Below are 71185 nucleotides of genomic sequence, written 5' to 3' on the forward strand. Positions count from 1 at the left end.
CTCTGACCACAGGATCCTTCTAAAGGCATGACCAGCCGACAGAAGTGGGCACAATTCCACCATGTAATTTTTGTCTGGAAAGTGAAATACCTCTGTCATTACATCATTTTCCTTAGCACAGCAATCCCTTGAGAGAATAAAGCCTAACTAAGATCCCTTTTCAAAGGCAACTATTGAAACGACCTTCTTTTAATATTCTCTCAAGTCGTCATGACCTTGTCCAGCTTTCATAGTTTCTGGTTTTATCCTCAAAATCATCCATCGAGGTGTGTATTATAATTCCCACTCCCTGGTCCAATCCAGAGTTGCTGCTTGCCCTTTCCCTCCTCCCAGTGAAAGATAACTTTGAGCAGCCTGGCCAAATCAGTCTGAGGGAATGGTCCCCTGTGACAACCCTTACCCCCCGCTCCTGACCCACAGGCCTGAACAAAGAAACTGCCGGAAACTCCTGACAGCTGCCAAGTGGGTAGCCACAGAGTCCTGGAGAGGAATTCTAAGCTCACAACAGAGCATTTCTCATCTAGTTTTTTATAGGATTGGGTTTGGGGAGGGGTTGGGGACCGGCCAAAGACGGGTGGCAGAATGATGAAATCATGCAAGCCCACGACTCTGATTCTATGGTGATGGGAATGGGGACAGGCTTTTGTGCCAACCAGAATGTGCCTGGTTACACACTCCAGTTAAAAATAGTAATGGCTTAGGAGAAGGCATGGTCGTCAAAAAGAAATTTTACTTTATCTCTAATATTCTAATTTTTTTTTAAAGAAAGTATATTTGTGCATTAGTTATAAAATCATAAGTTGTCTTTAAAATTCAGAAGAAAATGGCCATCACTGCTGCTTTGAGAGCCCTCGGGTTCTGGGGCGGGGAGGGGTCAGGGGAGATTTCTAACTTCTGCTCTAATTATCTCGGATGCACGTCCTTCACATCCATTCAGGTCAGCCAACATTTGATGATCCAGTACTGCAAAGCATGGAGTTTCACTGTCTGCTAGGTACAAAGCACGCAGGACTCTCTGGTAGAAGGTGACGAATCCCAAAGCAGCTACACCCGTGACTGGCTGGGGGCAAGCTGAGGCAACAGACGGACAAGCAACTAACTATAATCAGAGACAGAAGAGGTAGGTCCTGTATTAGTGATAATACCAGAGTGGGCCCTGAAGAACTGGTGGAGATTTGATATGTAAGGGAAGGGGTGGTGGAGGGGCAGAAAAGTCTGTAAAGAGGAAATATCTTGGAAGCAAATTAGGATGTATGAAAAACTCATGGTCGTTTCCATTTCCACCCCCATCACTGATTCCTGTCTTCTAGGATGTCTCGCTGTTGCACCCCACTTTACATCTCTACCACCCTCTTCATTCTGGGGGATCTCAGCAGGAGAAAACGTGTGCAAAAGCTCAGTTTTTTTTCACTAATGTTGATATTCACAAGACTACCAGAGGGAAACAGGAGTGGGAAGCAAAGGTCAGAGAGATTAAGGAATTTGCCTCCATGATGAGGAGGGGAATCAGGATGCTAACCCTGTCTCCCCCCACCACCAGCTGTCAAATAAGATGAATGGCGTCTTGCTTAGGTTTACAGACTCCTGACTCAGATCAACCTGGTTTTAGTCCCAGCTCTGACATCTGCTGTGTGACCTTGAATAAAGTATGTAACCTCTTATGTCTTCATGTCTATAAGTGTAAAATGGGATTAATAATTCTTACACCAGAGCTGTTAGGCAGATTAAAAAAAGATAATGCCTGTGAAATGCGTAGTATAATGTCTGGAACATAGGAAGTGTTTAAGCATTCATTTGTTATTACCTCCTATCATTTTCATCATTATTATTACCTCATACTGTCTTTCATTCAGTACTTGAATTTTTTCATTCAGTACTTGAATTTTTGAGTCTGACAGAAGGCTGGAGACCATGTCTGAGCCTCTTTCTTGATCTTGTTATCCTCCTCAGAAAAACCGCTCCACCCCATTTGCAGACTTCACAAGAATTCTCAGCCTGCTTGTACCACCGCTCGGTACATGGTTTGGAATCCGTCTGTTAGCACAGCTGTTTCTGGGGTCTGGGGAAATTCTGAGGACCCTAGAGGGAATACACACTAGAGTAGGTCCATTGAGCAGGCTGAGTTGGGGGGAGGGGTATGCAAGCAGCCTCCACATCCTGTTCCCATATCTCCACAGCACCCCATCCAGCGGGCTACCACCCCTTCTAAGATATGTGCTACCCTGGGCTGGCCCAGAAGAAGAGCTTGTCTGCACCTTGGCTTGGGTGGATTTTCTTTCAAGTTCACCCACAGGGGGATGTGAGAGCTGGGGCTCATCAAATCCTAGACTCTCCTAGCCTTGCTCCTGGAGCCAGATCCCCTCCAGCCTTAACTAGTTCATCTGGGGACAGGGCACTGACCAGGAAGAACCTCGGGGTCTCCTGGGACTTCCACCCACTGATCTCAGCCCTTTCTCTGCAGCAACCCAGCCCCAGGCTTTCTTCCATGAGCACGAAGTGTCTGTCCCCACGCTGCACATCTCCACTTCCAGAATTTTTGGTGAAATTCATCTGCCTCTGTCCTCTTATTCTTCAGACGGGAAAACCAAGGGCCATAGCTCAAGTCACAGTGCTGGCCCTGGAACTCAGAACCAGCCTTTTCCTTCTACACCAGTCGCTCTCAACTCCTCTGCACATTAGAATAGCCCAGGGCCTTTCAAAAACTCCAAAATCCCAGCCACGTGCCAGACCAGTGAAATCATACTCTCTGGAGCTGGGCAGGCATTTGTGGTTTTCTGTAAGTTCACTAAGCAATTCCAATGTGTGGATAAGTTTGGAAGCTACTGTCCTCCCACCAAGCACCAAGGACCGCAATAAATGGCCAGGCCCCAGGCTCAGTGCTTTGAGCAAATACCCATCTTGCCTCAGTGACCCCTATTTGATTTCTGACATTGTGAACATCAGGACAAACTTCTTAATGTATGAGTGAAAAGCTGCTATGTATTTGTCAGCTACTGTAAAGTTATGTACATGATGTGCTAACTAAAGCTGAAATAAATTAAAATGCTTAGACAGATGTTCAAAACTACAATCAAAATTCTCTAACTACATACTAATATCTTCACTGTGTTTATAAACAATAAAGGTGAATGTTGAAGCTAATTAAAGATGGGCTTGATTTTTTATGAATAAAGTTCTAGGAAAGAGAAATATGCATTAGATCTAAAATTTTTTAACATAAAGTATATGATATTCAAGTGTTTCTAATGGAGTTACAATTAATTGCAAATTTTTTAGTTCTCATCGAGCAATTAGATAACCTCTTTTACCATTTTTATTTATCTACTAGTTGCACCCTGCTTCTCCATGTGGGTAGAACTCAAGTAGACAAATAAATGTTCTATATTCACTCGATTCAATAATGTACGTATAATTTTGGACATGTGTTGCTTTTAACCGAACTTAATGTCTTTGACTCTCAGATTTTGGGTTAATGAGTCTAGCTGTTGAGAGCTGTCTGGGTCATGGACTCCCTTTGAGTGTCTGCTAAAAACATTGGCTCTTCCTTGGGAACAGGCACATACTCACATCAAAGCAATTTTGCACACAATTTCTGGGAGCACCTGGATACCTAAAGTCCCCTTGGCCCCTAGTCGAGTCCAAAAAAATGAGGAAACGGAAGCCCAAAAGGCTAAGGTGACTCAAGCTGCCACTTAATTATACTCTCAGGATTCGAATGAATTCCAGTCTACCAACCCTATGGCCATTCCAGGATAAACAATCCAAGGGCTGCTTTACCTGGTTCAAAGCCTAATTCTACTGCCTATTAGCTAAGCAATGTGCAAGCTACATCACCCTCTCTGTCCCTTGGTTTCTTTGTCTGGAGACGGGGATGATGAAAACAAAACCTTCCTCACTTGCCCGTCATCTTGTTAGTGTTATAGTGGCATTTGCTACAATTATTTACAAGTGAGGGAAAAAACACTGTGATGTGGCCCAAAGCCTGCAGTCCTGGGACACACCACTCTGCATCCCCAGTTCCTCCTGGGACATGGCAAACCACCTCTCTCAGGCAGAGGGAAGACCAGTGACAAGAGGAGAGGATGGAAGGGGGTAGAGAGATTCCGATGCTGTGAAGCCAGCCTGGGAGAGGGGTGGGGCTGCTGCATGGGGGAGGCCTGACCTAATTTAGGTCCCACCCTTGGGGTGGTAGAAACAGTTGGTCACTACAGTAAGGGTGACAGTACAGGCCAAGCGAGGAAGTGGGGGAAGGCTGGGCTGGCCACACTACAGAAGGGCTTTCTGGGAGTGTCCAGCCACAGGAACCTTCAAGCAGCCCTGGCAGAGAGTTCTGAAAAACTCCTCCTTCCTTGAAGCTGTGGGCTGGGCTGTGGGATCACTTTCAGTTTTGTTTCTGGAAGAAACGAAACTTGACAAGAAGACTCTGGAGACCAGAGCATGGAGGGAGCCTTCCAGGCGTGCAGGAACTGGTAAGGAGCTGCTTCTCTAGCGGTGACCTGAGGTTCCCTAGTGAGAGGAGCAGACAGAATGTGGCTGTTTCTGAAATGAGGAGAACAGGAGGGACAAGGCGGCTACTGTGGCTCCCGAGGCAGGAAAGGCCTAAACTCAGTAGATCTCTGAGATAATGGAATAAGAAGTGGTTGGCATTACCTAACACCATTGAAACTTGCTCCTTCCACCTGCCCTCCAAGATAGTCTAGATTTTCTTGGATAGTCCTGAAGCCAAAAAGCCAGGCTAATTGTACTTGCCCGGCTACTCGTACTTAATCAGATCTCGGGTCCTAATTCAGGGTTCTGATCATATGGCCTTCACACCAGTCCAAGACTATTCCCCACTCATCTTGAGAAGGAACTGTGGGGTGAGGTAAGAGGGACTTAGCAAGGGTCCAGGATCACACCTCTAACTCAGGGGAACCTGGCCATTGAAGGGCCTCGCTCTCAAAGCTCCCCACCTGTGGGAACCAGGAGACTTCCTGCCCAAAGATCTTTGCTCCATTCACACCCTTCTGGCTCTCAGGTATAGGAACCAGCTCAGGAGAAAGAGCTGAGGGGACAGGACAAAGCGAACTGGGAAAGCGAAGTGAAAGCGCCTCGTTTCACTTCGATCAGCTCTGCTGCAAGCAAGAGCTGAGCAAAGTGAAAGGAGGCATTTCTTGGTGGTAAGGAGTGTTAAGAAATACCCTGCCCAGGAGCTAGGAGACTCAGAAGCTTGTGTTCCTTGGGGTCTCCAAGAAAAGACCCAGGGCCTCTCTGTGGGATACACAGGTGAGCCTGGAGGCAGGGGATAGGTGGATGGCTTCTCACTCTGAAACACAGAGATTCTGAAAGTTGGCATTGCCTTTACAGGAAGCGTGGGTATGCCAGGGCTGGATTCCCAACCAGCTGTGGGCCAAGCAGAGGAACACTTGAAAACAAGAAAAAATGTTTGAAAGAATCTGATATTTGTAATTTCATCTTTTAAACAGCTCTGCTGAGGTATAATTCATATTAATTGCCTTTGTGGTACATTTTTAAAGAGTACCCTTTGACATATGTGTAAACCCATGAAACCATCACCACAATCAGGATAATGAACCTGTCTATCACACTAAAAAGTTTTCTAGTGCCCCTTTGTAATCTTTCCCTCTTGCTCCTTCTCTCCCACCTCCACTAGCTGGGGCAATATGAGAGTGTCATAGAGTATCCTTACACTTATTTTATGATTTCGCATTTCTGTTTGGGATCCACATGGGGAAGGAGGATAGGTGGCATCGTCATCACATTTTCAGTGCTTGAGGCCTCAAAAGGTCTTAGCCCAGCAACCCTGGATGTGAAATATGGCTCCACATTTTATACCATGCAATAAGCCTGTTTTTCTTCTCACTTGATCCTGCAGCAAAAGAAGTGTGGCCTCTGCCCACTTGGTTCTCCACGAGGCCTACTGCCAGCTGTTTCTGGTCCTCTGCCCGGAGTGCAAGGAACCCATCTTACAGGGGAAGATGGATGAGCACTGCAAGAATGGGCACAAGCAGGTGAGGCAGCCCAAGGAGGGACGGAAGTGGGAGCACTGGGATGCGAGGCAGAGTCCGGTCCTTGCTGAACCAACTGGCTTAGTTGCCATGGGAAAGTCATTTAGCCTGGGCCCCCCTCTGTCAAGTGGACATGATAATTCTCATACTAAACTGCCTTTCTCATGCCAAACTGAGTCTACTCCCAGTTTTCTCATTCCCCACTCTTTCCCTACAGGCTTAAGGGTTTGGCCAAGGCAAGGGGTTTGTTTCAGGAAAGGCTAAATGTTCTTTTGAGATTTGTGAAAAGGAGAAGCAGGAAAGAGACCCTCCAGAAGGCAGTCATGGTCAAGTTCAGTCTAAGGCTGACTTCTTTTTTCCTACTCTTTCATGTCAATCCCTTCTTGGGCCCCTCATTTATCTTTCTGGAGATCCTCAAGATCGGGCATCTGTTTCAACTCAATGGGTCTTTCAAATACTTCTTGAACACAAGGCTGATACCACAGGGTGACTGAGGTAACCATACCTGACCGCCACCTCTAGGAGCTCAGAGACCCAAACCTGCAACGTGCAAGCCAAGGCAGACATTGAGGAGGGCCGCAAGTGTTGGTTGGGACCCGAGTTTCTCTCTCTGTGTTTAGGTCGGGTGTGCGATGTGCCAGCAGAGCATGCAGAAGCACCTGCTGGAGTCTCATGAGGTGAGAGTCGAGTGTGATTCATCCTTTACAGCCAAGCAGCCAACCTGGGAAGAGAGGGAGGGGAAGGAGCGACCAATGATATATGTCCACCTGACCTCTCACCTCACCTAAGTAGGTTTGGCGAACAGTGGTGAACTAGCTGACCACGGGGACACAGAGCCTCTTGTCTCCATAGAGGCTGGCCAGAAGGGCTTGCCATGGTCCATGAGCCCAAGAGAGCTCAAATTCTCTGAAGAGAGTCCCTATTCTGGCCCTTCCCATCTACTTTCTTATTGGCTTCCATCCCCTAAGTAAACAAGCTCATATCCATCCCAACTGGGCTGCAGTGGCTCCAGGCCAGTAACCATGCCCATCCCGCCTGCCTCCCTGCAGGCCACAGAATGCCAGGAGCGCCCTGTGGAGTGTAAGTTCTGTGAGGTGGCTGTGCGCCTCAGCATGCTGGAGATCCATGAGCACCACTGTGGCAACCGGATAGAGCTCTGCCCAGACTGTGGCCAGCTCATCAAGCTCCCAGTGCTGGCCAAGCACAGAGATGTGTGCCAGAGTGAGCAAGCCCAGCTCAGGAGAGGTGAGCAATGCAGGCTGAGGAGGAAAAGGGAAGCCTCAAGGAAAGGGAGCCTCTCCTGTGTGGGATGCAAGGAATGTAGGTGTTCAACAGGACAGATGACATGTGTATGACAGATGTGCAAGTCTCAAATTCATTTGGCCATTCTAGTTCTAGACCATGTACTGGAGAGGACTTCTTGTATGTTTGCTATGGGCTTCAAATGGCTAGTCCAGGGAGACCAAGAAGCAGGACGTGGGGGCCTGGGAGCCACACAGATGGGTGCAGAGGCAACAGGGGCCCTACATGATAGGAGGCTTCCTTGGAACTCCTCCAGCACAATCCTAGCCTGGCAGAGATCTACCTGTATCCTCTTACAGATGAGAAACACATGCACAGAATAAATCAGGGGCTTGCTAGATGCAAAAATAAAGGACATCCAAGTTTCCCAGCATCAAAGCCAGAGTTTTTTCTACCAGCAGCAGTACACCAAAGGAAATTAGCTGTAGCTCCTGATCTTTGGGCTTATGTGGTGGCTCCCTAGTACCATTTCATGTTCTCTGGACCTAGTTACCTCTTTTAGAGGTGTATTGACAGAAGACACAAGCCATCAATGTAACATATCTTCTGTTTGACTTCACTGATTGTTTATTAACATGGTAACATGTGAAGAGAGCCTAAAATGCCTTGGACATGAATCTCTCCTAGTAAACAATCGATCCAAGGTCGAAATTGGCAAAGGAAAATCTGGAATGCTTGAGAGTCAAGTACGTTTCCTTCGTTCCAGCATGGCTGGGCTTTAGCACAACCCTACTTCAAAATAACTTCATCAACGCAACTTCGACAAGACAACACAGCACAATCCAATCAGCAAAGATACGTGCAATAACACCTGATTTGATCCCAGAGCTCAGAAACTTGGTGAAGTGAAAGAGCAGTCAGATTGGATGGGACTGACATCTGTGGTAATGGCTCCCTTCTTCTCCTTAGAAACCAGTCCTTCTCCAGGAAAATAGTTCTTCATCATGGTCATGTGCTTCCCTGAGTGAACCTCTGTGGCCATAAAGGAAATGATGTGGATTATTCTGCTCAAGGTTGCTTATGGGTTCAAGGACATTGTCAGTGCAGGACACTCATGGCCCGGCAGGTTCGGGACAGTTCACACTTATGACTACAGGCGATGTATGCAGCTGTGGGACAGTTGGGCTATTATTGTCAAGGGCAATCATTTTTGGTGTTATTTCTGTGTTTATTCAGGGAAGAGAATTTCAGCTCCTGAAAGAAATAGCTACTGTCATTATTGCAACAGAATGATCCCAGGAAATAAGTATTTACACCATGTGGTGAGTAGCAATTAGTCATTTTCTAATGGTGCCCATACTTGTCCGTATTCCAAAAAGTGTGGAATGAAAGGTAGATTCAGTTTTACATAGCCTAGATATTAGAGGGTCTTGTATTTATTTTTGCTTTGCTCAAATTGTGAATTGCTTTAGGCTAATTTATAATATATAATTGGTGTCCATTTGTGCCAGCTCTTCAAAGAACCTTCCTGACCAGTCCAGCTATCCCTGATCACCTCTGAACATCAACCTTCAGGGCCTGGACATTGCAATTTGGTCCTCAATAGGACCTGCCTTGTAATTTTCCATCTCTTGTCTATTAGACTGTGAGCTCCTTCACAAAAGTGAATGATTTTCTCCATCTTCCCATAATAAAGCTGATCTCAGTGCTGGGTACCAAAGGAGAACTCTGTAGAGTGTAATGATGTGTTTGGTTGGTTGATTTTGCCTGGGAACACTCACAGACTCTTCCCTCCATAGCTCTAAGCACCTTTTGGTGCTTCAGCTGTGCCCAGTCACTTCCCTTTTTTGCAGGATGGAGCATTTTCCCTCTGGGAAAATTTACCAAGGCTTTACTCCAAGGAACTCATCTCCTTCTTGAACAGAGAGCTATTTATCCTTTCTTAACCCCTCAGTTCAGAGAACTTTAAATATCAGAACTAAAGAAACCTTAGGCCAATTTAGATCTTTTTGTTTATTGCAGTAAAACACACATAACATAAATTCATCATTAATGATATTTAATACTTTCACAAAGTTGTGCACCATCACTTCCGTCTACCTCCAGAACATTTTCACCGTCCCAAAGAGAAACCTGTACCCTTAAGCAGTCACTCCCTTCCTCTCCCTCTCTCCAGCCCCTAGCAACCACTAATCTGCTTTCTGTCTCTATGGATTTGGCTATTCTGGACATTTCATATAAGGGGAATCATATAATATGTGGTCTTATGTGATTGGCTTCTCTTAGCATAATGTTTTCAAGGTGTATCCATGTTGTAGCATGTGTCAGTGCTTCATCCTTGTATGGCCTTTATGGTCATACTACCCTTTGTTTACCTATTCATCCATCAATAGACATTTGGGTTATTTCCACCTTTCAGCTCCTTGCTTTTGGAAACGTGGTCTATGGGCCAACAGTATCAGCATTACCCGGGAGCTTGTTAGAAATACAGAACCTCAGGCTCTCCCTCTAGAAATGCCAAATCAGAAATGCAGTTTCACAACATCCATTGTAATTGGAGGTTGAGAAACAATGAACCCAGCCAAGCGCTTCTCAGCCTTAGCCGCACACTGAAATCTCCTGTGTTTTCCTTAATGCTGATGCTTATCCTATTACATAAGTGGTCCATATCTTTCCTTTGAATCAGAAGATACTTGGTGAGCATCAAAGCAAAAGTGGAGCTGACGACTCCCCTTCAAAATGTCCTGACTGAACACCTAAACACTTACTTGAAGCTCTGATAAACATTGTACTGGATTTGTGGTCAGAAACCCTGAATTTTAGTTCTGCTCTGCCACTTACTAGCTGTGTAGTTTCCCTGAGCATCTTTTTTTCTTTCGAGAAAAATGAGGATAATGATTTATCTGTTTCTTCATGAAAAGACCACTCACCACCATGTGTACCTCCATACCAGTACACACACACACACACACACACACACTGCTTTCCCACTTGTTAATCATAAAGGAACTTTCTATGTTCCTTTCTTCATCTGGCTGGTACACTACATCCCATCTTTTCTGCCTACACAAGGTCATTGCTCCATTGTTCCAGTAACTCTCCCTTCTCTCTCCTATAACAGGGAGAGGTGAAATGAGCTGCACATGTAGGCAGCAACAGTCTCAAACTGTCCACTCCAGTATGTTCTAGCATTTGGTATAATAAGATTTTAAAGGGGTAGTATTAACAAATATTTATATTGATAGTGCAATCTTTGGTCCTACATGGAAAACGTTCTCGCTCTCTCTTTTTTTTAATTTGCAAATTAGGGACTGAAATCGCTTACACCAGGTGGTTTTATGGTTCTCAGTCTTTCACTTTATATTAACAAGACCCAAAAACAGAAAAAAAAAAACAAACCCAACTTCTCTTGCTTTAATTTCCTGCCAGACACCATCTTTCTTTGTTCCCCTTTGTGCTAAAATGTTTGAACAAGTCGTCTCCAGTCACCACCCCCATTTCTTCTTCGCCCATTCTTACACCCACTCCAATCTGGCTTTTGTGTCTGCATCCCCCACTCCCAACCAAAATAAAACTCTCTTGTCAAAATCAGTAATGACCTTCACATTGCTAAATCCAATGGTCAGTTCTCCGTCCTCGATTTTTGAGACCACCGTTCATCACTCCCTCTTCTTCAGTTCGCTATTCAGTTCACTTTTTCAATTCGCCTCTTTCTTGGCTTCTAGAATATTAAACTATTCTGGTTTTCAATTACCTCACTGGTCTCTCCTTCTCTTGCTCTCCAACCTCTTAATTTGGGAGTCCTAGAGTTCATTTCTTGTATTCTTCTCCACCTATACTTACTGCCTCAATTATTTAATCAAATCTCGTGATTTTTAAAAATGCCTTATATAGACAGACACTTCCAAATCTATATCCCATTCTAGACTTTTCTCACAAACTCCAGACTCATATCACTGCCTACTCCATAGACTCACTTGAATATTTTATAAACAACCTATTTAAAATTGTTACCCGCCTCCCCATCCCACATTTATCATCCCCCTTGCCTTTCTCTACTATTTTCTTTTGCCTAGCACTTATCAACTTCTAACACATTATCTAATTTATTTCTTTAGTAAGCCCTTGTTAGCAGTCTCCTACCGGCCCAGTTAAAGCACAAGCTCCACTGCTCTCCTTCATACTAATTGCTCCCAAGTCACAAATTCTCTACTTTCTAATTCTTTCAACTATTTCTTCTGGCATTCCATATTTCTAAAGTACATTCTCATACTGCTAATGCTTTTTATTTTCTTTCAATTGTTGACATTATCCATTAATTCATAAGGATTTAAGAATATTGATTTTGCTTTATTACACCACTTATCCTACACACACCTCCAAGTTTCTTCTCTCCATCCTCCCAATTTATTGATATCACCCATTTTGGTTAAATTAACAATCAATATTAAATTACAACCATGTAAATATTATATTATTAGGACCAGGTAAATGTTATATATGGCTATGCCATACAAACTTCCATTACATTTGGTTTCTTCTACAACTTTTTGTTTTCCCTAGAGTTAATAATGGCTTTAATTTTTCATATGCTTCACTCTCTAGGTACCTATCACTAAGTCATCCCTAAAACTTTCTATAAGATCTGAAAATTCCCCCTTCAGTACAATCAAACACATCAGATATTCTATTCATTTCATTTTCAGGGAATGTGGCTCCTCAGGCCTGATGAGTAGCTGTCATTCTGGAAATTTCTTCCGCTATCTCCCATGTTGGAGTTGTTCCCTAAATTTTAGGTTCAGACCTTTTTCTTTCTTGTTTTACTTTCTTTGGTGGAACATATCCCTGAATAGTTCTTGAGAAGTAATGCATGGGAGGCCAACTATGTCTGAAAATGATAGCTTGGATGGCTATAGAATCTATCTACCATCTTAATTTTTTAAATGATATAACAAAAATTTTCAACAAATATAAAAGGAGCAAATATTTTAAAATCCTATGTATTCATCACCCAGATATATCAATTATCAAAAGTTTTCAACATTTGCTTCATCTGTCTTTTTCCTTTCTTTTTTGTTTTTTTCTGAAGTATTTTAACACAAATCGAAGATATCCTGTTCATTCCATTCATCATTCTTTAATATCCATCTTAAAAATAGTCAATTTCTTAACTACAAAATGCCTTTATTATTCTCAACAGTAGTAACAATAATTCTTTTCTACAATCTTTTTGGAGTCTTCCATTTACCATGCTCATTCATTACTGCTGCTACTACTTTTTCCTCTCTTACCTTCTACTGAATTAAGAAATTTTTCTTCATTTTCTTTCTTCTTTTCTACTCATTTGACAATTTTTCATTCTATTTCTATATTTACTACCCTTAACATCTTAACATGAATACCTGACTTCATAAAGTCTAAAATTAATCATATTTTCTGCCCTCTTACAAACAATACGTGGATTTGAGAATATGTTAACTCTGATCCTCCAGTCCCACCATATATGTAAATAGTGCCAGAATAATTTAGTTCCATCTTGTTTTCATACTATCCCTCTTTAGTCATTATTACTTTGTTGTCTTATGCAACTCATGCCTGCTTGGATATACCCGCATGTTTACCTTTTTCTTTGCTCACATCCTTTCTTGAACCCCAAGCTTGCCTTCTCAGGAAGATTTTTCTCTTCCTGAAATACACTTTTCAGTTCCTTCAGCAAGAAACTGAGTAGCAAATCTTTAGTTGCCTGAACATGTGCTACTTCTTTCTGCATTCTTGAATAGTTTAGTTGGATATCAAGGTATAGGTTAACAGTTACTTTCTCTTAGCATTTTGAAAATTATTCTACCATCTTCTCACCTCTGATTGCTGTTGATAATCTTTCCATGTAATTCTCTGCTTTCTGTATAATTGTCTTTTTTTGGTAGATAACCTTCATCTTTGGTTGATTTCAAGATCCTCTTTGCCTTTGATCATCTGTGATTTCACCACAACCAAGCAAAGGATTTATATTTACTCATACTGCTCAGAACTATGTTCTCAAGTGTGTTTTTTCTCTCTCTCTTTTTCCTCAAGATTTCTCCTGCTGAATCTAAAGATTTATATTCTTAATCAGTTGAGAAAAAGTCTCAGCTCTAATCCCTGTGGACCCTCATTGTTGCCAATTCTCCTATGTTCTCCCACTTCTTTCTGTGGAACATAATGGATGTATATTAGACCTTCTCATTCTAATTGCATGTCTCCTAGGACGTTTCACACTTTTTCCATTTCTCTCTCTTATATTCTGGCAATTTCACCCATTGAGTTTTCATTTCTATCTCTATCAGTCATTCAAATTTGCCTACTCCTTGTTTATAGGATCTTATTCTTTTATCTTGTTTTACTCACTTTTAATTAATTTTACACTCCTATCCTACAGTTCTCTTATCTGAACATCTTGGAGACTAATCCTGCTATTGATTGTATCTATGACTCTTACTCAAGGTAAATTGCTTCCTTGTGTATTTGTGAGTCCGAACTGTAATTTTTCTATTTGGTGGGACACTTATCTGTGAGAATCTTATATGACCTAGTTTGAAGTTATGTACCTTCCAGAGGGATTTCATTATTGCTTCTGCCATACATCCCAATATTTATGTTAATTCTTCTGCTCGAGTATTCTCAGACCATGAGGTTAATGTAAATCTGAGCCTCAGGTACAAAAATGGCATGGGCCTGTGATTTTGAGTTTTTGGTAGTGTCAGTTTTTCTTCCCCACACTCAAATTCCAGCTCAAGGTAGACACGCTCCCTTGCCACTTTTCTTTTCAAATTAGCTTATTCTTTACTTTTAGACACCATAGTTTAGTCTTCTTTGTTCTCAGCTTTATTCATGGAAAGGGAAGTCATACTTCCAATTCCCCACAGTATGTGAATAAGATTCTTCTATCATCCAAGCCCTTAGTTGCAAGATTAACCACAAATCTCCTCCCAAAGTGTCATGTACTTAACAGGTTGGGTCTCTATCCCTGGAACGTGGAGCTTGCCTGCTTACTTGCTTGCTTGCTCACTCGATTGATTGATTGATTGATTGATTGATTGGATGGTTGCTTTCTTAAAAAGTCAGCTATCGACTTAAATTGTTGTTTGTCATACTTTATCAAGCATTTCTAAGTGTTTGTAGTGGAAAGTTTTCAGGTTATCTAATCTATTGTGTTGTCCAACCATTAAAGCCAAAGTCATTTTTAAATCTGATATATTACTCACAATTGCAGGATAAATGTCGTACAATATCAGAGTCTGCAAAATATCTTCCAATTGGAGAGCCAAGCATTTCTCCTCCACCCCTTCCAAGTCAGGCTTCCGAAGATCAAACTTTCACAGCAGAAAAAGATGTCCGTCCAAAGACGAAAAATATAAACAGATTTCCTCTTCTTCCTGAAAATTCAACAAAGCAAGCACCAAGTGGCACAAATAAAACCATGGATCTACATTTGAAGTCAGAGCACAAGCCTTGGGTCACCTCAACTACAGAAGATGAGGCAGCCTATGACATTCTGAGGAGATGTTCTCAGTGTGGTATCCTGCTTCCCCTGCCGACACTGGACCGGCATCAGGTACCCAGCCTCTGTTCTCTCCTTACCTGGCTGTCAACCATTTGGACAGGGTTTAGAGAAATCCAAGCCCTGCAGGATCTTCCCATACACTGCCACTGGGTAGGCCCTTCCTTATCTCCCCCTTCTCTGTGTGCCCAAACACACTCTATGGTAACATTTACCACCTGGTTTGTTTGTATAATCTCCCAGAGACTGGGCCATCTTTGAAGGTAGGGCCAGATCTTTCATCTCTGTGTCTTCAGTTCCTGGCCCAACAGCTGACCACAGCAAATGCTCCAAAACTCTCGATTTAAATGAATGAAGCAGAGCGCATACAGTCTAGCTCTCTCGTGGTAGAGATAAGGCAACTGAGGCCCAGACAACAGAGCCTTGGTCAAGATCCTAAACCAGCTAGTGTCTCGCCTCCAGCAAATCAAGATGTACTTCCAGCGGATCAGGATTTTTAGCCTCTATAGCCAGACTTTTCTGCCCTAGATTATTTTCTAGTAATAACAGAATTAAGCATTAGAGGTAGTTAATTATATGCCAATTACAATGCAAAGCTCTTTACAAATGGTTAATCTACATTACAAACAATAGGCAGGTATTTTATCCCTATTTTATAGATAAAGAAAATGGACAGAAAGTCTGAGTAGCTTCCCTAGGGTTATACAATTTTGTCACAGAATCCAGCCTGGGATCCACCAGTATATAGTTCCAAAGTTAATGCTCTTAAGCTCCAGACAGAATACTTTACTTAAAAGAAAAAGAAAAAGAAGAAAAAAAACCTTTTAGTATTTTTTTTGTTTTTCACAACACAAAAGTACTAGATTTTGTTGTAACCAGTTGATATAATACCATACAAAGAAATATAGAGGCAAAGCTAATCCTCCTCACTCTCACCCCAGCTCCTCCGCAGTCCCATGCCCTGAGATACCAACGTCGGAAGGCTGGTGGGTGTCTCAAAACTTTACCTTTGCTCACACAAACCTGAACAAGCTTACACAAGGTTTGAATTTTTTCTTTTCACCACACATTATTTTCCTGTATTCATTACTCGGCCATTTTTTTTTCACTTAATATATGATGCACACTCCTTACCAAAAAAAAAGTAGACCCAAATCTTATTTGTCTAACTTCTTTATACATCTATATATGCACATAATCATATAATTTTACAAGTATGGATGAATTTCAGTCTTGCTGGGGGTGTTATTAGAGCCATAAAATCTCTTGCCTCCCATAATTTGTTTCCTTCCACACTTTCCTCTATCCTTATATAAAAGGGTTGATGGATTTAGCAAATGAAAATATATTGCTTAGAGAAGAATAACTACAAACTAACTGAATGGGACACACTTATGCTAAAAAAAATCTTCATTTCTCCAAAATTAGCCTTTAACTGGACATTCCTGTATTTCATCTGGCAACCCTATTATATAACCACATACAAACATACACATTTGGAGTCCAGTTATAAACATTTCTTTGCATCTTAATGTTATTTTTTTCCAGGGCTCTAACAATTTTTTTTCAATTACAGTTGACATTCTATATTATTTTATATTAGTTTCAGGTGTGCGGCATATAGTGGTTAGACATTTACACAATTTGCATCTTAATATTATGATTCAGCAATACCTGAGGACATCTCTCCAAGTCAAATGATATGGCTTTTCTTTTTTAATGGCTGCATAAGAGTCCTTGGCATGGGTGTTCGCTAATCTGTCCCTCCACCCCCTGATGACAGCAGGCCTCTAGTAAACACTGTCCCAAGCCTGCCCTAGGCCTCTCCTGGCTCACTGGGCCCCATGCTTTTTCTCTGCAATCTGTAGCTCAGTGTTTCTGCTTCTGGAACTGGGGATAGCAATATCCAGAGACTGGTGCTTCTCACTTTAAACTCATCAAACTTTTTTTATATCCATTTCTTTAGGAGAAATGTCGATGGTTAACTTCATTTAAAGAAAAACAAATGAGGAACTCCAGCTAGATTTGGAAAAGAAAAGGTACTCCAGATTTAGAAAATTTCATTTTAATGCTGGTTTTCCTGCTTAATTTCTGTGGTAGTCCTTACTTGTGAGAAGAGATAGGTTTTATTCCTTGGATTTCCTTCCTATGGGAGAAAAGGTTTGGATTGAACTGTTTTTCTTTTTTTTTGAAGGGAGATGTTGATTTGCCCAAGATCTGCAGATAAACTAGTTGGAGAAAAGCCTCCAGCCCTTCTGCCTGAGAATTCCAATAAAGCATCTGGGGCCTATACCCTGGACACCTTGGGGACCCCAACTTCATCTATTTTACATTCCCATTAGCAATATATGAGAAATCAAGTTTCCCCACATTCCCTGGCCAGCATTGCTGTTGTCATTGTCATTTTTTCCCTAACTGTAGCTATTCTAACTGGTATGTGGTCATAATCTTACTGTAGTTTCAAACTGTATTTCTCCAAAGTCGAATAATGTTGAACATCTTTTCATTTGCTTATTTGTCATTTGAAATGTCTGTTCACGTCTTCTGCCCATTTTCTTAATGGACCGTTTGTATTTTTACTGTTGACTTTTGAGATTACATGTGTGTATATACATGGTCCTCAAAGAATAAAAACTATCCTCCCTGGAAGCTTCTCCTTTACCTTTCTTTTAAATTCCTCACTGGTTTTCTTCCAGAGCAAGGGATGGCAGCAGCTAGGACAGCAGGGTGAGGCAGTGCTCAAGGAAAGAGGAGGAAAAAAAGGAAGAAGGGGAGGGAAGGAGAGAAGTGAGGCTGGGTGACAGGCAAAGGCTGCACAAATGTCGCTGGTGTGGGTGTTCTCTAGTTTGTCCATCCACACCCCTGATGATGATAAGTCTCTATTAAACCTTGTCCCAAGCCTCCCATAGACCCCTCCTAGCTCACTGGTCAAGCCCAAAGGAATGCCTTTGATGGCTGTTGGGAGAGCAGCCTGGAGAAGCCTAAAGATGCAACCTGCAAACAATACACCCCTACCTGTCTGCCTGGCTTTTAGGGGTACCCTTTAGGGCACAAGCCCCTGCCAGGGATGGAAGGGCCAAGGAAAGTGGGTGAATTAGGTGCTCTCTATCCTCCCCCAACTGGAAGGATGGGTCGCTTCTCAAGCTTTGTCACGTTGGGTGAATCAGGTTTGCTTGGGGGCCCTGTCCAAGGGGAGAGTGGAAGCCAGGGCAGAGCACATGACAGTGGATTCTGTTGGGGCAAGCTGGGTCTTTCCGGATGCAACAGGACCCTGGGGCTGGGTCAGGACAGGAAAGGCAGCGCACTGATTGGGCCTAAGCCCCAAGTTCAGGGCAGAACCTCTCCCTTGCACTAAGAGCGAAGGGCAGGAGACATGCCTATTCTCATCTGCGGAGACCGAGCGAGCGTCCTGCCTCCCAGCCCCTGGCCGGGCGCTTTCCTGGACTGCTTGCGCTGACACCACTCTGACCCTCTACAGGCACTCTCTACTGACCTGGCAACCCCAGGTTTGGGCCCCTAAGCCCAGTGGGGATGAACAGAGCCCCTCAGGTGGCAGCGCGTCACAAAGGCAGCCCGCGGCTTAGCATTTAGCCTCTGCGAGGGTAGGACGCAGCCCCAGGAGGTCACGGAGTCGGCTTCGGAGCAGAGACGGCGCAGACGGAGCAGGCAGGCGCGCTCGCGGTCCCTGCAGCCCTAGCACCCGGCAGCCAGAGCGGGGTGCTGCGTGCAGGTAAGCTCGGCCGGGGAATGCGCCGGGAGCGGCGCAGGTGAGCGGTCCTTCTCCATGAAGCTTCCCCGAGGTGGAAGGAAATCCTTAGGTCTCCTTCCCGGGTGGGCAGTTCTGATAAGGTAGACCAAGACTAGATTTGAGTTCTTAAAAGTGGGTTCAAATTCACATCCCTACTACTACTCTATCTCATTGGGAGACAGTCTTAACCATCTGACAGCTCTGTTTCCACATTGGTAAAATGGGTGCATTCATACCTTCGGTACAGGGAGGTTGTCAAAGTGCCTTGGCACCAACTTACCGACGGCAGCAAGCACTCATATAGCATTTACTATGTGCCAGGCACTGTTCTGGCGCTTTCCATATCTTAGCTCATTTAATCCTCCTGACACTCGGAGAAAGGTGCCGTTAATACCCCTATTTACATATGTGGAGACTGAGGTATAAAGAAATTAATCAGCCTAAGGTCACGCATAGCAATGGACAGAACCAGGATCCAAGCCACTAAGGATCCAAGCTAAGCTGCCTCTCACTGGTGAGGTCTTCGGGGGAGGGGAGGGTGTTCCCAGAATTTACAGATGACTTTTGGACCCCTTGCAACAGCCTTTCCAGCATAGCACATATGTTCTTTTGAACACACCCTATGGCCTGAAGTGTCTGATAATTTTTCTGACCAGTGACTTTGTTAGGGAGAAAGGTTTCTTTAGCTTTCTAATTGGTTTTGCTTTTCTTGAGTACCCTTTAGGCGCCTTACTTCCTGTTAAGAGCTGTGGAAGCCCCTAGCCTCAGGCAGTCTATATGTGACAACCTATTTCTTCATTTGTGAAACTTTAATGTACCAACTCAAAAAAAGAATGAAGCTGGTCCCTAGGAATGTGTGGATCCCGTAGAAAGAAAGGTTTGGATGCAGATCATAGTAAAGGATCGACAGTGACATGAGGGAAAAGAGAGGACCAGGCTGAATACTGATGGAGGCAGCAACTCTGAGAAGCCACTGGAGCTTTGTGTCCTGGGTGGGGGCAAGCTGCTGCCAAATCCCATGTGGAAGACTGTCTGACCTGGAGATGGGAGGGCCATCTGGAGGCAGGGGCCCAATTGTTTTGCAGGCGATGATGGGGTAGTGAGGACAAAAGCACAGAAGGTCCCAAAGCCCTCCACAGGAGTTTGCATGATGACGCCCATTGCCATTGTGGTGGTGGTGGTGGTGGTGGTGGTGGTGGTGGGAGCTGGAGCTGGCTGGGAGCCATCACAGGGAGAGTGGATAGGAGATAGGCCGGGACACTCACCATGATGATCCATTTAGAAAATGAACACAGTGGGTGAGATCTGTATAGAGCGAAATGAATGATGCTTACAAATATTAAATATACAATGGGTGAGCACATACACAAACAAAAATACACTGGAATCATTGACTATGGTGGGGCAATGAAGTCAGACAAAGAGTTAAAACGGAATGAACGAATAAATAAATCCAAAGAGAAGTCTTGCACAGACAAATGTCTGTCCTGAATTGATTAACTTGTCTCTCAGCACCTGAGGCCTATCACCTAAGAAGGTAAGAAAAAAGTAGCGGAGAAAGAGTCAGAAAGCCCAGGTTCTAGTCCGGGCCCTGTTACTAATTTGTTATGTAGTGTCAGCCAAGCCCCCCTTCACCTCTCTGGGCCTCAGTTTCCATTTATAAAGAAAGCAATTGTCAGATTTTTTTCTGGCTTCGAGTTTTTATGAGCCATGATCAATAATCTTGGGACACTTGGTAAAGCAGCCAATAAAAGCCTTAAGAGTGGTAGGGCTTGAACCTTGAAGAATGGGACATTTGGGAGAGGTGAAGAAGACGAGGAGAGTTTTCTGGCAGGAGAAACATTAAAAGCAAAAAGTCATGAAAATTTCAGCACATGGCAATACAAAATCTGAGGGCTCAGTCTATCAGGCAGGCCTCAGCATCCCCAGTTACAAATCACGTCCTGCAAAGAACTCACAACCAATCCTATTCCCATTATGGTGCCGCCCTAGTCCCAGGTTTGAGCCTGGACTCCACTCTGGACCATCCTTCCTCCAGTCCCTGGAAAGTACTTCCTACACTTCAGTGCTGACCACATCACTTCCAGACATGTGACCCTTCAACCTTCTCTGACCCCCTGTGACCTCAGCTGAGGTTCTCCACCCTATTCTGCTGCTATGCCTTTTGAATGTCAACACAACAGCAGCAATGTAGTTCAACACAGTGATTCTCATCCAGAGAAGAGGGCTGGCCATGTCAGGATTCCAAAGTCTTGGGGAATCCCAAGGGAACAGTGGAAATCCCTGGCCTCTGGGACATGACCTTTATCACATCATTCAGGGCCCCTGGGTCTAGCACCTCCCATCCCATCATGCCCTTCCTTTTACAAATTAAGCTCCAAACAATCTGTAGTTCCCTGAATGTGAACACATCACTGTACATTCACAGTTTTGTGGCTTTGCAAAGATTGTTCCCACTGGCTGGAATGTATCAGTTCCCCCACCCCCACCACTAGGCCAACCTGGTATGCCTTGCAAATCCTACTCACTCTGCAAAACTCAACTCTGACATCATCTTCTCTGAGCAGTCTTCTCCACTTCTTCCTTACCCAGACAGACTGAGTCAACGCTAGTTTGTGCTACCCTGCACCATGAATACACCTGAACCTTTTCACTTCTCCCACCCTATTGTAATTGAGTGCTGGTCTGTGTCCCTGATAGACCCCTAATGGACTTGTGACTCCTTGCAGGTGTCGACTATAAGGTGAATTTATTATTGCCCCACCTGCACCAGGACAGTGCCTATTATACATGGACCCACAGTGCAAATTTGTTCAATTAAGTTTAATTTCTGTTTGGCAGGTAATGGCTCTTCCTTTTTACTCCCCACAGAAAAAGAGTGATTACTTTTCTTTCCTCATTTTTGGAAGCCCTGCCTATCACATAGCTGCACTGGACATCCTGGTTCCTTGATGGATGAAGAAAGCCAATTGATCGAGCCCCAAGACCAGAGCTGCTGGGCCACTCTGCCCGATGTGTGCCTGCGTCGTGTTTTCTGGTGGCTGGGAGACAGGGACAGGTCCAGGGCAGCCCTCGTCTGCAGAAAGTGGAACCAGATGATGTATTCGGCTGACCTCTGGCGATACAGGACCATCACGTTCAGTGGGAGACCATCCAGGGTACATGCGTCTGAATTCGAGTCAGCTCTTTGGTATGTTAAGAAATTTGGTCGTTATCTGGAGTACCTGGAGATCAAATTCATGAATCCTTACAATGCTCTCTTGACCAAGAAGTTCCAGGTCACCATGCGAGGCCTTCTCTCATGTCTCGGCAAGAGTAACAGCCGTCTGAAGTCTCTTTCCATTCAGCACCTGGAGCTGGATCGCCTGGTCTGGAGGCACAGCATCAAGAGCTCATTCATCAAAAGCTTGACCTTCTTCTTAAAGAAAATGGGCAAACACCTGGATTATCTCAACCTAAAAGGGGCCAGGGTGACCGTGGAGCAAGGTTGTCATGTTCTAAACTCTCTGAGCTACTTAAGAAATGAGAGTATGGCATCAGAGCTCAACATCGAGGACTTCTTCAGCCACCACCTCGCCGTGTACAGCAGCTCTGAGTTCAACAAGACCATGTCCACGTTCCGCAACCTTGTGTCCCTGACCCTCAACTACAACTGCATCTCTGATGAGCTGCTTGAGGACTTGTGTGAGAATAATTCCAGTACCCTCCGGACCATAAATATCAAATGCCACGTTCATGACCCCCATGGGCAGGTCATCTGGGGTATGTCTTGGGCCAAGCTGGCCAGGCACACCACCAACTTGAAGGTGAACTTCTTCTTTGAGCGGGTCATGAAGTACGAGCGCTTGGTCCGGATCCTCTTGCAGGAGATCCCAATCAGGAGCATCAGTCTGAGAAGCTGCTATTTCAGTGACCCAGACTGGTCCATGCGGCCCACTCTGCTGGATCTCCTGCCCACCTTCCGGCACACTCTGCAGGTAGGTATGACCTAAGTGTGGGAGGCTTTCAAGGAGTGACTGTCACCCAGGTTCCTGGCTTACCCAGTGGAGAGGCCACTGCTGCCTACTCTTGGCTGGGTTTGCATGCACTCAATCTCAAATTGAGGTTCTGGGAAATGTGACCAAATTAAGCCTCCACTGGTTCCCAAGAACACAGCAGACAACAAATTTGCTGCTTATTTCCTACATATGGAACACAAGGAATTTTCTACTTCGGCTGTCAACCAAGGAAAACCTCTATATCCCCCTGGCTAGGTAGGAAGGGGCTACAGGTGAGTAGCAGGTCTGCAGCCCCTTCCTACCTTTCGCTAGGTTGCAGCAAGCAAGAAACAATGAAACTTCAAACCAAACAAAAAGCCAAATTTGCCCCAAGTCACTGAAGGACTCAGAGGTGTGGGCTGTTGTATAATCTGGCGGCTCCCCATCTACAAAATCAGAGTCACTTTGTCCCTTCTAAGGACCTCACAGAAGGTTGTGACAATTGACATTAATAGGTGTAATGTCACTACTAATGGTGACTGACTATGGTGTGTTCAGAGCTCATCCGATACTGAGATAGCCCTGAAATGGCAGGCAGACAGCACTGTTATTCTTTCATGCTACAGAACTTGGGGTTCGGTGGCCTGCCCATAGTCGCCCGACCAGTCCACTGCAAGGCTGGGACCAGCACTGTGGTGTCTGGACAACAAGTACATTGTCTCCAAACTCCAAGTCTCACAGACTCAGATAAGATCATCTTCATCCCCAGATCTCTCCCTTTGTGACCTATATGTCCATGGCCGCATGTCTCTTATCTAAAGCCCTCGGATGGCCATGCCTATGAGACTCAAAGCCAGGTCATGGAAATATTCTAGAATGATCCAGTTAGTCTCAGCATCTCTGCCCACATACGTCTTCCCCTCTGGTGCTTTTCCAGAAATTAACTTTTGAGTTCAACAACAACCATGAGTCCCTCGACGAAGAGCTGCACCTCCTTATCTTATCCTGCAGGAAGTTGTTTTACTTCAAAATCTGGGCTTTCCTCGATGTTAACTTTGTGGAGCGGATCCTGAAGAGTCAGGAGGAAGGGCAGTGTGCCCTGCGCACGCTCAAGGTAAGAGCCACCTGAGGTGGTCGCACAGGGATAGAACAGGGGCATCCAGGCCCTGGGCTCAGGGGACCAGCCAAGGTGCTTCTGCTCTGGGGCAAAAGTCAGCAATGAGGCAGGGAATGGAGGCAGTCATCTTATCTGAGTCCGCCGACTGGAAATTGACATTTTCATAGACAGGAACCTGGAGTTTCTGCCTTAGTTGCTGGGTTTGGGTTTGTCCTGATTCTGGCAACAATTGTACATATACATCATTCACATTGTTTTCAGTACCTGAGCGATGCAGTCACAGTGTATGCATGAGGGTGTGTTTCTCTGTTGGCACAGGTGAGAATTTATACAAACAGATATGAGACGAATGAAGAGGACAGGACACTGAGGGAAATTTACCGGAAGTTCAGAAAGCTGATCAACTCAGAGCTTAACTATTTTGTCATCGCCTACCCCATGATGTAATGAGCGCTCTCCAGAGGAAGAAGCTAGGAGCACTTTGAAGTTGAAAACCTGGTTCTCACAGAAGGACACTTGGGGCATCCCCTACCCCCACTCCTTTTTCTTCTCTCTCTCCTTTTTTGCCACTTCCGCACCAATATTCACGCCCCAGCAAAAGCTGAGACTGCTGGTGATGTGAAGGCCTCAGGAGACTTTAAAGTGCTATATTTACCAACTATCCAGGGATGATTTCTTGTTTTGTCATTTGGTTTTGATTTTTGACAACCTCACTTGGCCACAGAGCTAAAAGCTCAGAGCCACTCAGAGCAGTTTCTTGCCCTGCTAACCTGTGCACCTGAAAAGGTATAACTAACCAGAGCAAATAGAACTCTGACATTATCTGTTCAGAAATGTTTTTTATCTTGGCTGGCCTTCCCGTCAGAGAGCCTCCTGACACTGATATTGGCCGGGTCTGATTTCAGATGAATGGAAACCTACCAGCATGTCCTCCAGCAAAGCAGGGAAGTCTCACTTCTTAGAAGGAGCCTGTTCAGAGCCAGAATTCCCTGCTATGGAAGGACCTCAGCCCCTATTTTATCAGTGTTGTGGACTCAGTTCTCCAGCACCTGCTTTTCTTGTGACTCCTTCTTGCTCCCATCTAGGCGGCATGGCGCCCAGTCCTCAGGTGTGGGGCAGAACAGAAAGTAGCCATTACACTCACATTTATGAAGCATTTGTGATGTCGTGGGGAAATGTTCTTAATGTGATGTTAAGTGAAAAAAAAAATCAGGACACAAAATTGTATATTTAGTGGGATGTCAATCACGTAAAACACATAAAGGGTTTTTTTTTTAAAGCATAGATGAGATACACCAAATATGTTAACAGTTATCTCTGGGCAGTGAAATTATGGGTGGTTTTAATTTTCCTTTTTGTGCTTTCCCTTCTCAAATTTTCTACAATGATCATATGTTATTTTTATAATCAGGGAAATCTAGCGTGTTTGAAATTGGGGGTAATTATAAATTCCTAAGCCCATGCCATAGAGATGTATTGCTTCCAGTCTTTTGAGATTTTTGTGCATATAGTTGCATATAGGGTTTTTTCAACAGATTTAAGTTAATAAAACCTCAGAATGCTTTTGACAAGTGTCTCATTTCAGATCTTGCCTTGTCTTTTATATGTTGCGTCATTAGGTATGCTCAGGTTTTAGGCCTTTGTTAAAGCTCATATATATCCAGCGTGGATAAATTTCAACATTATACACTTCAGCCCTTCCACATTCTGTCTCACCTGAACATCGCTGCAGTGCTGTTGGGTAAATATTGTTCCTGTTTCACTAACTTTCAGAAAAGATGGACACTGGTGAAGAGACTAGGACCCCACCTGTGGGGGGCTCCTGGGTCTGATGGGAGAAGACACTCTAGAGTGCTGTAGCACGCTGAAACCAGAAAGGCCTTTGGGGGCCTCATAGTTTCCTGTGGACCAAAGAGGAGGCAACTTGCTTGATGTGAGAAGGGAGCGTCAGCTGGGAGACCAATTGATTGACGGCGTAATGATTTATTTATAGTGTAGACCAGTTGTGGTTAGTTTCCTTTCATCCTCAACCACAGGATCTAAGTGTAGAGGATCTTTTATGGAAACCATGTTCACAAAAATGTCATTTATGTGAACACGTTTTCATAAAAGAGTCAATTTGTTTTACAGTTTCGCAAATCTCTTTCATGTCTGGCCTGATAGTAGACAGCTGGGTTCTCGTCACTGCTTCAGACTATGAAACCTCTGGGAAATTCCAGAGAGGATGAGTGAAAAAAGTATATAACATCTGGGTATTGATGTTAAAATCATTTTGACCCTGTGGAGCTTTTGAAAAAAGGTCTGAAGGACCTTCAGTGACTGCTCTAAGCACACAAAGAACTACTGCACAGAATTCCAGTTCCCCAAGGAATGGAGACAGGCCCAAGACCCAGAGAGTGTTCATGGGAAAATGCAGGGCACGTGAGGTTTCCAAACTCATAGATTTTTAAACAAGCATTCGCTTTTAAATACTGCATTCACAAGCTCAGTGGTAGATGGAGACAGCCGACAGAATGGTGACCTGCGTGACAGCTTCTTGTCCATGCCTGTCCTCCTCCAACCCACAGCAGCAGGCTAGGATGGCTGTTCCCCACATGACCACTGAAAGTCCACATAGATCACCCAGTTCTTGGGACAAAAATGGCATAGGAGACCTGCAGCACATCCTCGTCTGTATTTGTGAGTGGGAAATGTGTTCTAAATCCCTGGTGCTGCCTCTTAGTTGTTGATGGAGCTGATGAAGCCCTAGGACAAAGTGACGGGGGCCCAGCTCCTCTGAATTTCCTAGTGTATAAGGAAAGCAAGGCTGTGACTGTAAACCCTTACTCACAGACAAACAATGTTTTGAAGAGGCTCTCAGGGATGGAGCTCTGACTCTCTGGGCTGGAAGTGTCCTGAGACCTGGCTAAAGGGAAAGCCTCAGGCTGCTCCCTTCGCCCACTAGTGACCTTGGTCCGCTCAGGCCACTAATTTGCATGACCCTGAATCAGTTCTTTACCCTGCTTAGGCCTTAGTTTCTGCTATTTGTAAAATGGGTAAAGCCGAACACCATTTTGTCAAGGTTCACGAGACACAAATATGCTGGGATGAGGTTCTGGAGCTGTTGTGGGGATTAAGCGACACTGAACCCACATGAGAATGGCCTCGTTTCCCAGCCCCAGCACACCTGGGCTTCCAAGACGGGCTGCCTGGGTTCGAGTCCTAACCTGCCACTTGCCTGCCATGTGTGCTTGGGTATTTAACCCCCCTGAGTGTTAGCTCCTCTGTGTAAACAGAGAAACAATAGCATTGAAAGTGAGCATTAAACCCAGCCCAATCATATATCCATTATCTTAAATGACTATGCATTGCCTACCACACAGCAAGATGATTTTGGAGTCAATTATACTGCAGTTCCATTAAGCGCAGGAGCATTCAGGAGAATCAATGAAAATTTCTGTTTTACTATGTTTGGCTTAGAAGTGCTGCTGTGTATGATGGAACCAAGTATTTCTAGTAAAATAGGAACCAAGCATTTCTAGCAAAATAGTTATAAATACATCTTTATGATGTTTTTAGGATGACAGATGTATAGTTTCAGGGGAAAAAAATCACCGACTATAACTTGAAAAAAGCAATTTTTAATAAACACAAAATACCCTTCTTTCATTGGTGGATATTTATCCCTTTGTACATTTTACTCAAAAAGCTATTCTAGAGAGAGACCTACAGAAATTTTAATTTGCAATTTGAAGCCACAGATTATTAATTCATTGGCTGAATATCACATATGGGGAGAAATTTGCATGGCTTCCCTGGGTAGTGCTTAGAAAATTAATCTGATTACTATTTCTCTACATTTGCAAAATCGCAGATTAAAAATAAAAATCTAGACACATACTCACCCACGTGTAAAATTTTAAATGCTCAAATGGAATGTAAGCCCCTTTAGAGCACACATTTTTGCTCTTATTGTATATCCCCAGTGCTTAGAACTCTGCCAGGCAGAGAGGAGGCACTCAATCTTTGTTGAATGATTTAAAATAGAACCTTGTTGAGGTGATTCAACCTTTGTTTACAGTGAACAACTGTTTCAAAGTAATATGTTTTACTTGTTTTGACCTATCTTACTGTCATAGACAAATATGTCTTTTTTTAAGCAATTAGTAAGAGCACGTCCATGACACTAATAAAACCGTACAATTAATCCAGCCGACCTATCATGTACTTTTAGACCACAGCTGGCAATATAAGGCCTTTTCAGCAGGAAGAAACCTTACAAACCACCTCACCAGCCCTTCTCACTACCACTCCCTAAGTCTCTTCTTCACAGATAAAGAAAATGAAGCCTAGGGAAGGGAGGGGGTTCAACTACCATTCCCAGATGAGCTACCAGCAAAACTGGGAACGAAAGCATGTCTAACCCCAAGGCCTTGGTGTTTTGTCAGCCAAAGACATTCCTAAGGAATTTATGCAATCCTCTTCCCTCCAATTTGTCCCTAGGGGGACCCTTCTAAGTCACAGTCTAACCTTGTCACTCACCTATATAATTTATGACTTGCCTGTGACTGAAGAATAAGACAACCTTAGAGAAATACTGGTTCAAGAAGGACTGACAAAGATGTCCACTGAAGGAACACTGATAATAGCAGAAAATTATAATCAGCTATGAAGTCTACCAGCTTGGGAATGGGTGACATAAACCCCGGTAATTCTGTATCATGAAGCAATTTAAAGACCGAGGTATATCTTCATGTCTTGGTATGGACACCCTTCGAGGCATACTAAGTGAAAAAAGCAAGTTACAGGGCTCCCCTGGCAGGGGCTAGGGTCCAGACTGGATCCTCCAGCAAGGACAGGCTCCCAGAGCTGTCTAGAGGACCAGAGCCTCGGGCTACTGAGGCCCCACTGGCTCTGGGGCTAGTCCCACTCCTCCCCTCAGCCTCGACCACCACCTCCTGGCTGCTACAGCCCCGCCCTAGCCAAGACCAGTGCCAGGAAACTATCCTGGCAGGTAGGAGCTGGTATCAGCTGTCCACTTCCTTCAGGGGGCTGGACACTCACCCGCGGGAAGACCAGGGTTTCGTGGTGGTCCAGGAAACCCAGTGAAGAGCCAATTTCATTTGATGAGGTGGGAGATAGAAGGAACAGGGTGCAGGTGGGCTGGAGAGATCATTGACCCCCTGCTGGGCCCTGCCCTCTCCCCACCCCCAGACTCTGGCGAAAGGGAAAGCCTTGGGCCACTCCCTTCACCGACTTGAATATTTCAATGAATGGGCTAGAGGACCAGCTCTCCTGCTATCGCCTGGAAATCCCCTCAGGTGTTCCCAGCCACATACATGCCTTTTTCCAGAAGCTGGTTTGAACTTGACAGTGGTCTATAGAACATTACATGATTTGACCCCAGTCTACCCGCCAAGCTCAGCGTGTACTACTTTCTCCTTTCCTCCAGCCTCACTGGCTTTTTCTCTGTTCACTAAAAAGGTCAGGTGACAGTGTCTTCCTCGGTTACTTATATGACCACCGCCTTCTTGTCTACCTTCATCTCAGTTCAAGTGTCAGCTCATCAGAAAGGCCTTCTCTCACCACACAATCTAAAGTAGCCACCTGCTCTGTCACTCATTTCACATCACCCTATTACTGTCATAGCACTTACCAGTATCTGAAATGACTTCGTTGTGTACCGCCTGTCTCTGGATTGAGTGCCAAGAGGACATGGAGCTCTGTCTAATTCATCTTCTAATCTCAGTGCCTAGCAGAGTCCCTGCACTGTCAAGTGGAGCCCAGCAAGTATTTGTCATGTGAATGAGTAAATGAATGACCACATACATACACACCCTCCAGTGACACAGGCCTATGTGCAATAGATCTGAGTATACTTTTGTTGACTGGCTGAGGAATCGAATGGTTTCTGTGGAGGGGCTTATTGATGGAGGCACTGGGATCTGTATTAACTTCTCTACAGAGAATATAACCACCCAGCTAAAGCACAAGCAAATCCTGCCCAATAAAAGGGAGTTGAATTCCTGATGAGGTAGGTACTTCCAGAAGGATCTGATAAACTCACCTAGGACAAGATGTTAATTGTTGATAAATCTTGCATCTTAATCTTTATCAGCTAGACTTAGTTGATTAGGTTGAGAAAATCCATGGTATTTATCGTCAAATGGATTTTGATTCAAATCTTGACTCTCTACCTCTACCACTGCTCCATCCCTCAGCTGAATGTCTTTGGGCAACATGATTAAACTCCATCAGTCTTAATGTTCTTGCTGCTTAAAATGGGGTTATCTGCATTACAGGGTGTTTGTGAAAATTAAACATATCGAACTATCCCAAGGGCCTAATATCACCAATTCACATTCCTGTAATTATCTACATCATTTCTGTTTGCCTTAGTTAAAACTGTGGGATCCTCCAGACATGATCCTGGTCTCTATCTTTGGTGCTGAATACAGTGTTGAATGTCTAGTAAGTTCCCAATAAATGTTGACTGAAATTTTTTAAATTGTAGGATTTTCTGGCATATTATGAAGATATGTTTTAAGCCTGAATAGGTTGTTCTGCTTCCTCCTGAAATGGGGGTCCAATATCAGCTGAGATACAGTTAATAAAAATCTCTGTCATCACATCACAACAAACATTGTCCTAGCTAGCGGATAAAGATCATTTATATTTGTGTTAACTCCATGTTTGTAGGGACCATATAGTTTTTAATTTGATTAACACAGTCAGGACCAATGAATTTCAATCCAAGCTTTGTTATAAATTAGCTGTATGACATTGAACATATTTCTTACAGATTCAATGTCTTCTTCTCTAAAATGAGAATAATAATAGATTCTGTTTTATAAAGTTAAGGATATTAATTGAGATAAACCAAATAAAAATATTTAGTGTACCATCTGGCACACAGTAGGTGATTGATAAAAACTATTTCAGAACAGGGACATGATTTTAGAAAAGACCTGGCTAATTCCTCAAATAAAATCTCTCCAAATGTGCCTACACTGGCAGGGGGAAAGGACGTGTAAAAATAAAATTTTCGTTATCTAAGAATAAGATTTTATTTTACCTTAAAAGATAACTGGTTTGGGTGGGTCAGAGTGACACAGCAGGGTAGACTCAATTAGTAACTACAAAGGTTTTTGCAACAAAGTGGTAATGCCCTCTATACATGAGCTGAGAGCAGATTTCACTTATGAAACGGGCTGATGCCTAATAAGGTGTAGTTTATGAGCAAAGTTACAGAAAATCGTATTCTCGAGACCTTGACATTTCTGCATTTGTGTCTACATACTGAGAAATAGCACAATCACAATCAAAATATTTCCCATGAAGACAGCACAGACCCTGTGTTGAGAGTCTTACATACTTGCTCTCACAGATCTAAGCTTCATTAGTCTTATTACACTAAAGTTCAGGGAGGTTGAGTAACTTGTCCTGGATCACACCCCAGGCAGGTGATGCAGCTGATCTGAACCAAGTCTAACCACAGAGCCTATGATCTTAATTAACCACTGAGCCCGCGCCTCTCAGAGCTGCAGTCACAAGGAAGTGATTCCCCCGAAGTCTTCACAGTCCAATGCCACGTCCTTTGGGACAGGCCTCATCATCCTGTGAGGTTAGCACAAACTCTAAGGTCTGCTCTCTCAGCTTGGACTCTTCCAAGCCAGAGCAGAAGAGCACCAGAGACTTCCCAAGGGGAAGAGAGGACATGGGGAGTGCTGCATATATCGCTCAGCACCTGAGAGGTGATGCTCAGTATCTGGGTGGGCTGGTACACAGCCCAGATCGGCACAAAGCTGATGCTCCCGGCCTTAAAGAGGGTTTCTCCATCCCAGATTAGGAGCAGCCCTTGCCGACAGCAAAGAATCTCTTAAACCTCTTGGGAGTCAGGCCCAAATCCTGTACTGTCTCTGCCTTTGTGCCCCAAGGGAACATCAAAGATGAGAGGGGCTCTGGGCCATTTAGGCCAATCCTCTCACCTTACAGGTAGCCTTAAGAGGGGGAGGGACTTTCCTGACAGTGTCACAACTAGAATCCAGGTTTCCTGATCCCAGGCCACCAGTGCTCTGCCCAACACCAACTGGAAGTCCAATAAGTATTAGGGAACCGAATGTTAGGGCAGAGCATGGAAGCAGCTCCATATGTGGAAGGCACTGGGAAGGTGAGCCCTGCATTTAGACGGTAGGTGTTAGCAGAATGAATGGATGAACAAATGAATGGGCAGTTTCCCACAGCAAAGGTCTTCCTTTGACAATCACACAGATGTATTCCTGAGCTGCTGTGACTCAGCAGAAGGCAGCCAGCTATAAGCAGAACTCGCTTTGAAAAAAAAATAGTAGGTATATGGAAACGGTCTCGGTGAAAACTTTTAAAGAGGTATTTAATATGTAACCGTTAAAATAATTATAAAGATGATACAGCAACATGGAAAACCACTTGCAATGAACCTGCCTATATGCCATGAGTACATCTGCATAGAAATTATGCAGGTATGGGGTAGGGAGTATTAAAAATGTCTCATACTTATTGAACACTTGTTTCCCCGTGGGTCACGCTCTGTGTAAAGCCCTTCACATAGGTTATCTCACTCGGCCCCACAGTGACTCAGCCCCACTGTGAGGTAGGAACTATTGGAGAACGTGAACTCAGGTATGTCTGACTTCAGAACCTGCTTTCTTAGCCAATGATTTTGTTAAGAGTAGGCACATAGCCAGATATGAGCAGAAAAGAGAGAAACCCACAAGGGCACAAATGTGCTTGCCATGAGCCCTTATGGGCCCTTAGAGCTCAGAACCCACAGTATCCTGGCCCAGAAACACAGGTGTTCTTCCCCACAAGAACATATGTACAGGCTAAACCCCGTTTGTCCTTAACCTAACCCTAACCTCATTATATGACTATTATAATAAATTACCATTGTGGTTAACACTGCCTGATGGGTACACCACATCAATTCAGTAAGGACAAAAAAGGGTAAGAAAAGGGGCGTCTCCGAAGTTCCGAGAGACCACCCAGAAGCATGAATGTGCCACCCCCAGTAAAGTCAGTGAAGTCCCTGCCCCACAAGAAAAGCGGGGCAGCTCCCTCTCGTGCTTCTCCACTCTCCCATCTGAGAGTGAACTTTTGTTTTCGATAAACTTGAGCTGGCGCTTCCTCGTGTTATGGGTGGACAATTTTCCAGTAAACCAGCAATAAGGATTTACTTCTGATTCTGTTAACAGGGTATGGTAATCTGATCAAGGATTCCGTTAACCAGGGTAATCTGATTAAGGAGATGCTAATGGCCAACTGTTAACCAGGGTGTGGTGATCTGCTCAGGGATGTGCTGGTGGCTATTTAAACTGCCTCTTCTGGGAGCTCGGGGCTGATTCTCTAGTAGGGAGAGTCAGTCGCTGGCTGGCTAATAAAGGCTCACAATTCATCTCAATTGGCTCCGTGGGTCTTGGATTTGATCGCACCACAACATTTGGAGGCCCCAGCGAGATATCTCCAAAGGGGGAGATCTCCTAAGACTCACGACCCCGGCCACCTTGGGCAAGGACCTGCCTTGTCTAGGGGACGGCCGCTGAGAGACATTCCTCAGCCCCAGACACCAGGCAGACTCGCCCAGGAGGGCAGGCAGACAAAAGGTACAATTCTGTAACAATTGGGCCATCTGGAGCAGTTTCACCGGTGAGTCAGACTGCACTACAGGTATCCAGGTTTCTGGGTATCTGTTGGGGAACTAGTGGAAGGCTGGACGCAGCAATACTTCCCTAGTTTGGTCAAGGTCTGAGACATTAGACTTGACTTTTGGTTATTACAGGAATTCAGGTTTCTGAGTATCTATCTGTCTGTGAGCTCTAGGGTAAGTCTAAGTTTCGGCTTGGACTTGTCTGCCAGTAAGCCCTGGAGTTCGTCTAAGCCTCAGCTTAGACCTGTTCCTGTCTGTGGGCCCTAAGAACTAGTGGAAGGCTGGACGCAGCACAACTTCCCTAGTACAGTCAGGTCTGAGACATCAGATCCTGACCCAGCACCTGCCTGATATGCTAGCGTTTTGTGTTACTTGTAGTCTGTTTTGTCTGTCTGTATTGTGTCTGTCTGTCCGAAATGGTCAAAATGCACTGTTATCTTCTTATTGCCTTGGCTTTCATAAGCGTACTCCATATATCAATGTGTGGTATTTTAATTCTTTCCTTAGATCTGGCCTCCATGGCCCCATCCAATTGGACGCTAGGTCAGAAGCTGATCCTAGCCCTGGCTTATTTGGCTTTTGTGGGGATCTTGCCTGTTTTTATTTTTAACATGAGTCAAGCTTCTTCCTCGAATCGTCCTACCCTCCTTCAGTGCCTCCTTAACCATTTTAAGGATTTCAGGAGACGAGCCCAGGTGTACGGAGCCTGTGTCACTCCCTTTGACCTTCAGAGGTTCTGCCAGTTAGATTGGCCCACATTTGGAACAGGGTGGCCACCAGAGGGGTCACTCGACCTGCAAACAGCCTTTCAGGTGCGGAATATTATCTGTGGAAATTCTGGCCACCCTGATCAGGCTCCATATATCGATGTGTGGATCGATATTGTTTCTGATGCCCCCAAGTATTTGAAGGACCGCCGCAGCGGAAAAGAATCAAAGACGACTCCCAAGTCTGTCCTTCTCTCTACACCAAAGGAGCAAAAAGAGAAACCGTCTGGATAAAGACCTAACCCTCTTTATCCTGTCTTACAAGCACCCCCTGAGGACCCTGAGATCACTAATCCTCCCCCTTATTCCCCTTATGACCCGGTCCTATCTCCATCTAACAGGGAGGCAGAACCCCTCCTGAGTGCTCCCCACACCCTTTGTGGGGGTTGTGTACCAACCCCCACAATACTCTGATACTGTCCCTGACTTATCGAACTGGACAGCAGTCCTGGCCCCACTCCTGCAATTGGCTCCCCCGGTTGCGGGAGAAACTCAGAGGCCATTCATGGTCTGTGTCCCGTTCTCCACCAGTGATCTGTACAACTGGGAACACCAGGACCCCTCATTCTCAGAGAAACCCCAAGGATTAACCTCTCTCCGAGAGACTATTTTCTTTACCCACCAGCTGACCTGGGAAGACTATTGGCAACTCCTCCAGGTCCTGTTTACCTCAGAGGAGTGCGAGCGGATCCAGAGGGAGGCTGCAAAGGCGGTATTAGAGCCCAATGGGCAGCTTTCCACCGACCCAACCCGCATTCAACATGTTCTCCAGAACACCCGTTCGCCTTGAGACCCCAACACTGACCAAGGTAGGGAGGCTCTCCAACAGTATCTCCAGCTTCTGCACCAGGGCCTCCGGTCTGCCAGCCGATGACCCACTAACTTATCTAAGGTAAGCGAGGTCATCCAAACTAAGGATGAGTCGCCGGTGGCATTCCTGGAATGACTCTTAGAGTCGTACCGGTTATATACCCCTATTGACCCGGAGGACTCTAATAATAGGAGGGCTGTGAATTTAGCCTTTGTCGGTCAGTCGGCCCCAGATATTAGAAAGAAATTGCAGAGGATGGACGGATTTGAAGGAAAGAACCTATCTGAGCCGGTCGAGATAGCACAACGAGTATTTAACAATAGAGACGAGGTAGATATAGCGCAGACTAAGAGGATGACCAAGGTCCTGCTTGCAACCATGCAAGAAGCATAGCCAAAGGGACCGCCAGGAAAAGGCGGAGGCTGAGAACAGGCACCCAGGGCGAACAATAGACCCAGAAGAGTCGAGTTAGAAAAGGACCAGTGCGCATATTGCAAGAAAAAGGGACATTGGAAGAATGAGTGCCCTGAAAAAGGACGAGCCCCCCAAAAGAAGGCCCCCATCGTCCTTTTCGAGGACGCAGAATGAGGAGGTCAGGGCTCTTACATTATGAGCCCCCAGGAGCCCAGGATAACTTTAAAGGGGTCCTGACACAGACCCTACAGCCCTGGAAGCGACCAGTTGCATACCTCTCCAAAGGATTGGACTATGTGGCAGCAGGATGGCCCAACTGTTTGAGGGAAATCGCTGCCACTGCAATCCTCTCTAAGGAAGCCCTAAAGTTGACACTAGGGCAGACCCTCCAGATTATCACCCCACACGCAGTTTAGTCAATGCTTCGCAGCCCACTGGACCGGTGGATTTCCAACACTCGAATCACCCAGTATCAGGTCATGCTTCTCAACCCACCTCACATACAATTCCTGAAAACTACCACACTCAACCCAGCTACCCTACTGCCCGAGGATGCCAACCCTTCCATGACTGCCTTGAGGTCCTAGAGAACGTCACCTGCACCAGACCAGACCAGACAGACAGCCCTTGGCCAAATCCAGACACTACTCTATTTACAGATGAGAGTAGCTTGGTCTCAGAAGGAGTCAGGTTTACCAGAGCACTCACTTGGGAGGAACCAAGTTAACTGAACTGTTAAAAAGAGACTATTACATTCCGGGGCTGCAACAAATGGCCAAGCAGATATCAGCCCGGTGCCACATCTGTGCACAAGTGAATCCAGAGCCCTTCAAGGAAATATAACAAGGGATGAGACTTCGTGGACAAGCACCAAGGGAACACTGGGAGTCGGATTTCACTGAGGTCAGCCCGGGAAACTTCAGATTCAAGTACTTGCTCGTGTTCATAGACACCAACTCAGGATGGACTGAAGCCTTCCCTACAAAGCAGGAGACCACTCAGGTAGTAGCAAAGAAATTAGTCTCAGAAATAGTGCCTCAATATGGTCTGCCCATAACACTGGGGTCCAACAATGGCCCAGCGTTCATCGCCCAGACCAGCCAATCTCTAGCAAAGGCGTTAGGGATCAATTGGATGGGCCTCAGAGTTCAGGACAGATAGAAAGGATGAATAGGACCTTGAAGGAAATCTTATCTAAGTTCAAGCTGGAAACTGGCGAAAACTGAGTGAGTCTCCTCCCCTTTGCCCTTTTAAGAGCATGGTGCACACCCTATTGTAAGGGCTTTGCACCTTATGAAGACCCCACCTCTCCTCCCCAAATTAGGGGAGGAAAAGCTAACAGAAATTCATAATTTTTCACTGCTTAAAGCTTTGCAAGTTCTCTCTCACATGACAGGAGACCCACCAACTGGTCTCTGCTACCAGACAGCTGCTCAGCATCCAATCCAGCCACACAACCATGCTCCGGGCGATTGGATCTGGGTGAGAAAGGTACAGCCTGCTTCTCTTGAGCTCCGCTGGGATGGACCTTTTCCTGTCATCCTCACAACACCCACAGCGGCCAAGATAGCTGGACGCCGTCATTGGATTCACCGTACCAGAATCAAGGCTGTGCATCCGCCACAGACATTAGCCCACAGTCCACAGAACAATGGACTCTGCGTTGGACAGAGGACCCACTAAAATAAGATTGTCAAGGGTCCAGTCTGGACGATCTTGATTCTCTCCATCCTAAAGTAAGGGGGGTCTTTGTATGGCTTTAGGTGAGGTCTGACAGAGTAGGAGAGGATTAGACCTAGTGTTCAATGATTTGAATTCCCCTAGAAAACCAGTGGGGAATGTTATGGGTGGACAATTTTCCAGTAAGCCAGCATTAAAGATTTACTTCTGATTCCGTTAACCAGGGTGTGGTAATCTGATCAAGGATGCTGTTAACCAGGGTCATCTGATCAAGGACATGCTAACGGCCAACTGTTAACCAGGGTGTGGTGATCTGTCTGCTCAGGGATGTGCTGGTGGCTATATAAACTGCCTCTTCTGGGTGCTCGGGGCTGATTCTCTAGTGGGGAGAGTCAGTCGCCGGCCGGCTAATAAAGGCTCACAGTTCATCTCAATTGGCTCCGTGGATCTTGGATTTGATCACACCACAACACTCGCCTTCATTGTCTGTCCATGAATTCTTTCTCATGACGTTGACAAGATCCTGGTTAACTGTCTGATGACACTTTGAATCTGTGGCAGGAATGAGAGTAATTTTTTTCTCTTCCTTTCCTGTTACTTAAGTACAAAAACAAACACAAACCCTGAATGATGATTAACTGGTCTGGAAACCAACACTAGATTCATACTCTCTGTTTACACTCAGGAAAGAAAAGGAGATCCGGAAATGCTTTCTGCATGGTGGTGCTAATGGACATGCTCTCCCAGAAGCTGGAAAAACTTAGCCATGGAGCCCAGAACGTTGCCTCCCTCTCTCCCACGCTGGCTGGCAGTCCTGAGACTACAGTCCCTGGGATCTGTACACATACCAAACACCCTCCATAAGCTTTCCGCCCCCCTCCCCTGTTGATGCTGGCACCTCCAGCCTTCCCAGAGTGTCACTCAGAGCTCCTCCTGCCAGAGCCACCCACCCCACAGCTGACATGCAGGTTCCCTGGTTCCCTTCAGCCCCACCCCAACCTGGGAACCAGAGACATCATCCCTCTGTTCCCCCTGATCCCAGGGGACAGCAACCTGGCCCACCTGCTGTTCCTCAAGCCCCACAACTAGATTGAATTTCTACAAGCTGGATGGCCCTTTGGCCCTGTCCTATCCTCATTTCTCCCAGAAGAAAGCGGTCCAGAGAGACGTGTTCAGGTGTTGAAGAAGATCTTAAGGGGACTCTTGACCCGGGGCAACTCCTCTCTCATCTATGTCCTGTAAGACTTGAATAGGCTTCCCGTGGACCAGTCTGGGTCTAAGTCAGCCGTCACACTATTTCCAGGGGAAAAGGAATCTTGAGAGCCGAGAGAAATGTTTGCATCCTCTCTCAAGAGTAAGGTGGGCATGGTCTGTATAAGGGATCTAGTCCAAATACTGAACTGAAATGAATCTGAACTAAAATGTCTTGGACGCCTCCCCAAAAGCCCCAAGTCCTGTGATATTATCAGAATGGCCTGTGCTAATGCATGGAGTTTAACTGTTAAATAGCTACCACACCAGCCACGCCAGCAGCACAGAACCTTGCACACAAATCTCGGCTCCAGAGCAGGTTGGAATCCCGGCCAAGAGGCTGTGGTGGGCTGACTGGAAGTGCTGCCTACCTGAAATGAGAGTTCAGTACTACTGTTTTACGACACAGTTTAATGAGAATCTGAACTATTCCTACTTTTAGCAAACAGCATCAGGGCGGAGGCCCCCGGCCCATTCCCCGTGGTCATCCCCATCCCTCAGCGGGATGGACTTCCTCATGGGCATACACAGCACCTCGTCGATGTAGATGGTGTTCTCCTTGACCTGGATCTCCTCCTGCAGGGCGAGCTGTCTGCGATTCAGCCCTTTCAGCTCCACCTGAGCTTGGGCTAATGTCTCATTTAATCTAGGAGAAGAGGAAGAACATAAGGGAATAATTTATCACTTTTTCGGTGAGGGAGGGGGGTTGGGGGGGAACTATTCATGTGTTCAGTGCAGAAGCCAAATTAACATGTCCTTTTCCCTCGCCTTCTCAGGACAGAGATTTGGAATTAGTGGCCATAGGCTGGATTCACAAGATAGACAGCTCCATAAACTGCCAACATTCAAGACTGTACATTTTACCTAAACGTCTGGATTTGGACTTCTTTAGAAAAATTTAAACTCTGGCGTCCATTTTGTGCATGGTAGCAATTGGCTGGAGTTCGAAATGAGTCCCTTGACTGTCCTCTAGAAAGGAACCCCTCAAATATTATAGATGCAAATGAGCTCATGCCTAGCGGGCTTCACCCACCATAGAATCTGCCCAGCCCTGTTCACAATCCAGGTTTAAATGGGGTCCCAGTGGTGTTCCACCTACCAGCTGCCAGCCTACCTTGCAACATTGTGGGTGATGTCCTGAACCTCCTTGATCAACCTATACTGTGCCACGTCGCGACACAGTTCCACATTAGGCCGATATGTCCTGGTCTCCAGGCGTGTATGAGCCACCTTGGCAGGCCCTTCTTGGTCAAGGATGGCTTTTTCAAGAACTGTAACATTCTTCTCTTGGGAAGCAATCTCTTCCATGACCTTACAAAAAGGAATAGAGTAGGTGAGGCCAAGTTGTACTCCTCAAAACTCAACAGCAGGGACTCTTAGGAGGCCTCTTGTGATCATCTAAATTAGGAAAACAGGACCTCAGATTTCTACTTAAGCAGGGCACCAGAATGAGTCTGATCTCTCTTCCCTGTAGCAGTGACTGCTGGCGGGCGAGGCAACTCATCCAACTTTAGAACCTCACAGACGGAATGAACGTGACTGGCCACTGTTGCCTCATCTCCTTCTCGAATAATATGAATTCCCTGAAGAATGCCCTCAGCTAAGGCTGGAAGCTGCCCATTTACCTTGGTACAAAGTACCTTTGTATCATGAACACAAAGCTGCCTGTTTTCTTACCAGCCCACTCACTAGCATCAGTTCTGCCCCCTTAGAAGCCTGAAGAAAGAGTGTGAGCAGTTCAATCTGAGTTTTGTTGGTTTCTTTGAAGGTGGCTTTGTTCATAAAAAGATTCGTTAGAAGTTATTTGAGTTATTAGATTAATATTTAACTAGCTTAAAATTTATTTCTTTCTTAAGCTTAAAAAAAAATAACTTTACATCATGGAAATTTCCAAACATACACAAAAGTAGCCAGTATAATGAGCTTAAGCTACCCATTGTTGGTTTAAGAAATGATCAATACATGCCTGAACTTGTTCCTTCTATAACCCCATCTCCATCCCTGCCCACCAGCTTAACTGTTTTAAAGCAAATCCCAGATATTACATCATTTCAGTCTTAAATACTTGAGTATATGTTTCTAAGATATAAGGATTCTTCTATTGTCTTTTAACATAACTATAATCTCTCTCTCTCTCTCTCTCTCTCTCTCTCTCTCTCTCGCACACACACACACACACACACACACACACACACACACACACACACACACACATACACCACAAAAGAATGATTTTTTAATATTATCTAATAGCTAGTGTTCATATTTCCATGACTGTCCCATATTTTCTTGTAAGAGTTAGTTCGTTCAAATAAGAATTCAAATGAAGTCCACACATTGCATTTTAAGCCTTTTCTTAACATTTCTTAAGCGTTTCTTAAGTTCAATTCACAGATATTATAGTATTTTTAAATTTAACTAATGTTAACAATCACTTTAAATTTATTTTGATTAATAGTTGCTCCCACTTCAAGCTTAGGTAAAATCCTTTGAACATTTATTTAAAGCAGCATTTGTAAATTCAATATACAACAAATATATAGCATTTACGAATTTGATAGAAAACTTTTTAGAAATCCTTGAATTGTCTTACCAAACAAGGCCTTCTGAAGTTCTCAAAAGAACTTGTCAATCTAGTAAACTAGTAAAAATAATTAATCTTAAATTCTTGTAAATATCTTAAGTCTTCGAACTTAAAATTTCAACTAAAATAATAAGGCTAAATTATTTAATTACATATTTTGTTATAACTTTAAAAAAACAGGCCAAATTCTCTTAAATTTTACAGATACTTAAAATATCCAAAATAGAGATTCCTTAAAATAAAACTGCTAATATTATGTATTAGATCAGGAATCAGCAAACTATGGCCTCTGGGCCAAATCCAATCTGCCACTTGTTTTTGTACAGACTGAAATAAGAATGTTTTTTTTTTAAATTAATAGACTAGATTTTTTAGAGCACTTTTAGACTTACAGAAAAACCTAGCATGAAGTATAGAGTGCCCATATACCCTCTCTTCCCCCACACAGTTTCCCTTATTATGAACATGTTGTGTTAACGTGGCACATTTGTTACAACCGGTGAACCAATATTGTATGCATTATCATAACTAAAGTCTATAGTTTACATTAGGGTTCACTCTTTGTGTTGTTAATTCTATGAGTTTTGACAAATGTATAATTATATACATTTGGTATCCACCAATATAATATCATACAGAATAGATTTTATCGCCCTAAAAAAAAACCAAACAAACCTGTGCTCCTCTTTTTCATCCCTCCTTCACTCCCCGACCCCCATTGAAGTTCTGACAATCATTTACCTTTTTACTGTCTCAATAGTTCTGCCTTTTCCAGAATATCATATAGTTTGAATCATTTAGTATGATTCATACAGTATGAATTTCAGATTAGCTTCTTTCATTAAGCAATATTCATGTAAGATTCCTCCATGTCTTTTTGAGACTTGATGGCTCATTTCTTTTTTTCACTGAATAATATTCCATTGTATAGGTATAGCACAGTTCGTTTATTCATTTATCTATCAAAGGACATCTTGATTGCTTCTAAGCTTTGGCAGTTATGAATAAAGCTGCTATAAATATTCATACAGGTTTTTGTGTGGGTATGTTTTCAATGCATTTAGATAAATACCAAGGAGTGAGTTTGCTGAATCATATGTGTATGTTTAGTTTTATAAGAAATTGCCAAACTGTCTTTCAAAGTGGCCGTAACATTTTACATTCCCACCAGCAATGAGAGTTCTTGTTGCTCTACATCCTTGCCAGCATTTAGGTGTTGTCGATGTTCTCTACAGGTGTGTAGTGTATCTCGTTGTTTTAATTTGCAATCCCTAATGACATATGACGTTGAGCATCTTTTCACATGCTTAATTGCCATCTGTATATTTTCTTTGGTAAGGTATCTGTTTAGATCTTTTGTCTATTTTTTCATTGGACTCTTTATTTCCTTATTGTTTAGTTTTAAGAGTTCTTTGTATATTTTGGATAATAGTCCTTTATCGGATATGTGTTTTGCAAAAATTTTCCCCTAGTCTGTGGCTTGTCTTTTTATTCTCTTTTAAAAGAAAGGTTTTTACATTTTTAAATAGTTGAAAAATCAAAAGAAGAACAATATTTTGTGTCATGTGAAAAATACATAAAATTCAAATTTTAATTTCCATAAAAAAAAAGTTTTATTGGAACATAGCCATGCTCATTCATGTATATATGGCAGCTTTTAAATCACAATGGCAGAGTTAAGAAGCTGCAACAGACTGTGTATATTACTCTCATTGCTTTGTGTTACTATCCAGAGTACTAGAAATCCCAATGACATGGTTACAACTTGACAGCTTTCTGAGTGTTATGTGTATCACCATACAGCGATGTCTTTTTTTTTATTACCAGTACATACTCATCATGCTAAAGCAAGAAAAATGGGCTTCATGTGCTGTACTTTTATGGTGTAAGGAAGCATAGATTTTATTAATTAGGTAGCAAAATATTGTGTTTATTATGCAATGACACTACAGCTGTGCTGAAAGAATACGACATATGTCATTACCAGACTATGCATCATCACAATAGTCTCAACTCACAAGACAGTAATAATCAGAAAAATTAGAAATTTAAAACAGAATATCCATTCACTCCAGAATTTCTTCACAAAAATGAAAATGAGGCTGCAATCAAAGTAAGGCTGAAAGTAGCTCCTTTGTTATCCAAGCAAGGAAAGTTGATTACAAATGGTGAGTTAATTGAATCATGTTCCATCACAGCAGCTGAGGAAGGGTGTCCAGAGAATATAAATTTGTTTAAGATTACTAGTCTTTCTGCAATAATAGTTACCTGAAAAGTTAAGGACACTGGGGACAACATCAATAGTCAATTAAAAAACAAGGCACATGATTTTGGATAGTTTTCTTTTGCTCTTCATGAATTAGGTGCTCTGATGCTGCTCAGTTGTTTACTCAAGGAGTCAGTGCTGAGTTTGAAGTAGCTAAAGAATCAGCCTCTACGAATGGTACTATGAAATAACTACAGGTGAGGCTATTTTCAAAAAGTTGAGAAAACACTAATTTGATACAAACTGAAAAAAAATCTGCTAAGAAGTGTTATAGCTGATAAGGGCACGAATATGTGTGGAGCAGAAAAAGAATTAGTTGAACATATTTACAGAGCTTGTGAAAATGCATGCTATTTAAAGCCTCTGGATATTCATAGTATTATTCAGCAGAAAGTACTTTGCAGAAAATATTTGGATCCCTACTACCAGATGTTATTAAACCAGTAGCATCAACAATGAACTTCATTAATTTTCATGGGTTTGACCATCATCAGTTCTATGAATGTTTGTCAGAAATACAAGCTGAGTCTACAGCCATGCCACCCTGAACAAGCCCAATCCAATCTGATCTTGGAAGCTAAGCAGGGTCGGGCCTGGTTAGTACTTGGATGGGAGACCACCTAGGAAGACCAGGTGCTGTAGGCATAAAAAATAAAAAATAAGGGCTTGTAAGCTGACAAGGTCCTTACAATCTGTGAGGTCAACCAAGGGTTGCCTTGCCTAAAAAAAGTAAAAAATAATAATAAGTAAAAATAAATAAAATTTTAAAAAAAAGAAATATAAGCTGAATATTCTAACTTGCTGTAGTGCTCAGCAAGTCAATGGTTTAGCAGCAGTAAAATTTTCTTATGATTTATTTTTAGCTGAGGGCCAAGAATGAAATTCTTTTGAACAAGAACCACCATCATCAACTACTGTTATCAAACACTGAATGGTTTTTTGGAAATTAACATCTGATCAGACTTAATATTATTTCTTAATGAATCCAACCTAAAATCACAAGGCAAGACAGCACTTAAAAGCAAAGCTTAAACTGTGGTAAAGTCATTTCCATGAGTGACATGATTTGAATCACAAGTAATGTCAAGCTGCTTTATATACTCCCTGTGCTGTCAAAAGTTAAAACTAGAAGCAAGGCCTCCATTCCCACACATATTTGCAGCAGATATATTTTCCAACTTTCAGCAGTGTTTTTTTTGGACCTCAATGCAAATGCAAAGGAAATTTCCATATTTCAAAATCCACTTAACTGTGTAATTGAAGAGCTTCTACCTACCCTTCAACTGGAAGTGATTAATCTGAAATGTAATGACATGCTAAAAGGCCAATATCCAAAAGGAGAAGAATCTAACAGAATTCTATAAAGGCCTTCCAAGTGATGAATATGTTCAATTATCATATGTTTATAGACTGTTATCAGTACTTGGCAGTACCTATCTGAATGAAAAGACATTTTCAAACATGAAATATATATAAAATCTCATTACAAATCGGCATTAACAAATGAACATTTGCAATAGATTTTGATAGGAAATATTATCACAGAATGACCTTCGATTACATTCTGGATTGTCCTGCTCATCGCATAAGTAAACCTTGCCTGACAACTAGATTCTGGGTTTCAAGAGGGCAAAGTATGAATGCAGCAGAAGGACAAGGCTTTGGGAGTTGAGCAGGGCTAGGCTCTAGTCCCAGGCTGCCAGCAATGCACCCTGCTACCTGGGGTCCTTTCTGCTCTCTATGTCTCAATTTCATCATCAGTAAAATGCAAGAGTTGGGTTAGCATCCCCATGCTATAGGTGAGGTATGAGGCTTTGAGAACTTGAGGGATCTGTGCCAGTCACTCAGCTGGTCTGTCATGGGACTGGATTTGGACCTACATCTTTGGTTCAAATCCAGCACTTGTTCTACTAGACTAGCTTTCTCAGTGTCCCTGAGTTTAAGCTCTGGGATGGTCATACATGCTCAGGATCCAGGGGTGCAGGAGGGAGGTATACTGGAGCAGGCTCATGTGGGCTCTGATGGTTAAATACTCAGGAACTTTGCAAGACCATTGTTAAATGGGTAGCTTGAAATCAACTGTGGTAGAAGTATTTACACCATGGAAATCTGCAAATTCTACAAATCAGCGTGTTTTGTTTTGTTTTTGAGAGCCAGTTTACCAGTACACCACTGGTAACCAGGAAGGACAACCAGCCAGAATCCTGAAGTTGCAGCTGGATTTGGAGAAATTGGTTGCATTCAATTCATGGAACTTCAGAGTCATAAATGCTATCTAAGCATCTCTGTATTTCACAAAAAGAGAAACTGAGGACCAGAGGGAGGAAATGGCATATGCTTTGCAGTCATGAGTGACAAAGGAGGCCCAGAGTGGGGCCAAGAACCATCCTGGTCCCTAAAACCCAAAGCCTGCTGCTAAGATGGAGAGACGTGAATGACTCTTATTCCCAAGATCATAAGCACAGCCAGCTGCCTGGCCCTGAGGGTATTTCAGGTTTCCACGGTGAAACACTTGAATGTGCTCTCCCACATTCCCTGCAGGGAGCTCACCTTGGCCAGATGGACAGCCAGCTTGTCCCTGGCATCCTTGGTCTCCTTCAAGCCATTCTTAAATGCTGTGTCCACCACATCACATTGCTTGCGCAGGTCGTTGGCCGTCTGGGACAGGACTCGGTCTACCAGGGCCTTCAGGGTCAGGGAGTTGTTTCTCTGCTTGTCAGCCTTCTCCACATTGGTGTTGGAGAAGTCCAACCAATCTTCTAGACTCACAGAGCTGAAACAGAACCCATGCGTTTGTTCACAGCATATCTGGGCTGGGAAGGGGCTATGGGAATGGGACAAACTCCTGAAGGTTTACAGGAAGTTAAGCCTCCCCACACCACCAGAAGCATGGTCTGTCAGGGACAATAACTTTCACTTTGGGGAAACCTACTTTGGACTGGCACTTTACAGATGTCATCACAATGGCCTAATGAGCTAACTTTTTTAACCCCCATTTTACAGATTAGGAAAATTGAGGCTCAGAAAGATGTAGTAACAATTTAAGCATTAAAATAAATGACGGTAGTAACAGATGAATAAAATAGGAAACCCTGAGTCCATACTGATATAAATAAGTGAACAAATTGCTAGTTTAACAAGGAACTGCTCTATGTAACAACACCGATGAATCTCAAAATAATGTTGATTGGAAAACTGACATGCACAAATTAGATAGTATATGATGCTACTTAATAAGCATAAAAGAAGGAGAAACAAACCTATTAGAAGTCAGGAATGTGGTTACCTTTGGGGAGGAGAGACAGGTTATCGATCAAGAGGGAACAGGGTGGGGGTTTCTGTGGTGGTGGTAATGTCTCATTTCTTGACCAGGTTGGTGGTTCCATGAGAACTGGTCACTATAATTAGTGCCAGCCTCTGAGATGATCCCTAATGATCGTTGCCTCTCGGAATTCACACCTTTTTGAAAGCTCCTCCCTTGAGTTACGGGATGAACTTATTAACTCATTTCTCACAAACAGAAGTGATTAGATGTCATTTCTGGGATTAGGTTAAAAGGAGACTGTGACTTTTGTCTTGCTTCTTCTTGGATCACTCACTGTGAGAGAAGACAGTTGCCATGTCCTGAGACAGCTCTGGGGAGAGGCTCACATGGCAGGGCCTGACATAACCACATAAGCTGGCCTAAAAGTGGATCCCCACTCCCACCCAGTTGAGCCTTCAGATAAGACCACAGACCAGCTTGACTACAGCCTTATAGGATGTGAGCCAGAGGCACCTGCTAAGCAATGCCTGGGTTCCTTAGCCACAGAAACTGTGAGATAATATATGTTTATTGTTTTAAGCTAAGCTTAGGGGTAATTTGCTATATGGCAAAAGATAACTAATATAATAATTCATTAAACTGTATGTATATTATTATTTGTGTATTTTTCTATATGTATGTTTTACCTCAAAAAGAAGGTTTAAAAATTAGAATGAGTTAGGTCTGTGATGTAATGTTAATTGAAAATCCTAAGTTAGATGTTACAGAAAAGATACATAGTATAATCCCATTTTTGTCACCAAAACAAAATTTGTGTGTGAGTGTACACATATGTTTGTATAAACATACAGATAACACTGGTTATTTCAAGGAGTAATAATGGAGGGAAATTATTAACTTGTCCTTTATGTTTTTAGACTCTTTCACTTATTAACAACACAAATAGGTAAAAGAATAAATTTTAAGTGTTTTAAAGATTTTCTATCAGACCTTCTTAAAGTGGGGCCTAAGCTGGACGACCAAGGACTCTGCCCTGTCTCAGGGTGGCCAACACTCAGCACCTGCCTTTGCCCGAACCTGCCTCTTCCGAGCTCCCGGCCTGAGGTCAGGATGATGTGCTAGCTCTTGCCCGCCCGCCTGAGAAGCACTGGACATTACCTAGCAGGGAGGAAGACAGCAGAGCCAGGCCAGCAGCCAGGGACCCACTCACTTTGGTTCTACTCTCACGACATTCTCAGAATATTTGATGTTTGGTGAGTTGTTGTTGAGTGAGAAGCAGATATCATCAATGGTCAGGGCCACGAACTTGTCCTTCAAATCCTTTTCAAGATTGTACTTTGCAGAGCGGTTCAGCCTGAAGGGAGAAGGTAAAGGTTTCTCCCTCTGGAATGCCCATGTGGCAACTACAGTTTCTTGGGAGACCCTGGAAAATGAAGCTAAAGCTAGGTCTCATACAGGATGGCGGCACCTCCTCCCCCACCTTCCGTCACCGCCTCCCCCAACCCAACACTCATATACCATTAGATGCTTGGCGACAAATTAAAGTAACCAAGCCTGGACTTCAAGATTCTCCCTCCAACTGTGACATTCCTGATGTCACCACTGTGGTACAGTATATGTGATAGGTCAGCCCTGGCAAAAAAACAGCTCCAGTATGCTCCGGTTTATAATCAGGGGTGAAATCCAGCCCATCCCCTACCCGCCACCAGAGGGCGACTGTCATGCATGAGAAGTTGTCCCGGCCTCTGAGTGTTCCAGGCAGCTGCCAGGCCTGGAAAGTGCTCATAGCAGTGTTGATCCCCATTCTTTCTGTGCCACGAAGCCTGGCCTTTGTGGGCACTGCCTTTTCTAGGTATGTGCAGTGGAGATATGGAGAGTGGCCCCGGACACCAATACCTAATCTGCTCAGTCGTCTCCTCCAGGGTGCGGGTCAGCAGGGCCATCACCCCCTGGATGATCTCAGCCTCCTTTACCAGTTCCTGCTCCACTTCATCATGCACCAGATCAATGCCAACTCGCTTCTCCCTAACCAGAGAAAGGCGGCAGATCAGTCCAATGCGTGGAGGGAGGCAATTTAATATTTGCTAACATCTGAACATTTAAAATTATCTGGACAAATGGTTTGAGTAGCACCCAATCCATCTGGATGATATGGCCAAGGATGCACACTAGCTGGTGTCTCTGAGCCTTGAAAAACTCCAAAACACAAGGAAGAAAAACTGATCGGTGACTAATCGATTGATCACTTGGTCTGAAAATGCCAGATGGACGTGTCCCCCCCAATCTGGTCATCAATTCTGAAGCCTTTTTCTTCTTACCTATTTATTAGAAACATTACTCTTGGCTTAAAACTTCAAAGACATATGTTTCCTACCCTAATCCTAGTTTCATTTTTGACTAAGATTTGAATCTATAAAGATGCTTTATAATAATAATACTAATCATAATGCCAACATTAATATTACCCCCACCACTGAGCATTTACCATGTGACAGGCATTGTGCTGAGCTTTTCATATGAAACTGAGTTTTGGAGAGGTTAAGCTCAAGGTTACCAAACTGGGTATTATGAATGTTTTTAGCCACTATGCTATGTTACTCCTAAAATTGACTGGTCACTGCCTGATATTTTGTTCTTTTCTACTTTGTATAAAAGTGCCTGGGAGGAAAGCTCCACCTCTCACCAGCTGTGTAATTTACCTATGCCTTGGTTTGCTCTTCTGTGAAATAACGATAATAATTAGTATTTCATAGGGTTGTGGCAAGGAACTGATGAGATATAAAAGCAGACAGCACAGTACCAGGCATGTAGTAACATGTACTTGATCAACTTAGCGACATCTCCATGTTAATAACCCTTAGGTTCAGATGGGAGCTAATTGGATGCTGGACTCTTTGATCACCTCTATCTACTTCCCTTTGCTTTAAAAGCTCTCTAAATATGGCTAGGGAGCTTGCTGCCTGGTTGCTGCAGAGGGTCCTGGCTAAGCTCACTGAAGGAGAAGGGCTTTCTAGGAAGTGGGAACTGTGTGGCCAAGAGCCATGAAACTTCCAGTAGCTCACACAGCTAAGCTCATCCCACTGTCGAGGATGAGGTATGGGCCTGGAGAAGTCACTGGGGGCCCAATCACAATGAACCTTGTTTGCTAAACTAAGAAATTTGAACTTTATCTTGAAGGTATTAGGGTACAGGGTTATAATTAAAGAAGTTTTTAAAGCATGGAGGTGACGTGTATAAATCGCATTTGGAAAAGTTCACTCAACAGCCAGTGTAGAGGATGCACTGGATTGAAGGCGGTCATGCTGGTAGCAAGAAGACTTGTTAGGGTGTGCCATCTAGGACTGTGATAGATCTGGAAGTCGGCATTACCCCAGAGTAGAGACAATCATCTTACTCATAGGACTTTTAGGAAAGAAATTATAATAAAAAGTTATATTTGCATATTTCTCTCTAAACACAGTGCTTTTGTGTGCCTCTGCATATCGGAGAGGACTTCTTGTCCCCTAGTAACTGTAGTATCTGCTCTGTCTGCCTAAAGTAAAGACCACCATTTCCCAGTTTCTATTGATGTAGTCAATAGGATGCAAGTAGAAATGGTGAATGCCAAACCTTAATTATTCCTTCTTGCTAGAATGTAGACATAATGGCTTGCGCTCTAGCTGCCATCTTGAATCACAAGGTAACCTTAAGAGTAAAAGCCGTGTGCAGTGGAGCAACAGGATACAAAAGGCCTGGAACCCTGACACTACGGCACACTATGCCAACTGTGAACTATCTCCAGATTCCTTAAATCTGAGAGAGAAAGAAACTGTCTTATTTAAGTTCAGTGTTATTTTGTGGTTTTCTGATTACCCACAGCCAAACCTAGTCCTAACTTATATTTAAGTTAGTCAAGAGCAAAGTTTAGACATGAACCCAGTCCAGTGTTGTTTCCACTGCCCAGCACCATGGGCATGCTGAGATAATTTCAGGCTCTAAATGAACACATGCTCATTTGTCTCATTTTAACCCACCACCCAGCACAGGCAGTTTTTACTACCCAGCATTTCATTTCTCACAACGGATGATTCATTGGAGGAACCTTCCCTCCTACCTATATTCCAGGCACGTCTGAGTGATGTGCAAGGGCTCTTTCAAGCTCTCCAGGGCTTTTTCCAGTCTGGTCTTATATGTGAGTAGATCTTCAGTCACATACACAAGCTGCTCAAGTTTGTCATCTAACTCCTTCTTCCAGAACCTGACTTCCTCAAGTCTCTGTTCTAAAGCACACAGAGAAGTTACACCAGAGTTAATCTATTCCCACTGCAGCCAACTTTTGGATGAGAAACTTGGATACTGTTGCAAAACTACCTGAGATATGTTCTTTTTAAAGCTGTGCCTCTTGGGGCATCTTTTCATCTTTATAAGCTTTTATTAGCAGGGAGGGAGGAAGGGAGGGAAAATATTTCTTACATTCAACATCAAATTAATCCAAAAATGGTCCTACATTCGTTGACTCTAACTCTTCAATGTCTGAACTCCACAGTATACATAAATTCCTTTTCCTGTACAACTTTTTGGTTTTTAAAGGGATTAATAATTATATTTTGCCCTACTTTCTACATATTTATTATTAATTTTTCTTCAATCTTTCTTACAGAACTATTGTAGTCTCCCTTTATAGCTGGTTTCGCTTTCCAAAATTTTAATTACCCACAGTCAACTGCAGTCTGAAAATATTAAATGAAAAATTCAAGAAATAAACAATTCCTAAGTTTTGAATTATGCACAGTTCTGAGTAGCGTGATGAAATCTCATGCTTTCCTACTCCATCCCGTCTGGGACATCCCTCTGTCCAGCATATCCACACTGTATATGCTACCTGATGTTCAGTCACTTAGTAGCCAGCTGGTTTATCAAATCCACTATCACAGTATTACAGTGTTTGTGTTCAAGTAACCTTTTTTTACTTAATAATGGTCCCGACGTGCAAGAATAGTGATGCTGGCAATTCAGATATCCTCAAGAGAGGCCATGAAGTGAAAAGGCAAATGTGTGTAGGAAAACATATACTATGTATAGAGTTCAGTATTATCCAGTTTCAGGTATCCACTGGTGGTCTTGGAATGTATTCCCCACATATAAGGAGGGATTACTGTATAAATATCCTCTCAATGTATTCAAACTCAGCAAGTAATTTATTGATTTTGTTTCTTGGATTTCATTTCTTCCTCTTTCTTGGTTGACTCTTTCAATGTGCTGAGGCACATCATTCAGGAACCTCCTAAGAAATGGATGCATGTGAGGTAAAATTTTTTAAACTTTCCAAGTCTGCAAATGCCTTTTTCTACCCTTATCATTTACTATATTTAGCTTTCTATAAATTTATAAATTATAAATAATTTTCATTTAGAATTTTGGTGGGATTGCTTCATTTCCTTCAATTTCCAGAGTTTCCATTGAGAAGTCCGATGCCATTTCGATTCCAGTTTCTTTGTATGTGATCAGAAAACCTTTTAAAGATTTCTTCTTTATTTTCCTGGCATCCTAAAATTTCACAGTGACATCAATCTTATTCAATTTTTATGTCAGACATTAGGCATGCCCTTTTAATTTGAAAACCTAGATCCTTTTATTCTGAGAAATTTTCTTGTATTCTTTCATGAATAATTTCCTCTCCTCCATTTTCCCTGTGCTCTTTCTGAAATTCCTAGTAGATATTTAGCTTCCTGGATGAATCCTCAAATTTTCTTTTCTCTGTATTTTTTCTTCTACTTCCTGGAAATTCTCCAACTTTATTTTTCACCATTTCTTTTGATTTTTAAAAATGTCCTGCTCTCATACTTTTAATTTTTAATTTCCAAGAATACTTTCTTTTTCTCTGAATGTTCTCTTTTTTAAGTCTCATCTTCTTGTTCTATGGATATATCTTTTCCAAGTTTTATGAGGATCTTATCATGTAATTTTTTTCTTTTGCTATGTGCACTGCCTGTTTCTTGGGTTTCTGTGTGTTTGGTTGTTTGTTTATTTGTGTTGGTTTTGATGTCTGTCGCATTAGTCTTTCCTCAAATGCTTGGTGATCTTCATCTGATTACATGCTAACTGAAAGCTCTGCCTGCAGGGACAGGACTCATCACCCAGAATGTTCTATTGCCTACAGAGATCAGGCAAGGGCCCAGGTGTTTTATTGGCGAATCCACAAATATTATTATCTTTCTTTCAACCAGCTAATTTCTCCATGGAGAAATCTTTCACCCTCCTGTCTGAGAATATAGGCCTAGGAACCAGGGACTGAACGAGTTACTGTTCAGTGAGCAGACTTTCATTGACTCCTTTAGCCTTTAGCCTTCTGCTGGCGGAAAGAGAGCCAGAGAGGGGGAAGGGCTCTTCATAAAGATGTTCAACCTATCCTGTTTCCAGTTTTACCCTGAACCTCCAGCTTCAGAGGTAATAGGATGTTTCCAATTTGGGGTATTTTAAGGTTTCTGCAACATGAACCTGTAGTATGAATCAGCTAGCTTTTTATTGTCCTCTACCTATCCAGGCTTTCTGCAGTCCCTAAGTGTGTTACCACTTGATCTATTGCTTTCTGGTTTCCAAAATCTTGTCTTCACCATTTCTATAGTGTTGCTTCTCTCTCTCCCTGCGCCTCCCACTCTCTCTCTTTCTTCCTCCTTCTATTCCTCCTTCTCTCCCTCCCTCCCTCTCCCTCTTCTTCTCTCACAACCATGAGGCATACTTTTCATTAATCCTTTACTACTACTTAGTTGGAATTTTAAAAGGAAGGGGAGACAAATGCATGTGTTCCATTCACCATGTAAACTGAAGTCTCCCCACTCATAATCTGTAATTGACTTCAGCTCTCACCTTGCATCCTCCACTACCCTAGAGGACCTGCTATCTCAAAGGTCACCAATAATCTTCAAGTCACCAATTCAAAGTCCATTTTGTTCAGCTCTCAGCCTCTTTGACATTTATACAACCACTATTGTTGGTGAGGACATGGATAGTTTCCAGTTTGGTGATATTACAAAGAGCACTGCTTTGAACATTGAAATATACATATATATGTGTGTGTGTGTGTGTGTGTGTATGTATACACATATGTGTGTATGTGTATAAAATCCTTGGTAAATATATTTAAGAATCTCTATTGGGTATATACCTAAAAGTAAAATACCTAGGTCAAAGTGTATACATATGTTCAGCTTCAGTAGATACTGCCAAAGCTTCCAAAGGAGTTATACTTCCAGTGTTCACAGTATAAATTTTCCAATATCTACTTCCTCCAGTAGGGTACAAGAGTTCCAGTTGCTCCACATCCACTCCAATACTTGGTATTTTTTTCTTTTTTCCACCCTCTTGTTTAAAAACTCCTCTTCCTCCCCCAGCCCAACTCCTCCTCTTCCTTTTCCTTTTCACCATTCTGGTGGGTGTGTAATGGCATCTCAACTGTTATTTCAATTTGTATAACCCTGATGACTAATGAAGTTAAAGCCCTCTTCATATGTTCATTGGCTGTTTAGATTTCCTCACTTGTAAGGTGTCAAGTTCTGGGTAAAAATCCTTTGTCAGAAATGTATATTATAAACATCTTGTATAAATATAATACGAATATATATGAATATTCTCTGTGGTTTGCTTTTTCAGTATTTTAATGGTCTTTTGATAAACAAAGATGCTTCATTTTAATATAGTCTAGATTTATTGTTTTTTCTTTCATGATTGGTTATTTTGTCTCCTGCTTAACAATAAGAAATCTTTGCCTTCCTCAAATCATAAAGATGTTCTGGACCAAAAGTTTTATTGTTTTATCTTTCCCATTTAGATATGTGCTCCACCTGGGTTTGATTTTATGTATATAGATGAAATAGGGGTCAGGATATTATTTTATCCATATTAATATCCAATTAACCAATTTATTATAAAGGCCATCCCTTTCCCACTATACTGCAGTATTGTTTTCATCATAAATCAGATAAATGTATATGTGTGGGTTTGTTTCTGAACTCTCTATTATGTTCCCTTGGTCAATTTGTCTATCCTTGCCTAAACCTCACTGTCTTAATTACGATAGCTTGATAATGGGTCTTAGAATCTATAGTGAAAGTTTTCCAGCTTTGTTCTTCAAGATAGCCATACCAACTCTTGACCCTTTGCATTTCCATGTGAATGTCAGAAGTAGTTTGACAATTTTATTTTTTAAAAACCTACTGAGATTTAAATTGGTATTGCATTAAATCTATAGATTAATTTGAGAATTTTCATCTAAAATATTGAGCTTTCCAATCCATAAACTGATATATCCCTGCACTTATTTAGAATTTAAGTTCTTTCAATCGTGGCTTGTAGTTTTCAGTACAGAACTCTTGCACATCTTTTGTTAGGTGAATTCCTAGATATCTTGATATTTTATAATGCCATGCTAAATGGCTGATATTTTTAATCCCTTAATGAATCCATGAAGTTAAGTTTCAGACCTTAAAAACTTTGTTCTCGTGCCTATTGAAACGTAATTATTGTAAAAAATGAATGGTGCATCCTCATTTCTAATACCTACCTATTTGAACAATTATTTAGAACAGGCTTGCCTATAGGCTGATATCAGAGGTAAGGATCAGCCCATAGGGAGAGGCCTAACATTTAACATTACTGATCTAAAGAAGCTTTGGTTTCTTGGAGGTTGGAAAACTAGCCACCCTTAGACCAGGTTTAATTCATACGTGTTTTTGTTTATCCTGTGCAAAGTTATAAATATATTGAATCAGTTGCCAACATTTAAAAACTGGGTGAAATTTCAGCTTTCCAGATTTTCTTTTTTTAAAAAAATCAGACAATCTGGCATAGCAGGCCAATAATCTTTCTTGGGAAAAAAAACTGGTTGAAATTGAGTAGCAGCTGCCCCCTTAGATGGAGCAAGTGTTCTCCAGGGCACCACCATCCCCACCACTCCCCCTTATTGTAGGGGGTCTTATTCAACCCCCTATGTTACCTGCCCAACTCTTATAGACATGAGTTGGTGACCTCTGGTTTATCACTTTTTGGCATTTGGGAAGCTTCGTTTGTTTCATTTTTTTGTTTTTTGTTTGTTCATTTAAGGGCATTGCCCTTTAAGTAGTGTTTTTAAGAATGGAATTGTCAAAAGAAAATTACTCTTTCTTTAAGTATTGGCTCAAATATTCCTCTCTAGGAAGTCTTTCCCAATTCTCCTACTGTTGCACCCTTACCCCAGCACCTATATGGTTATATTCTGATTATTAATGTTTGTATCTCTCTCCTCCTCAAGCCAGGAGCCCTTAAAAAGTAGAGACTCTGATCGTTCCCTGTGATATTTCTAGTACTTAGTCCATAGATGCTCTTAGATGCTCAATAAATGTGAATCAAATCAATAAACAAATGAATCATAGATGATAGATGGCTGAAAATCAGACTGGATTACTATGTCCCTATCTTAAGGCAGTGAACTTAAACATAGAACCTAGAGAATACATGTTTCTCCCTTCTATTTCAAGATAATAATATCGCTACTCCTGAACATAAAATGCAAATGACAGAATAGTTAAACCCGAAGTTTCATCCAAACATGTTCACAAGTATACCAAGTGCATTGTTTTACCTAGTTTCTTGTTTACATCACTTTGAGATTTTCTTGTAGTCTTTTCAATTTCATCCACAAGCCTCTGGCTTTCTGCCACCAGGCGTTCGGACCGAGACCTTTGGGCCTCCGCTCTGTGGTACTGGTTCTTGTTAGCAATGTGCCACTCTGAGGGCAGGAACTTGGGCGGAGATTGTAGTAGTTTGGCCATTTGAAGTTTCCAAAATCCTGATCAAAGATAGACGTTTTTTAGATTAACTGAAAGCAATGTGTCCTTTTTTAAATGTCAATTTTTATTATATGATGTACATACTAAAAAGTGCATAAATCACAATCTGTACACAGAATGAACATACCTGTATAGCCAGCACCCAGATCAAGAAATAAGCATGACCAGCACCTGATGCTTCTTTCCAGCCACTATTCTCCACCCCCACCCCCACAGGGTAACCACTATCCTGACTTTCAATGCTATAAATTAGTTTCTCTATTTTTTAACTTAATATAAATGGAGTCAAACAGTATGTACTCTTTTGTATCTGACTTATGCCTTCTTTCGCTCAATATTATGTTGGTAAGGGACAGCTGTAGTGTTCACATAGTTGTACTTTGTTCATTCTCATTGCTGTGAGGCAGCAGGTAAAGACTGCAGCAACAGAAAGACTAAAATTTGCCCCCACCTCATCTGCACACGGTTCTGATTGACTGTGAAAACTGCCTTCATCAGACAGTACTAAAATCTGCCCCACTTACGCCCCTACCCAAAAATCTGAGCGCCTGCCCTTAGGGCTGTCTGGATCTCTGAAGCCCTTCAAACGTACAGGGATGGAACCTGGTCAGATCTTGACCAGGCTGAGCACCAGGCCACCCAGCCCTCTCAGATGACATGGAGTCTCCCAATTTCTTCCTAGTCCAGTCTTTTCTATGGCCTCTCCCAAGTTTTCTGGGCTCAAAATTTAACCTAAGACTCCTGGTCGAAGTTAGACCTAAATTAGGCCTGATCCCAAAAGGCAAAGGTTTTGAGTAGTGCTGAGGGCTTAAGTTAAGGGTTGATGGGGTGGGGCCGGGGTGCACGTACCTCAGGGGCACGAAGAACTACTACACCAGCTCTGGATGGGAGCCTCCTAGCCCCAACTGGAGCTCCCGACTCTTATTGAAAAGGGAAGTAAACAGCGCAGTCTCCGTGGCAACCAGCGACGCGTCACTTGGGCTCAGGGGGCGGGGTCCTTCGCCAAGCTGCCTCGCGGGAAGGCTACGCGCAGGCGCGAATTCTGCGGTCCCCAGCGTGAGAGGGGTAGCGCCAGATTCTCCGTCATCTCAACCTATTACGAAGACGCGGGACCCTAAGCAAGAGACAGCGGCCAAAAGCCCGAGTTGGGAGTCAGGAGACCTGGGTCTATCCCTGGCCCAGCCATGGGCTGGATCTCCTCGGGGTGTGCTGCTCCCGCTCGATCTTGGGCTCCCCAGGTGTACAGTGGGATTGAGCTGGACTGTGCCTCTAGACCCTCGCAGCCGCAGGTCGGCCCGAACTAAGCCGCAGACCAGCGCTGCAGGAAAAAATGGGACAGATTTCTGGGGCTGCCGGGACTGGGAAAGGAGGAGGAGGTGGGAGGAGGCACGGGGACCCAGGGGCCAAGCCTGGCTCCTCAGCGGAAAGCCGTCTGCTGTCCGAGACGATGGCCAAACTCAGAGCAAGGAGTCAGAAGTAGTTTCTCTATCTATCTATAAATGAGCAGAAATATGCAGTTGGGGGAAATGCAGATTGGAAGCGCTGACCTGGGTCCTCCACGCAGAATGGCGGTATTCAAATCTCCCGCGTATATGGTAAGCTGGTGGACTTTACTCCAGCCAATCGAAGGCAACCTCCCTCCGAGGTCAACCAGTCAGAGGAGGTTTTTGCCTCGTGAAGCCCTACCTCTCGCGAGTTGCTGGAACCATCCAGGAGAATCGCCAGGCCTCCTGAATGCTAAACACACTGCCTGTCCAATAGTGTGAGGAGTTCGTGTTGCATATTCATATCCCCCGCCTCTCAGCCAAGAAGCTCCTTAAGGAGCATGGTTTGGCTCACTCCTACCCCGACTCCCTCGGAAGAGTACCCGATTCTTCTTGGCAGTTCGGTGTTCGGGTCGTTGTCCTACCTTGGGAAGGCGAGGGGGCGGAAATGGGTCCGCGCCCCTCCTCAGCACTGTCTTCGCACGGACACCTAAAGAAGGTTGTCCAGCTCCGGTGGCGCTGGGCAGGCGGCCCTGGCTGGAAGGTGCCGGCTGCGGGAGGCGTCCTCTCCCACTCAGGCGAGAAGAGGTGGCCACCTCCTGGGGCGAACCAACCTTGAATGACCTCTGCTGTTTCCTGAGGAGTCTCGCCTTGGAGGGCAGACCCCGGAGTTGCCCCCCAACTTGGAACTGCCGGAAACATGATAGAATTATAATTTATCTATATAAATTATAATCATAGGTCGCTGTCATATTTTGTGTCAGTATACAAATTTAATCCTCTCTCCCCCACGGAGTGGCGGGGATAGAAAAACCGTGAGACCCTCTACAGAAGAACTAAGGCTAATAGTTGAGTTAAACCATCTCTCCAAAGGTGGTATTCTGCCCTCTGAAAGCTCAAACTTAGATGGTGTTGGATTTTTTGCTATATGTAAACAAACAAACAAACAAACAAGAAACTTCTTCAGCTATTTATTCTGAAGTTTAAGTGTAATTGAATTTGAAAATATTTTCAAAAGGAAACCTTATTTTGCATACACATGCGCGCGCGCGCGCGCGCGCACACACACACACACACACACACGCCAGCAAAGGAATGCGTCCAATAAAGTGTGAAACAGCTTATAATCAATAATTACTATCTGGCACCAATATATCGGCGAATGGAATGTAAAGCAGATATCCAGCACAGTGCTTAGAATTTGTTATATTATTAAGAACAACCAAAGCTTTATATTCAAAGCAGAAATAGTCAAGCAAGGTGTATTGTAGTTTTTTAAGTGATTTTGAGATTTTCGTTGGCTGGAATAAAGCTATTTTTTCTAAACTTTCATCTTTCTGGTACCAATTTCTTAATTTTAGACATATCCTTGCACAACCTGTAAAATTATTTTGGTGTTTTTCTTCAAATACACTTATTTTTACATATAAGCATAATTGTTTTAAAAGGAGAGTTTATATCACTACCATAAATGGAAAATTAGCATCATTTGCATGACAGAGAGTAACCATAAAAATTAAAGGAAACAAAACAATATCATAAAATTTAATATTGCTTTAAAACAATGAGGAAAGTATCAATAAATCTATTGTTTAAAAAAAAATCACATCTGAAAGCAAGTTCCTCAATGAAAAGAATGAACCTATACACATTTTGGCTTCATTTGTTAGTTTAAGACTCTGGATTTGTTTTTCAGTTTTGGTGTTTATCAGACTAGGGATCTTAACTCAACAGTAAACATATTTAGAAAAATTAAAAGATGCAGTTATTCTTCAAAATTGGTAACTTTTGTTCAGCAGGGAGCTAGAAAGTATAATCCTCCCATGGGCCCAGAAGGGAAAGGAGAACAAGATATGGTGAACCCCAGGAGTTTCCAGCATAAAATCCTTTCACTATCTACCTGGCCTCACCTCCTGACACTTTCTCCCTAGAATTGAAGGGTTTAAATCAGGAAACCAAGTTGATTTTAAATAACTACTATGAGTTTCCTCCAGAGTTAGTATAGGTCTTTTTCTACAACTGGCCTCTTCCTATGTGGGAGACCTGACTGGGCAACTCTTAGTGCAGGTGTGGGAAGGAGGCCTTCAGGCAAACACCTAGGTTATTGTCCACTGGGAGAGGAAAATACCAAAGAAAAATTAAGTCAGAGAGGATAGGTCCAGGAGATTTAATATTTGTCAAGTGGAACTTCCAGAGGGGGGAAAAAATAGGAATAGCAAACAAAGATGCAGAAAGAATGTCCTTGAGCTGAAGACTCAAGTCTTTAGATTAAAATACCCGCTTGAAATAATATTTTCTATATATACATATCTAGTCTAGTAAAGTTTCAAAGAATAAGGAGAAAAGGAATGAGTGGATATTATCCTTTCATCTATAATACAGGTTACCAGAGAGTCTTCAAAATCCTAGAGAAAATGATTTCAAATCTTGAATTCTATAACCAGTAAAAAACCTCATGTGTGAAAGCAAAATATATTTTTGGACATGCTAGTACTCTTATAAGAGTTGAGCATATACTTTTTGGAGAAAAAAAAATAGAGTAAAAGTGAAAAATCCAGAAAGAGGAGACATTGACTGTAAGAAACAGTAGAACCAAGAACCAACTCAGCTGTATGATGAAAAGAAACCTCAGTATAATAGCTGTATAACTGGAACACAATCAGTTCAAATTATAACTGAAAGTCAGAAGAATTCTTGAAGAATATCTTTAAGAATTACAGAAACTATATGATTCATAACCCATAAGTATAACCACATATTCCTGGTGAGTTGAAATTATATCTCTTTTGATAAAAAAAATAAATAAATAAATTCTGAGAAAATTAAGAAGTTGTACAAGAAAGTTATACTTATGAAGAAATTTAAAATTTGATGTGATTTTTTTCAGAGTAATATGTGAAATGTAAGAGGTGATGCAAAATGTCACCGACCCTTTTGCGAAGGCATTGCTGATCATCCCAGCTGAACTTACTCCAAATCATTTATTGATCCAGTCAGTGAAGACTGAACTCATTCTCTGAATTTACTCATTCATTAATTTACATGAATATTTATTGAATATCTAGTAAGTACTGGGACCTGTGCTTGTCACTGAGGATAGATGACAAGAAGACACAGTCCTTGCCTTTTTATGGAATGTATAATCTAGCTCTATTTTACTCTTGACTCAAATGACAACATCTATGTTGTAAATCTGTTATTTTTACATCATCTTTTTCTACATAGAAGAGTTGGAGTGTTATATATCTTTGCATTAACCTAAAAGTAACATATACAAAACTTTTCCACAATGAGAGATCCATAAATAGTTTATTATTATATTATTAATAACTAATATTATCAAAGGTAGAAATGCACATACCATTTGACATGGCAATTCGATTCCATATATAGCAATGTATCCTACAGATACATCTGTACCTGTGCAAAATAATGTTCGTAAAAGGTTAATTGATGCAACGTTATAATAGAAAAAAGTTTTAAACCTAAGTGTCCACTAAGACTGATTTAAAAAATTATGAAAGAGTCATAGAGTGGTATACTCTTCAGCTGGAAAATAAATAATTAGAACTCTAATATTTTGTTATGAAATAATCACCAAGATAAATGAAAAAAGTAAGGTTCAGAAGGGCACATATAGTATTCTATCATTGTTATGATAAAAAAAAAAAGTAAAATGTACTTGTGTTCACATAGAATTTCTCTAGAAAGATACACAAACAACTGGTTTCCTCTGCTAAGGAATCCACATGGCCGGGGATCTGGACGAGGAAGGATTTCACTGAATACTTTCCTACCATTTGAGAGGTATACAATACATTATCTCTTTTTAAAGGTAGAAGAGCTCTTTATAAGAAAGTATTTAAGTAAACGGATGACACAAATAGGGCAGCCAGGATAAGAGCAGCTGTGGAAAGAGTTGAGGCAGAGATAAACTGTTTTTGAAACTAAAAGAATTCTGGAAGCAGCCTGGTGTAGTGGAAAATTCACTTAGCCAGAAGCCTGAAGCCTAAGCTTCATGCCTGAATCTTACCACTTACGGCCTCAGGTTTTTTTACCCGTGTTAATACTGTCCTGCTCAGTTTACAACAGTGATAAAAGAGTATTTTATGGATGTCAAAAAAAAATTGCTACCAAGACATCAGATATTATTAATTTCTTGGTTAACTAAATAGTGCCACCATGACCCCGGAGCTCTCTCTCGGTAGCATTGCAAGTGGTAAAGAGATCTGTATCAGCTGCCCTCCCCAGCTGCACTTGGATAAGGAAAAAAAAAACTTCAGCTAAGGGCATTGGTAAAATGTGAATTGTTTTCTATCTTAGGTTTCACTGTAGAACAGAGAATTCATTGATAAGAAACCATCAGGACTTTGGGTGGTAAACACACAATAGAATATATAGATGTCAAATGATAATGTACACCTGAAAATTATATAACTGTATTAATCAGTGTTACCCCAATAAACTTAATTGAAAGAAAGAAAGAAAGAAAGAAAGAAAGAAAGAAAGAAAGAAGCCATCAATGTTTATTCTCTACATTCTTTATATTGTCTGAATATCATAGGCCATTGTGTGAAGCTGACTATTTAAGACCCCTGTGTCCTGGATCTGTACCAGGAATTTACTCCTCTGCTGCATAGCTTTATTATTTTTTAAAAAAAAAAAAAAAAAAAAAAGGAAGAAGAAGAAGAAAGAAAGAATGAAAAAAAAGAAACATGACAACTTAAGTGCTTTTCATAGGAATGTCAAACTTCCACTAACATACCAAATAAGAGCTTTTAAGAGGTCCTTAGAAAATAAAGATGATATAAATCATGTTTATTTTTTGAAATAGCATATTTCCAGTGGCAATAAGGACTAAGAGATGCTCTCAGCCATCTTTCTTTCATGAAGTCACAGCAAATCCACAAGTCCAGTAGTACTTTCTCAATGTCTACTATGCATCGTGAATTCCACCAGTTCTTACTATTCATGCTATTCATGAAGATGGCTGGCCGTGAAGATAACTGGACTTCATAGGAACTGAACCCAGGACCTAGTACATTCTCTTCACTAAAGTGTGAATTCCTTGAGGGCTGGGACTAAATCTTATCCCCACGGCGCCTAGCCTTACTACACATATCGTGTGTGCTGATAAGTGTATATTAAATGAATGTGCTCTAATCAATTGAGCTTTCCAGCCATAATGAAAATGAGCAGCATTGACATATGAATCCAGTTCTCCTTAAGGGACAGGGAGATGTCTGAGGAAGTTCTATTGCCTAAATTAGTGTTAATATCAGGAAACAAACTACTCATTAAAAGAAATCAATGTGCTAGCTCCTTTTGATGAGTTACCTTATAACTGTTTAGTTTTTGTTAAGTACCTTTTTTTTTTCCATATAAAAAAGGCTATGAGAAACAAATTCTCTTTTTCAGTTTGCTTTTGCTCTCTTGCCAAGCCCACTTAATTATGAAGGGCTTTTTAAGATTGTTATATATTTATGAATTCTAATTTTCACAAAACTAAAATACTTCAAGATCTTGGAAAGCACACAATTTGAGTGTAATTTTTGTATTGTTCCTGATTACTATTTTGAGATTGTGAAAAATCAGCAAAAGATGGCATTGCGTTGTTCTTTCATCCTACTACTCTTTTTATTTTGAGGTACATTTCTGATAGCTTAGGTGCATCTTAGAATTCTATTCTTTAAAACTTTTTAAGCATCTGGTGTATACGATACTAGAGCTTGTACTCATCTTTATTTCATTTTGCATGAAAGAACTTGGGAAAGCAATTTTGGTAGTTTTTAAACATATACTTACTATTGAATTTTTGAGATACCATTTTAGAGAATCTGATTCTTGGAATTACAAGAAACTTGAAAGGCTTTCTGGTCCAATCTGATGTTGAAATCCCCTTTATAGCATTCCTGCCAAATAGTTGTCTAGTGTTTGAACACACCCAGTGATGAAAACTCATTATCTCCCAGGACAGTCCTTCTTTGGGCTGCTGTGCTGGAAAGACCTTCCTGTAATTTCCATCCATAGGCACTAGTTTACATTTTGGCCATACAGAATATATCTGCTTTTTCTCTACATGGGCAACTTTGGAGTATTTTAAAATACTTGCCCTTCCTCCTTCAACAATTCTCTCCTCCAGGCCAAATATTTAAGTTCCTTCAATTCTTCTTCATATGACATTTGTAGAACCAAACTAAAATGGAGTCACTTATGTCAGGCGCAAAATGAAGACCAGTCAATGCAGGTGCATGAAGGAGAAAACCCGATCTTGCAGGAATTTATATCTCTTAGCAGCAGAGGGAACCCAACAATCCCCAAATGCCAATCTGTTCACACCATCTCTGGACTTCTTGTTCCTTTGACTTACCTACCATGATCCAAATAAGAAAGAAGACCTCTAGGCAACCAATCAGCTGAAAAAGCCAATAATTTCATACTTATCCCATTAAAAACAAACAAACAAACAAAAAAAAACTTTAGTCTATGAGTAACTTGGAACTCATTGTTCTTATAGCCTTGAGTTTCCAGCGTGCAGGTCAAAATCCTTGCAAAGTTAAACTCTTCTGTTTATATTTTTAAACTCTTCTGTTTTGTTTTATTCAGTGTGTGAAGTTTGGTTTTTGACATAAGTATCTCTAGCCATCCATCATATCCTGTCCTCTTAATTTGTTTCAGTTTACCTCTAGGCCAAAATTGTATATAATACTCTCATGCCAGGAGGGTAATTACTTTAATGGAATAGATTTTATTGGATGACTTCTTAGCATTAAAAAACCCAGAACAAGAGTTTTGATTGTAGCGGCGCAGTTTACTTAACCACAGCCCTTTGCAGAGCCTGAAATGAACTGCCTAAGAGAGGTAGGAGCCATGGGTCAGCAGTGTAGAGACAGGGCCTCTAACCCTGGTTCTGCCACTAACCCCTTAAGCAAGTCACTTTCCCTCTCTGGACCTCATTTCCTCCTTGTAAAGTGTGGAGGGCGCTGTGTAACCCCAGAATTCAGGGTTCTGCAGAGAAGTCACAGTGGTTTCACAAATGTTTGACTTTTATTTTAAACTCGTTATTTTTAAAACTGTAATAAAAATACATACAGTCAAATGTCTCACATATTAAAAATGTTGTATGCCCATTTAGCTCATTGGAGCCAACCAACATTTTGTAGACCTCAGACTAAAACCAGCTTTGTCATATTTTTATATTTTTCAACTACATCTAAAAGTGTCTTTGGTTAGGAAGAGTTTATTCAGTAGAGCTTTTTTTAAATCCATGCCTGTGTGTGTCTATTTATATAAAATTATTCTAGTGAGGACATATATACCACCTCTAATCAATGTCAGGCAAGGCTCAGGACACCTGTTGGGATGCATTCTCTCTCTTGTCATATGCAATGGTGAGGTGTACAATCACAAAGAGCCCATACTAGCTTTAGTGCTCATTAAGTTTAGGATGTTATTTGCCTGACATTTACAATTATGACAAAGAACGAGTGATATTGTGAGTAGGTCTACTTCAAAATCAAAATATCCCACTAATTCTTATAAGCTTTAGAATCAGGTTTGGGCTAGAGAGTAGAATGAATTCGAAAATTTGGAAAATAATATCATTTGCTAATACTTATCTGCAGGATTTCCTCATTATGCAGCTAAGTTTCTTAAAGAAAAGTAATAGATACTGAAATTGATACAGTAGTTAGTGGAATCCCAGTTCCACCTCTTATTAGTTGAGTTGTCTTAGGCAAAAAAAACCAAAAAAACAAAAAAACCAAAAAACTGGGATTTTAAGGATCTGATGCTAGAGCCTGTAATCTAACCAATGTGCCCATTATATGAGCACTGCTCTCACTCACTCAAGGGACAGGTTTAGTCATTCTCAAGGAGGTCCAAAGTGAGTTTTTCAATGTACAATGTCAGAGTTTCAGCTAAGACCTTTTCTGAATCTGGCAAGACGTCTAGCTCATATTTGCCTTCTGAAGTCTGTAACTCGGGCCATATTATGTCTGTCACTACGTTCTGTACTAGGAAAATTGGGCTACGTGGGTAATACTGTGAAGGCTCCCCATCTGCCTCTGGGGGCTCTCCTGTAAGCTGCTTCACCCAGCTGACAACATGCTGGGCAGGAGCCCTGCTTCCAGACTGTCCTACCACTGGGAAGATGGCCTCTTGGATCACAACAGAATCCTGATAGTGCTTTGGTAATTTGACCTGATAATAAGTAGTCCCTCATCTCTAAAACTGCTTCATAGGACACTACATGGATTGCACCAAATAATATATGCAAAGTGTGTCACATGGTATATAGTCAATAGGTATATAATACCCTTTTTCTTTTAGGTGGCTTGTGTCTTCAGAATGTTACTCAGAGGAACAGTCATTTTACAAGGCAGTATATTGTATCGAATAAGTCATACAAACAGCATATCCCATAGGACAGTAGGTCCTAACAAGCAGTTTATATTAACATCAACTGAAAACCTTTTGAAAAATGTCTTAGACCTACTCAGTCAGAATCACCAGGGTAGGGCTAGGGCATATGAATATAGTATGTACTTATCTTCCATTTAAATACGTAATACATGTTGATGCTTGAAAACTTAAATAGCATAAAAGGGTATGTGCAACAAGAAGTAAACCTCCCACTCACATTTCTCCAGCTCCTATTCCTCTCCTATGGGACATTCATTTTGTCCAAAGATGTGGCTTCTTTTCCTCCAATATTTTAACTCTATGTTCTTCAAATTGAAAATTTCAATTCTATCTTCCAGTTCATTGAATACTTTTTGTCATTTCCATTCTGCTGTAAGCTCGTCCAGTGATTTTGTATTTCTAGTATTGTATTTTTTTAGTTCTAGAAGTCAACCATTTGGTTCTTTTTTAGTAATTTCTATTTCTCTGATGATAGTTCTTATTTGTTCATTCATTATGAAAAATTTTCTGTCATAACCAGTTCTTATCCCAATGATATGTTTCCCCTTAATGACAGAAAACTTTTTTTCCGCTTATTTTTAATTCTCAGAGGGAGTCCCTGTTTATCTAGAGAATGAAGAATTAGACTCAGTATTCTTCACAGAAAAAAAAAGATTATTACTCTTAAAATCCTTTTAGTCACCTTGCAAGCAATTTTAAATTTGTCTCTACAAAACAAAAAAAAATGTTTTATTTGAACTGTATCATGTACCTACTATAAATAAAAACAGCACATATTCTACTGATTTGAATAAGAGTACATCAAAACACACTGCCTTTTGAATATTTTTAACTGGAAATATTTTCAGTCTTTCCCCATTGCCTCATTATGAAAGGTGTAGAACTTGCAGGGTATGATCTCCAGGGATCTCAAGGAAGCTTTCAGTGGCAGCAACTAGGACACAAGAACACTTTTGCCACCTGTCCTACAGTTGGTAGAATAATGTCCACCCTTGAGCCCACCAGACAAGAGAAAGCAGTTCTCTCCTGGACACTCACTGAATTAGAGGAAAACACATTTCCACTGCGAGAGGGAAAAGAAAGCAGAACTTCTGCTAAAATGATACCCAGGAAAATAATTTTCCTTAATATTAACAACTATTCCATCCTATGTTAGTCATTGGAAAGTATATAACATATAATTTGTATATTGTATTCACTGAAAATTGCCTTAAAGATGAAATTAGGCCAATACTGAGACTAGTACCTGAAACAAAATAGCCATTCTGTAATCTTTGTTTTTCTAACGATTGAATGCCAAAAAAATGTATAAATCTGATTACACTGGATTGTATTTCCTAATACAAATACCAGAATCTTCTAAGAAAAGTTCAAGGACTTTTTTTTTCATGAAGGGCATTTTTTCTCATATAAATTTTGTATTTAACAGATTTTATATAAAGAACAATTCCACACTTCAAACACTTCAACAAGATCTAAAGATCTAGTTTCCAAGAAAAAGACAATAATGGATATAGGTGCGAGTCAAGCCTTCTACAGAAGTTTGAACAACCACCTGATTGCGTGAGTTGTGAAAGATATTGTTAAATTAGTTTTGCATAGTAAAAATTATGTATTAATAATTAATTGTTAATTGTGTTAAATGTTAATTGAAAACTCACTAATTGCATAAAAAATGTCTATTCCCTAATGTTCTAGTTTAAAATACAGTTTAGGATGCTAAACATATGTTTATGGTTTATAACTACCTATCTGCTGGCATTTATGGGGACCAAGCAAAGTCTGATTGGTTCAAATCCTGGAAAATGTAAATATATTTATTCTCCTGTTACTATATTGCCATGGCCTTGTGCTCCTGACAGTTTTAATGTGTCTGCTATCGAATCTTGGCAGACATCATCGGGTACTTCTCAGAATGTGGGAGATCCTCTAATACTCTGCATCAAAACCCTCGGGGGTGCATGTTAAAGTATGGGTTCCCAGGCCCTGTCACCAACCTGCTGAATCAGAACTTCAGTTTAAGAAACACTGCACCTTAAGGGGTGTCTGCTCTGTACTACCAGTGGTCTTCCCTTGGGTTTCACTTTTCTACAGAAAACAAAACACAAATCTCAAATTGTCTTTGTACTTGGACCAGTTCCCTTAGCTGATCTGATATAAGAATAGCTTTTTGTACTGCAACGGTGAGTTTGTTGAATAGATCCCTTGTATTTGAGGAGAAGAAATGTAGTGCCTCCTTGCTCACCATCACTACTGGCCCTGGTAGCTCTGAGGATAAACCAGCTTGGATTTCACCCTGGAGGACTTACATTTTGTAGAGCATATAAAGCCACTTGAAAGTCAAGATGAGGAAGAGTGACGCGTGCACTGGGCTCTGTGTGTGACTGGTTTCTTGTCTTTGGCCATTTGTCAGGCACAGCAGCTGAGGCTGCTGAATTGGGTGAGGTAGCAACACTCAAGAGTCAAACCAGCTGCAGGATGCTCCCCTAGAGGGTGGAGCAAAGGCTGCTGACCCACCTCCTTACCCTCTCACCATTAACTCCACACCTGAGGTTGTAAGAGGGGAAAATTTAGCCTTATGTTCAGTATCTGGGGATCTGCAAATTAAACCAACAAAGACAGATTAGCAGGAGAAAAGGCATACAGTTTTCTTGATGTTAATTTTTTTATATGCACAGGAGCTTCACAAAAAATAAGTGAAAACTCAAAGAAGCAGCTAGACTCGGGGACTTATTTACCATTTAAGTAAAGGGTAATAAGTTGTGGGGAAGTGAATAGACCAAAAAAAAAGGGGATTCGGGCTTCTAGGGGTGATAAATTGTGGCAAAGTGATTAAGAAATACATGGAGAAACTAATGGAAGATGAGAGTTATTTTAGTAAGGTCTGTTTATGCAGAGTCATCTTGGTGCGACCCCCAGTCTCTGGTGATAAGAGCCAGTCTCCTCTTCCTGGTACAGAGGGGTACCTTTCTCAAAGGAAAATTTACGCCCTGCTTTTAGGAAGATAGGAGGCAGGCAGAGAACATTTCCTGGGTCTGTCGTTTCTCAGTTACTTTCAGCATATCTTGGGGTGGCATATTCTGATCCCCTTTAGGATCATCAGTACATCCAGCTGGGAAAAAGCTGAACAGGGGGGCTGGTGCAAAAGGATGAGTTCAAACAGTTTCTTTGTGTTCTAACTGCAACCTCTGTGCAGAACAATTGGCCTGTGCCCTGGTGAGACCTGTTCTCCCCACTGCACCAGAATTTCTGTGGACTAATTTGGAAACAGACCTCCAACCCTAGAGGAACTATACAAGCAGGATTGATGTGTCTACCGGTAGAACAGCTCTGCAGGAAGATAGAATCTTAAATGGTGAAAACAAAGCTTCATAGTTCAAAAGATTGAAAATTAAATAATAAATAATTTTTAAAGATTTTTAAAAAAATATTTAGATATGCCATATCTCCAAACGAACCTAATACTATGAAAAATAACAAATAGGGTCCTACAATTTAAATCTAAGGACCTAGACTCGAGGAGATCATTATAGTCCACTAGAGGGCACTGTGGTAACAATCTAGTAACTATAAAATAATGGACTAGCAAGAACTGAGGGAGTTTGTGATTCATTTATAAATTTGTGATGAGAACTTCTTTGAGCAGAAACAAAAATCAAATATCACTTTTACCATAGGAGTTTTATCTATATGACAGAAAAACTACTCAGGAAGTTGTTTTCTTAAGTTGGAATGACATTTTAAAAAATGCAAGTTGACTGACTTGAACAAAACGGAATAGCTTTCAGTTAGTTGCTATGTTGTCCTGTTGCTATGTGGTCTAGTGGAGGCTACAAACAAAACCGAGATCACATTTCCTCTGCCTCAGCCATTTGAAAATCTCCATACCCCTAAGAGCCCTCATCTGCAGCTGTGCCCAGAGCAACAAAGTTTGTGTGAGAGTTTAAATTGGGAAAGATAATAACTATTATAGCTTGTTTTTTTGAACTCCGAGCACTAGGTTGAGTGCTTCACATGTATGATCTTTTTAATCCCCACAGAAGCCCTGAGTTAAGTACTATTTTTATTTATTATTGTTTTCATCAGACAGATGAGGAAACTAAGGCCCATAAAGGATTTCTTGCTTGCCCACAGGGCATGGCTAATCGATGGCCATGGGTATTTTAACAAACCTCCCTTATCTCCGAGCAATACGGCCAATTGTTATTAAAATGAAACCCACTTCTGAGGAAGCATGGCAGATTACTTACTTCCCCCTTCTAAAACCCCACTCAAATGGCAGGAAAAGAATTAATATATATATATATATATATATATATATATATATATATATATAAATGGGAGGAAAGACAATATGGATAAGAGACTTCCAGAAGCATCTGGAAGATGAAGAGGATGGTAGCTGATTTGGTGGAACTGGGAATCATTACCTGCAGACAAGGAGACCAACAAGCAGGTGAAGATTGGCCTCGTAGCACCTTTAAGTCCTGAGGACTTGAGGCTCAAGATCTACAGAAGGTGGGAATGAGGCATGACACTAAAACAATGGGGAGGAGTGTGCAGGGGGTAGTTGACCCTCCTTCCCTCTTCTGCTTATAAGAAGGAGCAGGCATTACAGGCAGTCCTCTTCACACAACCGTCATGCCCCTCTCACCCCTGCTGCCAGCAGATTTGCACTGTCTCTGAATAACTGAATGGCTCCAAAAACCACTCCTAAATTCTGACATTTTGGAGTCCAATCCCAATTAAAAAGCCAGTTTGTTGCCCAATCGCCTTGTAGTAAGTCCTTCCCATTAACGAGTCCCATCCATTCTCTCATAGCTTCCATTTATCTTTTTAGTGAATCAAGTTAAGACAAGAATGGGCAGCCCAGGATCACCAAATATTAAAGGAAAACCTCCAACTTGAAAGATAGAGACCCAAAGAAACAGGAAACAGGAATCCAGGGGAAACAGAGATGATGCAAAGAACAGGAAAAAGTGTGAAAGAATAATACTTTAAATAATCCTTTATAGAAGTAAAACAAGATATTATGCTCATTAAACAAGAGTTGGATATTATTTTTAAAGGAATTAATGAGAAAATGACAATGAGATTTTGGAAATATTTTTAAAGGAGAGTAAGACTATAAAGTGGAACAAAAAAT

The 71185-nt window shown here is 42.1% G+C and overlaps 3 protein-coding genes and 1 non-coding gene across 12 annotated transcripts; 3 read left to right on the top strand and 1 right to left on the bottom strand.

Moving 5' to 3' along the window:
* The first annotated feature begins 4233 nt into the window (after window positions 1-4233).
* XAF1 (XIAP associated factor 1) lies at window positions 4234-17436 on the top strand. 5 transcript variants are annotated; one of them, XM_036223226.1, is made up of 8 exons: window positions 4237-4469; window positions 5876-6011; window positions 6629-6685; window positions 7058-7253; window positions 8487-8572; window positions 14500-14841; window positions 16754-16826; window positions 16982-17436. In XM_036223226.1, the coding sequence occupies exons 1-7, from the start codon at window positions 4438-4440 to the stop codon at window positions 16808-16810; spliced, it is 906 nt and encodes a 301-aa protein (XP_036079119.1). In that variant the 5' UTR covers window positions 4237-4437; the 3' UTR covers window positions 16811-16826; window positions 16982-17436. The 5 variants fall into 5 exon arrangements, with proteins under 5 accessions (XP_015994270.2, XP_015994271.2, XP_036079119.1 ...); XM_016138785.2 differs by lacking the exons at window positions 16754-16826; window positions 16982-17436 and adding an exon at window positions 5347-5475 and having other exon boundaries at window positions 4235-4469; window positions 14500-16745; XM_016138787.2 differs by lacking the exon at window positions 16754-16826.
* Window positions 17437-17555: 119 nt separating this feature from the next.
* On the top strand, window positions 17556-25203 carry FBXO39 (F-box protein 39). Its single transcript, XM_016138783.2, has 4 exons — window positions 17556-18517; window positions 21407-22512; window positions 23450-23626; window positions 23948-25203. Exons 2-4 carry the CDS (start codon window positions 21487-21489, stop codon window positions 24074-24076), a joined length of 1332 nt encoding a protein of 443 aa, XP_015994269.1. The 5' UTR covers window positions 17556-18517; window positions 21407-21486; the 3' UTR covers window positions 24077-25203.
* Window positions 25204-37899: 12696 nt separating this feature from the next.
* Window positions 37900-57097, bottom strand: TEKT1 (tektin 1). Of its 5 annotated transcripts, none has more exons than XM_016138788.2 (9): window positions 56981-57097; window positions 55924-56130; window positions 50422-50587; window positions 48225-48353; window positions 47539-47751; window positions 45614-45836; window positions 39328-39524; window positions 38748-38859; window positions 37948-38584 (listed from the first exon to the last, which is right to left on the bottom strand). In XM_016138788.2, the coding sequence occupies exons 2-9, from the start codon at window positions 56111-56113 to the stop codon at window positions 38192-38194; spliced, it is 1623 nt and encodes a 540-aa protein (XP_015994274.2). In that variant the 5' UTR covers window positions 56114-56130; window positions 56981-57097; the 3' UTR covers window positions 37948-38191. The 5 variants fall into 5 exon arrangements, with proteins under 5 accessions (XP_015994279.2, XP_015994274.2, XP_015994276.2 ...); XM_016138790.2 differs by having other exon boundaries at window positions 37954-38584; window positions 47539-47682; XM_016138792.2 differs by having other exon boundaries at window positions 38252-38859; window positions 47539-47682.
* On the top strand, window positions 43590-43708 carry LOC118604517. The gene has a single exon (XR_004951776.1). It is a non-coding gene; the product is annotated as a 5S ribosomal RNA (ribosomal RNA).
* Window positions 57098-71185: the final 14088 nt, after the last annotated feature.

The sequence above is a fragment of the Rousettus aegyptiacus genome, unplaced genomic scaffold (genome assembly GCF_014176215.1).
Source record: "Rousettus aegyptiacus isolate mRouAeg1 unplaced genomic scaffold, mRouAeg1.p scaffold_m13_p_6, whole genome shotgun sequence".
Taxonomy (NCBI): Eukaryota; Metazoa; Chordata; class Mammalia; order Chiroptera; family Pteropodidae; genus Rousettus; species Rousettus aegyptiacus.

Excerpts from the sequence above, each read along its gene's own strand:
- XAF1 (XM_016138784.2), top strand. The coding sequence starts at position 4,438 with ATGGAGGGAGCCTTCCAGGCGTGCAGGAACTG. Across the intron at positions 4,470-5,875 it reads TTCCAGGCGTGCAGGAACTG|CAAAAGAAGTGTGGCCTCTG; the intron begins GTAAGGAGCTGC and ends TTGATCCTGCAG. Across the intron at positions 8,573-14,499 it reads ATAAGTATTTACACCATGTG|GATAAATGTCGTACAATATC; the intron begins GTGAGTAGCAAT and ends TCACAATTGCAG.
- FBXO39 (XM_016138783.2), top strand. The coding sequence starts at position 21,487 with ATGGATGAAGAAAGCCAATTGATCGAGCCCCAAGACCAGAGCTGCTGG. Across the intron at positions 22,513-23,449 it reads CCTTCCGGCACACTCTGCAG|AAATTAACTTTTGAGTTCAA; the intron begins GTAGGTATGACC and ends GTGCTTTTCCAG. Across the intron at positions 23,627-23,947 it reads GTGCCCTGCGCACGCTCAAG|GTGAGAATTTATACAAACAG; the intron begins GTAAGAGCCACC and ends CTGTTGGCACAG.
- TEKT1 (XM_016138788.2), bottom strand. The coding sequence starts at position 56,113 with ATGGCCAAACTACTACAATCTCCGCCCAAGTTCCTGCCCTCAGAGTGG. Across the intron at positions 50,588-55,923 it reads TGATGTAAACAAGAAACTAG|AACAGAGACTTGAGGAAGTC; the intron begins GTAAAACAATGC and ends TGTGTGCTTTAG. Across the intron at positions 39,525-45,613 it reads TGGCTGTCCATCTGGCCAAG|GTCATGGAAGAGATTGCTTC; the intron begins GTGAGCTCCCTG and ends CCTTTTTGTAAG.